Source organism: Enoplosus armatus, chromosome 12 (assembly GCF_043641665.1).
Source record: "Enoplosus armatus isolate fEnoArm2 chromosome 12, fEnoArm2.hap1, whole genome shotgun sequence".
In the NCBI taxonomy this organism is placed as follows: domain Eukaryota; kingdom Metazoa; phylum Chordata; class Actinopteri; order Centrarchiformes; family Enoplosidae; genus Enoplosus; species Enoplosus armatus.
The window spans coordinates 3,419,529-3,491,617 of NC_092191.1; positions in this window are offsets into that span (position 1 = coordinate 3,419,529).

The window sequence follows — 72,089 nt, forward strand, 5'->3', positions numbered from 1 at the left end:
GTTGTGTAAAAGTTTTGACTTTCAACAGTTGAGGACACGGGACTTTCAGGTGATGTAATGCACCTTCTGGCAGCCCTACTGGAGGTCGAACTCTTGGGCAACAGGCTGAGATAAACAATACATTTCTTAGCTTATTAGGCAAGTTAGCCACCTTAGTATTATATGATAAACACTGTTAATAAAATAATTAAAAGCTGATCATGCTGAACATTTAGGAATGTTTTATAGCATCTGAAAACAGACTTAGTAGTTTTGTTCGTCCGTGTATTGAGAGACCTGACATCATGCAGTGCCCTGATGGGGGCTGACAGACATCACGATGCCTCCTGGTAGTCAAACAAAGAGAAAGGTATCACCCTGAACAACCAGTTAGTCATCTGAGATTGTGTCCACATCACTTGGCGGGGTTGCACTTCAGGACAAATTCGCACTTCTCCAGCAAATATCCAGTGCACACGTTTACTCAGCGGACAGAGAGGTATGGGAATAATGGAGTCACATTTTTAATTTGCCTGTGTTTTGTTGTGTATGCATATGTGTCCACTCTGCTCTCTGTAAAAGTGCATGATTTTTGGCTGTAATTATGTGTGTGTCAACCACAGCTGCAGTATTTACCAAATGTCTATTAAAGGACCAGATGGCTGCTGTTTGTCCCACGCAAACACACACACACACTCTCACAGCATCGACGCAACATAATGTAAAATCATTTTACAGTCTTTGTACACTAGGTGTCTCTAGACTCTTTGACGTCTGTATGGGGGGATTTACTGCAGGTCAACAATTTATCCAGAGATGCAACAGAGAAACGAGGAACAATTCACAGCTTTCTCAGGTTTCATTTCTTTCTAAGGTCCTAGTCTCAGTTTTCCACTCACTTTGTCACACTATTTATTGAAACTCTGCCACCTTCTTTCACTGTCTTTATTAACACACACAAGCCTGCACACGCACAAAGCGAGGCTGGGCAGGGGTGAGATTAAAATTCAGAACTTGGTTTACACAGTAATTCAGTGAGAATCCCCGAAAGGCTGAACCTCCAACGCGCACACAACTACACAGCCAAACATAAGCAAGACTTAGACATATATACTTTCATTTATACTTTAAAATTACCAGAAGCACATAAATACTGGATGAAACCAAGTGTTTTCTGACAGAATATTTTGTCATGTATCCAGCACCACCTACTGTGCAGTATCTAATTAAGGGTACAGGACGTTATGGAGACTGGCGAGAACAAACACCTTCTTCTTCTAAATTTTCTTCTGACACCTTCAAATCCCTCACTTTGCCAATCTTCAGACCCAACCGATGATGATGAATATGAACACATGCAGTGTTGTGGCTGTCTGCCACTTAAACGTCAATAATTATATTACTGCCGACATGGCTCAGCCCACGGAGATACTGGCGACTCTCAGCAGGGAAGAGGCACAGTCCATCCCGCCGAGCCTACCTCTGGAGCAATTACCCTCCTGCTGACTCTGACTGCTCTGACTGACGTGCAGGTAACTCTGACAAGACCGGCGCTAATGACGACGATTGATTTTGATGTGACATACACAGTCAAATCAGAGGTGATCTGACGACTCCAGAGCGGGGAATTATTTTGGTTGAATTTAAAACTTTCTTATGGGGAAAGGATGTCTGGTTATTGTTTTTGTTGAGCTTGAATGCCAAGTTTGAATGAACTCAAATGAACTTTTGAAATGAACTGATTCTACTAGGTCGAAATTGAGATGTGGTGTACTGAATATTGGTGAATATCATTACTTGAGAGGGTTTATGATTCAGAGTCAAGGTCATATATCCTCTGGGTTGTTTGGGGCTAATGCAGTTTTATTTATTTGTCAGACAAGACCCTGGCTGGCACCCTACTTCTGGCTATCAAACATATCACACATGCAAGCTACGAGACAGGATCGATTGGAGGCAAATACTTTCAAATTTAAGTGAGGAATGTTTCTACAGTCAGCTGACAAGCCTTCCTTGCCTGCTGCTTTTATTCACAACATCTGGCGTATTAGATGTAAAGTTTAAAGTATAGATTGTACAACAAGAGGATGTTTGTAGTTTCTAAAAGATAAGGAAGCATGATGTGACCTTAAAATACTGTATGCCAACAGTTCTGTCTTATCTTGCTGTATGAATTATATTGAATTCCGCTTTTCAGCTTCAGCAGGACAAAACACACAACAATACGCCATTTTTCCACCCACCTCTGGTGGAGCGGCCATGCAAAGCACTGCATAAGGAGCAACTGGCGTTCAGTGTCTTTCTCAAGAAAATTTGTAACATGGACAAGAAGAGCTGAGGATCAAACCATCAACCCTTGGATGACCAGACGACCTGCTCCACTTCCTGATACCTCCACCTCCTTTCACTATATGCAACCATTCAGAATATACAACATATGAGTAAATGATTTAGGAAACCAAAAAGAAGGAGTGAATTTTGTCAAATGATAATGTTCCCGTTTACAGAACAGTTCTTGAATATCTTTTTGGAAACTCCTCGGTGTGGTCAGTAGTGGGAGGTCAGTTTTACCAGTAACCTTAAACCAGTTAAATCCAGTATCGTCACAGTTTAGGCTTTGTTAGAGTAAATAAAATAAGAGCCCTTGTCCATTAGCAGATAGTTGCTGATCTTGTGGCCTACACTTGGATTAAAGGGTAAGCTATAACAGAACCACCACAGTAACATTAACAGTCAGACCTCATCCAGTCCAGGGTTCCTACAGTTCTTACATAGTGTCCCTGGGGTTAGCCTGGCAGGGCCAAACCCGAAAACCAGCAGAGCATGCCTCCATTTTGCTGCTGGATTTCCTTGAGAAGCCGAGAGAACGTGGCTCATCCTTTTTGGCCAGAGAAATCTCGTGTCCTCTCGTGTTCCAAAACCAAGAAGCCCTTGTTGTCCTCCCTGACAGTTATATCATCATTATTCAACATGTTCAGTAAATGGGACGGCCTTGTAGCATTATACATTTGGCACTCTGAATTGCGGTACTGGAGCGACAAACTGAAACACATTTTCACCCCAAAGCAGCTAAAAAAGCCACTTTTCCAAATGGATCTCTGTATTGCTATGAATGAATATTTTGTAACAGCCACTGCATTCACCACACACACACACACACACACACACACACACACACACAGACAGATATACACATGCACACAAAGAACTATTACAGCAAACTGAACACACACCAACATGCTTTTCTCTATTACACCATACACGCTCACAGATTATCACAGATTATAAATACATTAAACATAAATACAGATGTAACATTATGAACATTATTGCCCCATTATTGGCCCCCAGAGGCTCCTTAAGTGTCGAGCGAAGTGAACAACATACTGACATTTTGTACTATGCTTAGGGCCTTTCTAGTAGTGAGGCAAAAAATGTAAATGAAAGTAAAGTCTCAAGGGTAAACTTTTAGAAATGTTCTTTGCACGATTATAACTTTCTCCTGTTTAACGCTCTGGACTGTGCTGAAGGTTTTCCTGATGCAGGACAGATACAATTAATCCCCCAGTAAAATCTGAATATGGTGGCTCAAACTGTTCTGACGTCAGTGTGCATTCAGGCCCTATGGAGCAGCAACAGGGAAAATTCCCGTGGTTATGACTTTCGAATGTCCACGTGATCTGATAGCTTGAGGTGGTGATCGCCTGTGTTTGCTTATAAGTAGTGTGAGTTTAAATTTGAACAATAAATGAATAATCTAGATTAAAGCGTCAGTACTACGATAGGCATAATTGGTGTTGTGGACTCACTGACCTCAGGCATCCATACTTGCATATTACAGTATTTGCTGCCAATTTGAATGCATCAGAGTTTAATTATGAGCCATATTGGTGGATGTTCATGTGAATGGTATTTCCAAGCCAGGGAATGGTAATTGCGGTTAACTTCTATGTGATTGGAACTCAGTATTAGGCACCTGGTCCATTAGTAGAGAAATCCCATAACCTCTGAATGTAAGGAAAATCTCATTTTAGTACTACATTAGATTTGGTGCTGTGATGGAGCTCTTGTGTGTGTGTGTGTGTGTGTGTGTGTGTGTTCCTATATGCGGTGGTGCAACTTGTGGTGATGCCAGACATTTAAAGGCATTAGAATAAAGTCTTGCAGTATACCCGTCAGCGGAGCACTCAGACAGAGAAGGACTTTAATGCGGCTGTAAATACATCCTGGAATATTATAAACAACTTCAGTGGAGCTGTAAATATATGTCTGTATCAAACCAACAACACTGTTTTTGTCTGTAGAGGCAGACAGAGAAACACAGAGAGGGGGAGACAGACAGAAAGAAACAGAGTTGTCAGAGTGTGTTATCTTAGCTTTACGCCTGTTGACTGGACTGAACACTCTGTTATAGAGCTGGCAGATTGGGGTCTGTGTGTCTCAGTGTGTGTGTTAGTGTGTGTGTGCTCTCCACAGCTTTCTGAGTCATAGATACTGTATGTGTCCTGAAGCTATAGAGAAAACGAGACAGATGGACAGTATGGAGCCAGCACCAGTCCTGACAACACATCAGCTCCTACATACTGTTGAGTTGGCCCAAAACCAATCCGAACAAAACTAGGCTGCTGTATTCCTGTCAGCACAAACCTGCTGCTGCTCTTCAGCCAGAAACACACTGGAAGCGTCACACACAGGTTTTCAAGTTTCCCAACTGGTCTTGATGGCCAGAAAACAAACTGAGCTTCTAATTGTGTTTTTAAGTACACTATATTTTACTTTACTTATGTTTTGACTGAAGTTTTTGTACTCACAGATCCACCTCTGCCTCAGGTTATCTGTGTTCTTTAGCTCTCTGATATGTTTCTTATACAGTATATGTGATACTCTATACAGCACCTCTTTGGAAAAATTTGTTCGAAGCAGAGCGATAAATAACTAAGTATAAAGGAAAGGCCCCAAAGTTTACTGTGAAAAGTACTAATTAAAACATTTTCTCCAGCGTGGAAGGCCTTCAGATATTCCAGATAGACATAAAACATAGGCTTGCTCACACAGAACATGCACATAAAACAACATGAGTATATCACCTTGGATTATTAAGGACTAAAAGCCAGTTTTAAAGGGGACTGTGGGGGAGTCAAGGATAAAGCAAGCAGTCAAAGTCAAGAGACAAGGCGATGAAGTAATAATAAAAAACTTTGTAAAGAAAGTTCCAGATTAATTAACACTGTTTTGGGCTCAACTAAGCAAGGCTAATGGAAACTATTCACTCTTTCTTGCTCTCCCACTCTATTTCCTCTCTACATCTCTCTCCACCCTCTTACCTCCCTCACTTTCCTCCCCCTTTCTCTTCCCTCCCTCCTCTTTCCTTCACTCATTCCCTTTCATACATTCACCATCTCTCCCCATCCGTTTCCTCTCAGCCTTTCTTTCTCCCTCCTTTTCCCTTTACTTTCTCCCTCTTTGGCCTCCCTTTCTTCCTCCCTCCCTGCCTCCCCCTTTCTCACCCACCCTCTTTCCTTCTTTCTCTCCCATTAGAAAGATATTGGGGTGACTTGGACCATGAAATTAAAATATTAGTGAGTGACATCACTGAATATTTCCAATTCTCAGGAAAGAAAGAATGGGAAAAAATCTGAAGTGCTGTTATATGAAAAGGTCACATAGAGGGCAGATTAACATTTAAAACTTTATATTATCAGTGAAAGAAAAAGAAAATCTCAAAAGATGCTTTACTGTAATTGGAGAATCTCTGCAATTATAGAAGTCCTAGACAGATTATTAACAGACTATTGTTTTGGAAATTTCAGGACCTAAGTCATAGAAGGATTTTTTTTTCCTTCTATGACTTACTTCACCCAAATCACACACACACACACAGCAAGTATCATTAAACCATTAGGTAACTATTCATGCGAATACTTGGGAGTTTATTTAATAAGGTATTAAGATATCTGCTTAAACCTTTGTTCATGTGAATAACTAGGAGGTGAATGGAAATTTGTTTTTGGTGCCCAATACTTTAAAAAAAAAAAGAAAACCTCAACAGAAATATGGCTTTCTTTCCAAAGACCTCATCCATCAAGTTTCAAAACTAGTTCTATTTTCTGTGTCTTTGTGATTCCCAAAGAGGTTTTTTTATTTTTACTTGATTCAGAATTTGCAGGTTTGCTTTTGTATTGTACTTTACTTCAACGGGAGTCACAGATCACATGCCAATAGTGCTGTGTGCTGTCAGCAAGCAACTTTTATTTAAAGGGGTCACAAAAGGGTGGACCACGTTTTTTTTGTCAGGAGTCGTTGGGCTCATGGGTTTGAATTGTTTTATGAGTCTACGTGCAGAGTGCACGCATATGTGCTTTTAAAAAACATCCCAACAGCGACACCAAAGATACTGCAGTAACATTAAATATCTGTTTTAATGTTTCAGCTCCGAAGTCCCCTGTGGTCCTTTAAATCTACAAGTGACCACACCTAAAGGAAACACTGTGCATCTGCTTTACGTTAAGGGACTGTTTTCTTTCTGTCTTTATATATATGTGTGTGTGTGTGTGTGTGTGTGTGTGTGTGTGGTTTTAGTGTGTTCTTGTCTGGTTGCTATAAATGTATGACCATAAAACACTCCAGGATTTCCATCCAGTTTATCATCCATTCATTTCCTGGCTGGACAACCACCAGTACTGAATAAGGCAAAGAAAAGAGAACGACAGAAGGAAAGAAAACACTGAAGAAATAAATAATGGTATGAAAGACAGAAAGAAGAAGATAACAAAGAAAGAAAGAAAAAAAAGAAAGAAAGAAAGAAAAGAAAAGAAATCAGGACACACAAAGTCAGATGGAGTGTCAGGCGTTCAAGTTGAGTCAGGAGCTGTCTTTTCTGCAGACTCCCTCGGGGCAAATTTAGGGTGAACTGGCCAACACATGGAAACAGTTTCTCTCTCTGTCTCTGTGGTCAGCACCTATGAGAGTGACTGACAAGATACACTCACTCCTGTCTTTCTCCTTTTCTGTCTCTTTGTCTGAGTTCCTCACTTTCTACCTTCACTGTCAACTTAGTGAACACCGCACAGGCCGACTTATCCGGTGGCCTTCTGTCTGCACCGACTGTCTGCTTACCAGCACTCAAAATCTGAAGCTCTGCTTGCAGCCACCAGAGGCTGCAGCGTCCACAACGGAAATGTGTTGAGCGGAACAAATGCCTGGGATGACGCCACATGGCTTAATATCCTTGGATTATGAGTGAACATATTTCACGGCAGTGTTTCACCAAAGCAAATAACGATAATAATAATACATGTTATTTATAGCACCTTTCATACACTAAAATGCAACCTAAAGTGCTTTAGAAATGAAAAAAAGGTACAGAGCAGGAAGGACTGCATTACTTTTTAATGGCATTTAATGGCAATGTGGCCATTAGTTGAAGAGATATCCCAACTCCTAAATAAAACATGGAGCTCAAATCATGGAAAGGAAGGGAAGGGATTTTGCCTTTTGAACAACTGGAATGCTTTTAATGTTAAATAGATGGAGGAATTGTTGAGTTTACATTGACGGCCATCACAAGCATCACGAAATTGACACGGCAGCTGGGAGCAGATCAGTTACCATTTAAACCATTATAAATCAATTTAGAAAAAAAGGCCTTTCTCTAATGATGGCCTGGCTCGTCACTTACACAAAGTAAAGGTCGCTGTTTGGTCACTGTTAATGAACTCGCCCTGCTCTGAATTGATAAACTGAGACTAGCTGACCACTGTGGTCGAGGCCGATGATAGCCACTGAAAGACACTGGTGTCACTGCAGCAGCAGTTCTGAGCAAAGACAAAAAAACTGGGAGAGCACACCGCCCAGGCCCTTTACTCTGCAGTAAAACTATTAGAGATTTGACAGTTTAATCCAATATAGACTTCTATTTATTAAGAATAAAAGCTAAAACTTGTGAAAGAGCCAGGTGTTCCATCATCATCATCAAACAATCCAGCTCTTGTTAGTGAATTACAAACCAAAAAATTGCTCTTTTAGTTGGTCAGGGATGAGTAAAAGGCGCCTGCTCCGCTACTTACGTGACAGGAACAAGGCACACGAGACAAGAACTCAGTGAAGGCGAAAGTGAAAATTGGCTCCACACTGTGTTTCAGACGGGACCACTGCCTGACTCTAATTCACATATAGGCTATAGCAGTGATTATATGGTTTCATGTCTGGCACTCACATACTTACTCAGCTTTGGACTTAACTGTCTCACTCACACTCACATCTCTTCATTTATAAGCTTCCACACTGAAGGCACTATGAAGTTAATTCACTCCCCATGTATCTGAGTGACCAGGGAAACTCAGAAATATGTTGATGTCCAGCAACCTTGTTGTTGGTCGTAGCTGAACACACTGCTGTTGATGTGATCTTGTTATTAATTGAATACGAGAACCATCTAGAGAAACCTTCTCTAAAACTTCTGTGACGACTACAAGAATCAATATGTCTAGAATGATAATTATCTAATTGTAGATAGGCTTTGCTAGCTATTCGGGTTTAGCCTAATAATCAGACAGAATTGACATGTTGATTTTATTTCATTATTCAGACATCATGGTCTTGTTTTATATGTTTGGCGAGGGACGCATTTGACCCATCAACAAGTTTCTTCGTATAAGCTTCATATTTAGAGAGTATCGATCTTCTCATTCAACTCTTGGCAAGCAAATTAGTCTAACTTCAACTCTTTCACCTCTCGACGTCCCTCCACCTTCCCTGTCCTAGACGGTATCCGTCTGTCTCATCTCTCTGCGTTGCCTCTCTAACCCTCCTCTCATTTCTTGTCCTTTTAACCCTGATGAACACCGCATGTCGTCACGTGCATATATGGGCAACACTATCTGGCAGCCGTCCATGTAGCCAATTAGAAATGCCAGATGAGTCTGTCTTTGGAGACCAAGGTCACCCTGGCAACTATTGCCGTGGCAGACCGCGTTGGGATGAGCACCCGGCCAATCATCTCCTCTCACCTTCATTAGGGATTCGGTTAATGTCAAACCAGCATCCGATTGCTCTCTAATTCGCTCTGTCATACTCTCGCTCTCTCTTTTTAAGCATTCATATATATACTCTCTCAACTGCTCTCTCAAAGATGCACTCTCACACTTGAACGCACGACCCCCTTTTATCTGCTCCCTCCATTTAGTTATTCCCTTTGTCCCCGCTGATGAATGAGCTCCCTAGATGCAACACTGACCTGCATCTGCCCTCTTTGTCTTCCTCTTTCGTGTACTCTTTTTTTACTTGTCTTTTCTTCTTCTTGGGCTCTCTACACACGATAAGTGGTATTTCATACCGCTAATATATCTAATGCTCATGCTCTATGGGCACTACAATGAGTAAGCCTGAAGAATTATGTGCCCAGTGAGCAACTTTCATTGTAATGAATGGGGCGCCATCTTGGAACCAACCCAGTTTTCTAGAAATGACATTCATATACTGCTAATTTGTAACAGCAAATATGTTTTAGAGGAAATGGAATTATTGAATGTGTCTACCAAGTCAAAGAAAAATGTTGATCCAGAACATATTTTATAAATGTTTGTTTATTTGTTTAATATCCTTCAATATCCGCTCTTGCGATACAGTTTCTGCTCGTAGTAATTAAAGCTCGATCAAACTCTTTTCATGGTTATGTTTAGGCACTTAAATATTGAAACGTGATTTAAAGCACAAAACAGGACGTAATTACTTTCACAACATGTAACTGAAACCTCGATCTTCTCCCATCCTTAAACAAAGTGCTTTGTTGTGTAAACCTAACCACCTGCAGGACTCATCATCACCATCTCTGTGTCTTGTGTCCTGTACAAAATCATAGCACAGCCGCTGGTTAAATCCCAGTGGCGCTCGACGCTTAAGGTATCGCTGCTGTGAGATTCGGCATCTTTGCTCTTTCCATAAGAAAACAGTGGCTCACACTGGAGCAAGAGATTCTGTCGCTGATCATGTGTAGAGACTCATTATGATCTTCCTGTCTTCAGTATTATTCCTCTCTTTTTAAGCTTACTTTCTCACCCCATTTCTGTCTCCTCGTCTCTTCACTTTCTGCTGCTCAGTGTAGCCCTGGCTTTGACTCCAGTCCTCTTCTTAGCTCACAGCATGGCCACTGTGTATTACTAGCCATTAAGCCAGCTATTTTCTGTGCCATATACTTTGAAAGGCTCTCACAAATGAGACTCAAAGTACGCAAGAATCCAACGGCAACCTTTCATTTTCTAAGCATAAACATCTCAGACAGAGAAAATAACTGGTTGATATTCATACTGGCACCCATTTGTGTTATTCACAGTGCATTATTAATGGGTGTTTCACTCCCAGGGTCTTGAAATATTTTCAGTGTGTAGGCGGAAATATTAGCAGCAAAACACACTTGTGGGCCAGATACTGAATACACAATGTTATTGCAAGAATCATTTTCCTTGAATCCTTGGACACGTGAAGAATCTTTATGGGCATTGTAAAATAACACAGTGACTACATTTTTGTGGTACTTGTTGTAGTGTTTGGTAGCTCTAAAATAAATATCCACGTGCAACATGCCAGCAAGTTCTCATACATTAACAACAAAGTAGGTCGGGCCTTTCAGTACCTTTCAAGCAGCCTTTTGACTGTTCCAAAAATGACTTGTGACGCTGTAGCAATTGATTGCTGTAGCAAAACACAGCCGTCATGGTTCAAATAAACTATCTTTGACTATCTGAAGAAAATAAGACAGGAACCACAGCGTCCTCTGTCCAAGCTACACACTGTATGGGGTTTTGGGGTTGGCATAACAACATCGTGCTACCTCCGCCTTTGCTGATGAGAGTCATTATTCACGTGACGTCCAAGAGGTCACTTGTGAGAAAAATGTGCATTCAAACAAATGATAATCAATACTATAATTTTTTTCTGTAAACTCTGCCCACTTGATACCTTCTGATCAGGCTTTTATCTTAAAGGCATTGAGATTTATGGCCTTGCAAGAGTTCAGAAGAGTCAATCCAGAGGTCCCACTCAGAAAAAGTCACGATTGTTGCTGATCAAAGAGGAGGAAAGGAACTTAAACTAGAACTAAACTGCAGAAAGTGTGTTTCAGGTTAAGGTTGGCTCCACCGTGGAAATAGAAAACAAAGAGGAAGCAATAGTGCACATACATTGTACCACTTTCCAACAAGCAGCTTGTAAGATGGTGGACAAAGGGGTAGCTCAGTACGTGGATGAGATCTGGTCTGATCCCTGAAACAATCAGTGCTTCCAATAACAACCTTTGCAATGTTTTGGAGATGGATTATCTCATTATAAAACTGCATAGATGATCATGCGGTGATGATAAAATGTTAATAATGAAAGCTAATTTAATAAATATGATCACAGTTTTACGCAGTGGAATAGAAAATGATACTGCTGAGCGCTCGGAGAGCAACATAGCTTTGCATGATTTGCATAATAACCAAATTAACATAATGGATGTCATGTTAATCGTGCAAAGACTAAATATTAATCACTGGGCATACTCTCCTTGTTAAACAGTCTTTGAGTGTCTGTGTGTGTGTCTATCATACCATCTCAATTTGTATGCATAAAACTATTGATGCTTGATATCAGCTGCTTTGCAAACCCAAGACTGCACAGGCCCTGGTGCTTTTTCATCAACTCTACTTCCTGTCGTGTTTTTCACAGTGCTGTATATTTATGGTGCGTCTGTGGTTTCTTGGTGTTTATTTCCCTTTTCTACTTTTTCTGTCTCTCCTTTCTCTCAGCCCTGTTTTATTTCCCTTTCTTGCAGGTGAAAGTCTGATATGCAGTATGTAAGTCAGCAGTGCCGATGACTGAAGTGCAAGTACAGCACTACACACTGTAAAGCGGCGGCTCCCAGGTTGTATCAGAGAAAGAGAGGGAGGAAAAAAGGTGGAGCGAGATAAATAAAGATAGGAGAAAATCCAGGGAGCGCGACATCAGCAAGCAGGCACTAAAAAAGGGGAGAGGAGGAGAAAAGATGAGAAATACAATGAAGAAATCAGAAGAGCCTGAAAGGACAAGGCAGAACAGAGGTATGGAGGAAAGTGTGAGCCTCCTTTTCCTCCTTTCGGGTTGTGTAGTAAATCAGTTACTCAGTGGGAGGCCACCTCCACTGGAACCTATTACTGATAGAGTTATCTGAAGGGAAGATGAAGAGATGAGCAGTGAGAAACAGAGAAGTGGAGACACAGAGAGAGAGAGACAAAAGGGGGCGCTGAGGACTAATAAACCGGCAAAGGAGGAAGAGGAACAACCTGAGTGTCTATTTTAGCCTCAACTCTTCTCAGCAGACAATTTGAGCAGACAGAAAGCGTCCTTTGGGCCAACGGTGGGATTGAAGAGGAAAATACCACTCGAAATGAGAAGACAGCCAAAGAGTATACATCCTTCAGGCATGAGGCACATATAATGTATGAAGAGAGACTGACTGAAACCACTGGAAGGCTGAAAAAAAGGGTTGAGCTGGGACACAAGCCAAACTGCAAGATTGTACCTCCAGTACATTAACATCAATTAATCAGTATCGCATTAACTTTGACATATTAGTGTAATTACCAAAAACAAATGAGACCATGACTGAAAATATTGGCAGCCTTTAATGGCATTTCCTGTACATTAGACTTTAAATAGTACCCTACAGAGACGGATCGAGAGAGAATCTGCTGAAATGCTTTATGGTACAACAAGATATTGTTTCATGACACAAAACAGAACTGGGTATTGTTCTTCCAGTGCACTGAAGATGTGTTGGAAGAGGTGAGACGCAGCCGCAGAAATAGGCTTCAATCTGTTGACCCTCTTTGGTAAACTCAAAGAGAAAAAGACCGCCAGAAAAAAGAGGTGGAGCGAGCAGCAATGTCCTGTTTGCACGTGGGTTTCTGGGAAATGTCGTCTTCATTTTGAGATATATTGTCTTATTGTTTTGCAGCCTTGTTTCTCCCTCGTCTTTTTCGGATCCTTTTCACTTCGTCTGTTTCCCACCTGATCCGATTAGGCGCTACACACTTTTTATACATAAGTCCTCCTCTGGCAGATCATTTTCAGTTGCTCCACAAATCAGTATTAATCTGCTAATATGCATCACAAAAGCATCACATTTGAAATAGAAAAATACACTGTAATTTCAAATGAATATTCATAGTTCAGTCCTAAAGTGCTCATATGAGATTATGTGTACTGCAGCAAAACATTTCTGAGACCCTGGGAGGCCAGTGGGATTTACTTTTCTGATGCTGCTGCTGTGTAGGTCAACTACGCAGACTGACTCAACAACTGGCAGGATTTGTTTTATTGTTCCTCTAGTTAATGTAGTTGTCATTCAATTACTGCATACTTTGCACCTCCTGAGAATATGCTTTTGTGATTATTCCTTTCAGCAATTGAAATATGACACTTTCATATTCTTTTCAATGCTAATTACCTGCTAACTTCCTTCTTACATTTTACAAGTGAGGCTTTATAAACACGACCTTTCAACACCTCCAAAGAAACCACACGCACTCAACTTTATAGTGTGTATTCTTTTAAAATAGTGGATGCATCATTTTATGTTAGTGGACTGTTATGCTCTATTATATATATATATTATATGTATATATATGTATTTTATATGATCTCTATTATATTACTCCATGATGGAAGTGTCAAAACAACTTGTGTTTCTTCCACTCTCAGTACATTGTTGTTATTACAAACAGGAAAGATGGTCAAAACAACGAGATGAAAGCTGTAATAAACTGGTTTTATCTTTAAAGTACTGTAATGTAATTTCAAAGTAAACTCCATCTGCTCACTGGTGGTAGTTGGGAAAATACGTACGACATTGTCAAATACGAGATTTTTTATTATTTTTTATCTTTTTGGAAGGATTCAAAATTTCAGCTAAAATGAAACCGTTTATGGATACAACATTGTGTCCTCTGTAGAGCTGTGTGTATACGTGCACATAAAAACTAATTCTGCACAACTCAGATGCCATTAGTCAGCTAATGTTTGTGTGTACGCATGCAAAATGTGTATTTGTATATGTATGTGTGTGTGTGTGTGTGTATCTGTATACTCATATTGTGTATTGTTTTGTACTGTGTGAACTCATTGTGTAGAACGGAGATGCCATTAGCCAGGAAACAGCTCCCACAAGACCCTTTTTAATCAACTGGCCCAATCATTGTTGTGGAAATAATTATAAAGGAGAGAGCGAGTGTGTGTGTGTGTGTGTGTGTGTGTGTGTGTGTGTGTGTGTGTGTGTGTGTGTGTGTGTGTGCATGAGAGAGAGAGAGAAGGCAGCAACAAAATAAAGAGCAGAGATGAGAGATGGAAGCAAGAAGAAAAAAGGCAGATAATTATTCAGCTTTTCTCAACAGATGCTGCCTATAGAGCCAATATGATGTGCGGATGGAGACGACAGACCACACAACACACACACACACACACACACACACACACACACACTGGGTGGAGGAGTAAGGACATGTTATACATACATATATTCTAGTGTGTGTCCATGTGCATATCTTTTCTCTATGCATGTATGTGTGTTGGAGTGTGTTGGTGTGTGTTGGAGTGTGTTGGTGTGTGTTGGTGTGAGTTGGTGTGTGTGTGTTGGTGTGTGTTGGTGTGAGTTGGTGTGTGTTGGTGTGTGTTGGTGTGAGTCACTGTGGGAGTTACTGTCATGAGCGCCGTAGCCATTTCACTGAGGAATGACGTCAGTGTTTAACTCAAAAGTGGGACACAACACAGCTGTGTCCATGTGTGTGTGTGTGTGTGTGTGTGTGTGTGTGTGTGTGTGTGTGTGTGTGTGTGTCTGTGTGTGTGTGTGTGTGTGTTTGTGTGTGTGTGTGTGTTTGTGTGTGTGTAGGACCAAGAAGGTGACTCAAAAGGTCATTTACCATTTACTAAAAGCACAGTACATCTACTGTGTGTCAGTGTGAATCTGAGTTGATAGAAGATGGTTTGAGTTATTTTAAAGTTGATTTTAGTTTGTGTACACGTGTGTGTCACTTCTAAATAATAACAGATTCATTATTTCTGTCACTTTTTGACACAAAATCTCAGATTTTTCTATTTGTCCTGCATGTGCTACTAATACTATGGGACTGAAAACTACACTTATTACTTGAGTTGATACTTTTTCAACTACCACATCACAGAAAGCATTGGTTATATGGGATATATGTTTGTGTGTGGGTGTTTATGAGTGTCTGGGTGTGTGTTTGTGTGTTTGTGTGTTCACAGCAATAACTACACACAACCTTCTACCATTGCTGCAGACAGACTTTGCGTCAGGAAAATGATGCCCTGAGGCTAAAACTGCCACAGTCACCTTCAGCCATGCAAACTGGCATTTTTCTCTCCCACTGTAGGTACACACACACACACACACCACACACACACCACACACACAAATACTCTCTCCTGTTTGTACACTACTGTGCCCGATGACCACTTCTGAATGTTAACGCCTTTTCAGCAGCCGAACAGTTGTTTTATTTCATGATTTATTGGGGCGTGTGTCGCTCCAGGTACTGCTGGTCCTCATGTGTGTCTTCAGGCTTTTGCAGATTATTATTCATTCTGTCAGAGCTGCCACAAGGTGGAGCTCTAAATAGCATCATGTGCATTGCAGATTAGAGCTCAAAGAGTAAGATTCCACCTTAAAACAGCTATTGTTGATGTATGTCACATTTCTAGGCCCCTTTTTGGTATTTAACTGGATTTTTGGAGGTCAGAACTTGCAGTTCAAAGTTTAGCCACCAACTGAAACGAGCTGCAGTTGATCAACAAACAATACTGTAATCTCTAAGTATGTGTTCATACATACATACATAATAGTACCTTTCCACTCCCACGTTCTCAACTGTCTCAGCCAAGAAAATGCCACTTGACCTGGAGTCAGTTCTTCCTCACTTCCTATTAGCACTGCCGCTAAATTTGGTGTCAACACCACCAGCCGAAGTGTTTAAGTAGTGTAGTTTGTAGTGACCTTGTCTTTTCTCCTGGTGTCATCGTATTGACACACTTGGTGTGCTGTTTGATGAAATGTTCTTTTATACATCTGCCCTCAGGCCTCGTGCCACTAATACAGCAGCAGGACGAGCCCTCGCTCTTCTCTCTGCCTCTCTGTTTGTGTCACCTCTCCCAGTGGGCTGCACGCAGAAGCAGAGGTGGAAATGTGTTCAGCTGCAGGTCCTAAAATGGCCTCCTGATGCTCCGAAAGAATGAAAGACCGCAGTCCGTTCAGAAAGTCACTAATTCATTTCCTTCACCAATTTTGGCTCAATATTTCACATTGTGTCTGATGTACAGAAATCGTTATTGCTCAAAGATAATTTATTCAGTGGACATTTGCACATTCTCTGTTCAGCACATTCCATCCTCTTTGTTTTTTAAAACATATATATCTTACATACTTTTTGTTGTAAATTTCTATTTTATATCTAAGATTGTTGTCTTGCAGTACTTCTTTGTCTTTAATCTTACTATGTTTATTGTGTACCTGTTATGCACCAAAGTACCAGGTCAGATACCTTGTACCTTGTACCCACTTGGCATTAAATGTGATTCAGATTCTGATATTTAGGCTTGGGGGTATGTTTTTGGGGCATGTTTCTGTTTTGGATTGACAGATATTTCACCTCTGTAAACCTGAATCAAAGTTTGATAATGACCCTTGAAGAACCTCTGGCTGACATCAGAGTTTATATAAAGGTTTTGCTTCAAGCTTTGACTTTTCCTCCTCTGATATCGGTTTAAACCCCTACTTTTCTCTAATACTTCCCTTTGTTGCTGTTTGATTTTCATTCTCTTTGTCTTTCCCTCCTTTTTAGTTCACTGCTTTTCTAAATCACACTGTTTCTTCTCCGAACCTCACAGTGAAGCCTTGGACGCTGAAATATGACCTTTAAACATGGCTTCTACATAAAAGGGGAAACAGAGGAAGGAGAGACAGAGAGAAGGAGGCGAGGACAAGTTTCACCACCCTCAGAGCATGTTTTCAACACTTCACTGACCCCCAAGAAAATCATCTTTTCTGCCCCTTGTTAAACTATCCACACCTACTGTGCTCCCCTACACTTCTTTCTTTCTTGCACATGCAAACACAGTCTCTCCTCTCTTTTTTTGCTTTCTCTGCACTCCCTCAAATCATTTTTTCACCTTGTTAGAGCAGCCTTTTTCAGCTCAAGACAGGGAAGAGAGGGAAAAGCGAGACATAAACTGGAAATGTTAAAGCACATATGCCACATATATAAAATAATCATTTGCCAACAGCCAGCCAGATGTGAAGCCACAGAACATCACGAACGCCCCCCCTTCCCTCTGCAACAACCTGAGAATACTGTCGAGCTATGTTCCTTAGTCCTATATGCTTTCTCTTTTTTTCCCACATAAAATGACCTTTGTCTCTCACTGCTGAGGTGCAGTCCATGTGATATTGATGCATTTGAGGTGAACTGAGCCATATGCACAAGCACAAACAACCTGCATTTTCCATTTCCTCCCTTTTTGTTCTCTCCCTCTCTGTACCTTTCATTCCCTCCTTTCACTCAAGTCTGAATCCTGAATATGCAGGCAAACATACAGACAAACATTCAGAATGCTGCCTTTGTGATAACCTGGAGCCACATTTCTCCGTATAAACAATATCCCAGAGTTTTCCTATATAGTATATTATCAATATCCTGCAAAAAGGCATGTGTCCGCAAAGTCAGTTTTTTGAGGGATTGAGGAAGAAGTTAGTTGAGTTTTACATAAAGTTTTGTGCCTGCTATGAGATGGTGCACCTCCGTGACTCACAATTTCAGTCAGTTCAAAACATTTTGTTTCAGTTGGATGTTAGAAGCAGCACAACCTCTATATGCTGCCAGTAGTGACTTTAAACCTTCAGACTACACTACCAATTATAGAAGGTATGCAAAAAATACTTAATAAACAGTTTAACAAGGAATCTTTCATATTTTGTATGAGAGAAAACAGTGGAACAAGAATGTGTACACCTTAAAAACTGCTGACTTTTATGTGACTTCCACAGTTGATGTTTTGCTTCTACGTTCAGCGTCAACATTTTGCAACTTGGCAAATGTTAATTAAAAACGTTTCGTCTTTATATTGATAAAAATCTTTCTTTGTTTGTTTCAGTTTCTTTCAAAATATATTTGCTATTGCAAAGGAGTGGAAATTGAATGTAATTCAGGATTGATTGCTTTATTTATTTCATGGCTTTACAATGCAAACATGTTTTTTTTAAGAGTAGATCATTTTATTTATTTTGTTGTTGTTAGCGATGTTGTTATTGGAGCCATTGCCCTCCATAGATATTTTCTATCAGCTGTCATTAGATCAGCTCATACATCTGGTTTGATTTTACCTTTACTTAACCAGGAATGACACAAAATCTGTGTCCATTTTGTCAATTTCTGTTGTTACATTTTGGGACAATAGTGATTTTTATATGATGTTTTTTACAGCCACCGTTCCTTTTATCCAAATGTAAACTGAAGGTAGGATTTAACCTTTATTTTCAGCCAGTATTATCGATCTCTACAGTAACTGAAACTCTTCAACTTGAGTTTATAAGTATACTCATACTTTTTCCTGTAAACACACTCAAGATTCATGTTTGCAAATAATTATTGTCTTCAATTGGGACACAGCTTTTGTCTTATTTGACATTATAGAGAATACCAGTAGTCTGGTTTGCACCCAGAGTCATTAAATGTTTAAATACTTGCTGCTATAATGTCAGAGACAAACACCAAATTTTCTGCAGGCCACTGATAACATGTAAGTCAATTAAAAACCCATTCATGTCAGCAGCTTGCACATATTTGCAGGTGGCAGGACAGCTGAGTGGTGAGAGCGACTGCTCTGTAAACAAAAGGTCACCAGCTTGTGTGCATTAACAGCCATGTATCCTGCTTCTGATTAAAAGGGCAAGAATCACTACAAGGTGCTATGTCAGCCAAATTTGTACAGTATTGAATTATGTAAATTAAAATTACCCGTCACAACAGGAGCAGTGGAAGGAAATATTCATTCTGTCAAGGCTTGTTTATGGTGGCGAAATTATAAAAAGCGGGGAACACTGTGTGAGTCACTGAAACACAAACAGTATCGACACATAATCTGTATTGTCACAGTCATTTTACATACAGCGTACCGTGTTTACATGTGGAGAGAAAACAGGCACACACACAAAGCACAAGGCAGTTTCACCTGTTATTGATGTGAGAAGAAATAAATCATGTTGACAGGGCTTTTTCTGTACAGGTGATGGATACACACACACACACACACACACACACACACACCTATGTCCTGCTCTCAGTCCCTTGTTTCATCCCTCTCTCCCTCCATCTTAAATGATGAAGTACATCGAAGGACAGAACTCATATGTTTCTCTTTCTTTCCTTCTGCTCGTCTTTCCTCTCTCCATCCTTCACTTCCTGTTACGTCCAATCTGTGTCACCAACTCAAAGGCAGCCACTATTACAGGATAATGGTAAATGCTAAAATGTAGTGTAACAGTAGCACAACAAGGGAGCAGTCAGAAAAACTGCAAATATATATATATATATATATATATGTATATTACACAGCAATATCTATCTAGAGTTTGCTAACATTATCTAACAGACCACACTAGACCGGAGTCTGGTTTGACTGTCCCAGTAGAATAAAACATTTTGTCAAATCATTTTTTTGGTGTTGCAGGTGTTTATTTCACATGTTCACAACTGAAATTAAATCACATGCAGGATTAAGCACCTCACTAACAAACTGGAGTAACTTCCTGATTTTCACCTCTCACCTTGCTGCAGTGAGGTAGAAGTGATGAAGAGGGTGCGTTGGTTCACCATGACGTCACTCTGTTTAACCAGAGAGGGCAAAACCGGTATCTCTGTTAAACAAACGATGTTTTCCACATTTCTATCAAAGGTCCTTCATTTCACTTTACTATGATTTTGACTTCCCAGTCCTTGTGCTTCCTCCACTACCAGCTAATCCAAAACCTTTCAAAGACTGTGCTCTGTGTGTGCTTAGAAAATAACAAATCTCACTGATAAATTCGTCTCAAATCATTGTTGGTTTAGTAATGAGGCTTAAGTTGGTTCTAAAAAAAAAAAGGAGGCGAAGTAAAATCTGACCACCAAAACTGCCAAGAAAAAGCTTCCGAGAAAATGGAAAACTTTAGTAAAATGTTGTTTACATGCCCGTGGTTCAGCAAATGTAAAACAACATGGCATCTCTTCTCTGTGGCTACTTCTGACTGCTGTGACCGCGTGTCTTTCAAAGTCTTCCCCTCCACAGGCGACGTCATACACACACTTTCCCTCCAACTGCCTCCTGAGCTTCTTTCGTCCATTAATCCATCCATCCATCTTTTCCCGCTGTATTCCCTATGTGACCTTGCCACAGCGCACAACCTGTCAGCTTTACACTGACCTCTCTCTCACAAACACACTCTGACGTCTTATATTCGCACACAGTGAAAAACACAAACAGATGCACACAAACTGAGACACTGAGCATGAACTGATCTCACACATGCATGCACACCAAATGACACACATGTGCACAGTGACACACAATCACACACTTTCATAAGTACTGTACTCTCTTCACCATGCCACACACACACACACACACACACACACACACACACACACACACACACACACACACAGTGACCTGATCATCTGTCCCACAGGAATACGGAGTGTTCCTGTTTGTCTTTCGCACTGTTGAGCTCTCTTCAAGTGAACAGGAGAGAGAGGGAGGGGAGGAGGAGGTGTGGGTGATGGAGAGGCTTTTTATCTTTTCCTCATCCAGTAAAAAAGCAGTAGTTTATTGTAGATCAGTGCTAGTGCAAGACTGGATTTTCCTGCGATACTGTGAAATAATTGTTGGTACCTATAAATAAAAAGGGTCATGATTCCTTCAGTGTTCCCTAAATATGAGGTATGACCACCCTGAAATGCATTTAAAGACTTCAAACTCATAGTCTTTGTTTCATTTTATATCCAACATGCATGTTTGGTGAGAAAAATACAATAGAAAGTGCCTCACTGTCTGAAATCTTACGGCCTTCACTGCTTAAAGGGAGTTTTTCTTTGCCACTGTGCTTGCTCATGGTGGGAACTGTTGGGTCTCTGTAATAACATTATAAAGAGGTCTAGACCTGCTCTATATGTAAAGTGTCATGAGATGACTTTTATTGTGATTTGGCGCTATATAAATAAAATTGAATTGAAAGTCCCTGCACAGTTCAGAATATCAAGGTCAGGGTTTGCCCTTTTGGCCGAGGTTGTGAAGCCAGGAAAGCTAAACTATTTTGAACTAAACTGGAGACCATCTTGTGATGGGATCACACCAGCCGCGATGCCCATGAGTGCTCAGTAGTCATTCCTACATTATTGTACTTCCTACCTTGGACCACACCCATCTTTGCACTGTGCCTCCATTATGATCTCCACTTTTTGTGACGCTATCGCGTTGACAGACATATAAACACCACAAACAGCATCCCAGACTCTCATGCTTCCGAATGTAACACATGCCGAGGTGGCTCGGTAGGTCTCCTCTCACGTCTTCAGGGGGTCTGCAGGGCCGCAGCGCCAGGTCAGACATACCAGAAATCCACACAGGAGTTCAATAGACCTGATTACATACGTCCTTTGTTCGGTCTTACACCTGGCTGCACTGGGTCCTGAACCCTCTCTCTCTACAGTCTGATGAACAGTTGAGGACATGGATAGCAAAAAAAGAAAACAAAAAAGTCACATTCTGTGTGTGTGAATTTACAGTATTTATTTGAGCCATGTGTGAGTGTACTGCTGTGGTATACAGACGAATGTGCATGTGAATATGCAGAATAACTTGTTAGTGTCTTGACTTTTAAGAGTGACTAAAGTTAGACATGTTCTGGTCCAATTAACATTCATCATTAATCCCTGGTAAATAAAAAACTAAAGTAAATGGAATCTGCACTCCGAGTTTTCATTTAATTGAGTCGACGTTTTCTCTTTAAAATTGTTTGTTAGTTTAGTTTTTTGTTGTTTTAATCATTTTAGTAGATTTTCTTGCTGCTGTGTCATAGAAATGATGCACTTGTAAGCATTCTTCTGTATTACAGTTCTCAAACCTTTTGGTTTTGACATAGTTTACACTTTAAATTTCACTAAATATCAGCTGTAGTGTCTTTAAGTGACACACGAAGGGCACACATGCTAAGAAGCGGTTGATGGTTATAGTTCTGTCTCTTTTGTTCATAACATTGAAATCCAAATCAGTGTGCTGCTGGTTAACAATAAGTTTAATAATGAAGCAATCTGTATGAAACCTTACAACAGAGCGTTAACCCTGCTTCAATCACCAGCCATCTAACCCGGGGCGATGCCTTTCAACTTCCTCAGAGGTGAATTCTTACATAATCCTGCTCGCAGCGGAATCCAGCAGTCCTCATTATGGTCACAGTGAAGAAGAGGAAAGAGAGCTGGATCGTTTGTTGATCAGCAGTCATGCAGCTTTGCAGAATGATAGTTGATGCTGTTAGAAATGTTAACACTTGGACATTGTGGCAGTACATCACTTTGTTGTTGCATGAGGCTAGTGGCATAATACGCCCGAATCTCTGACCTATCTGTCGTTCATTGAGTTGCATTGTGGGTAAAGTAGGCACCAGGTTTTAGAACTAGGAAGAAGAGTATGTGGGATAAAAAAGATGATGATGAGGAGTGCAATGCTGAATCTGATTGCTTTTAGTATCTGGTGACACTGTATCCGCCTCCTTAACTGTTATATTCTGGCTCTGCTTCACCTGTTCTGGTTCTACCACTGTTTTTAGGAGAATGCTCAGAACCCATCTGTGTGAGCAGCTGGTGTTCTTGCAGGACGATGCTGCCCCCCCCCCCCCACCCCCAAGCAGCGCGGAGCTCCTCAGTATCACTTTTTTCAAGATGTTGTTCACATGTTCAGCCCACCCACTGTGGCTGGACAGTGTCCTTGAGTTTGAAGACAGCACTTTTTAAACTTCTTTACACTATCTATCTATCTGTATGCTTTTTTAAATGTCATCTCTCGCTGCCATTTGCAGCCACCGAGCCCGTTAAACGTCTTTTCCATCTTGTGATCGTGACACATGTCCACTGACAACAAAAAGCCCACTGTGTTTGCAGTTGTTTAATCAACACAAATCATTTGCGAGCATGTATTCACATAGCTTTGAAGATGTAAGGCTTTCATCTTGCAGCAGCAAAGTCTTTCTCCGGGGTTTGAAACATTACCAGCATGATGCAGCATTTTCTTCCCTAACCAGGTCTACAGGAGGTCACGTGTGCACGTGTGAGAAAAAACCCAAACAGACGCTGGCACTCGTGTCAGCTAGTAAAAATGTTGGTAGTGTAGCCATAGGCTGAAATGAAGTGGTCACAGCTTTTCATGAATTCTGAAAAACCGCTGCCTTAAATCATTGTGAATGTAAATTCCTGGACATTTTAAAATCTATGTGTGGGCATGTGAGGAACTGTTTTAATGTATAGCTTTGGTATTTTTTGTCAGTGTGTGTTGATGGACGCTGTATTGGTCTGTTGTGCTGCCATTTTGGCCAGGACTTCCTTGAAAAAGCGATTTCGAGGCAAAATGAATAAAAATATATTGTGAAGTTCATCTAGAGATGTCATTTTATAACACTGCAGCTTGAAAAGGCAGATAAGTACAATACAAAACCAAATTAAATTGAGCACCTTGTCGCACAGTGTTTGACTTTTCAAACTCTTTCATACAGGAATAGTGCTATGACCTTGTTAAACTGAAGATAATAATTAGATTTCACTGCCTGGCACTCTTTCTGTAAAAACCTCAAGACAGACTCACAGGATCCTCTGAGGTTGGCTTTATTTAAACTCCCAAGGCATTAGAGGAGCCTCCAACAGAGAAACATCAGATATATTCTCGTTGGCTCCGTGGGTAGAGTGCCAACCTTGCACTTACAAAAATGTGATTTTGGCTTGATTTTCGCAGCACCCCGTCTTCTTTCTTGCTTATTTCTCATTATCTCTTTGCGACTCTTTAGAAATCGTCTTTTCTGTGTTTCATTCTTTTGTTAACTTGCTCTCACTTTTCCTCCATCTGTGCCATAACACCCCGTAATCTACAAGTAATTTTCACATTTGCTGCCTATTTCAGCAACGTGAAATGGCATTAAGAACATTTTCTGAGATGGCATCACAAATAGAACTATCACGCTCTGCTCTTTGGCCCTCTTGCTGAAGGAACTTCCTGACCTTAATCACTTTGTGACAGTTTAATTAATCAAAGCACACAAGTCCATATGGCTGTTTGCTTGCCAGTCTGTCTGACTGCTCTCCCCTCTTACTGCCACTAGAAAAGCCACTTGTTTTCCAGCCATTATTCAACCACAGACTGAAGCTTTTCTTCTGCTGGGCCTCAAACACTTGATCCTCCTGCCTGCCATTAGAAAATCATTAGTCATGCAAGAAGAGAATAAAGGGTCCTTGATTTGCTGGATTGATGACACTGAACCCAACAAAAGACTCTCAAGTGCTGCTTCTTCAACTGAAGCGGCAACAGGAAAGGTCAGTTCCCAGATCTGCCAACCAATAAAGTGAAATGTAAAGTGTGTGTGTCCTTGCTGTTTGCCTTTCATTCCAATACAACATTTAATGTTAATGTTGAGAGATTCAGTGCTTCGTTGTATAAATCCAGAAGCATTTTAAGTGTTTTAACGCAGACAACTGTCAGAGGTGTTGCCTAACAAGGTGTAACTTTAAAATGAAATTCCACGTAGAGAACCACACGTGTTGGATGTGGTGAAGGGCGGGGGGGAAATGGAGCTCTGCAACATGGATACGAACGAGACAGTCACATGGTCATCTCTCTGGCAGTTAAACCGTCTGTTGTAATAATGTGGTTTCAGAATTTGAGTCATTTATAGGCCACAGCGTCTTATAAAACAAACAAACTGTGCTAATATGAAGGAGAATCGATGGTAGAGCTGATGCACATTGAGTGACAGACAATGATATCAAATATCAACAGTGTTTCTGAGTGAGTAGCATTAGCAGTCCACAGGCTACTACAGCAATTAGCATTCGTGGTTAGCATTGGCGATTAGCACATTTTGAGTCAGTAAAGTTTGGTTGAATAGTTGGTTTTTATTTTATAGCTTTTACTGTGACCTCTGACAATGTTTTGTGTATTTGAGACGGTGTAAAAGCGAATGATACTGATGAAGACTGGCAGCAAGATATCAGAGTTAGCCTGTAGAGATTTAGTCAGGTAGGCTGTGATTATTGTATTAACCTGCCAGCAGAAATAAGCAGGTACCAGGGCTAACTAAGCCATCCAGCTAAAGGAGTTCAACCAATTAAACAGTTAATGAGAGATGTGTGCGGAGGATCCAGAGCTGTAGAGTACATGTGTGAATATATGATAAGATGTTTTTTGTACATTTGTAGAGAAAGTGTTTACGTGCATGTAAATGGTAAGCCCTGTAATTAAATGTGCTGCACTGGTCTGGACCTGAGAGTGATTCATTCAAACACACAGTAAATGGACATCAACACCTGATGCCAACAGCAGCAGAGATCAAACTCTGCCAAATGCTCAAATAAGGTCAAATACCTCATTTAGATTTCAATATTGTTTTTGCATTTTTCCACATTTGACAGTGCTCGGGCCAATCTTATAGTATCGCCTAATTAGTTCCTGAAACATAATCAATGAATGGGTCAGAGCTTCCCTAAATCAAAGCTGCTGTTATTAACTGTTACTACTCTTTGGAAACTCAAAGGGCTCAGTCATAAAGATGCAGGTTCATGTTTATTATGCATGCTTTATTATCAGAAGTGACTGTACCCAGAAGCTACATATCTATCAATCATTAGCATTAAAATATGTGAAAGTCTGACATGGCGTTTTCTCAAGCATATCCTGTATTTGTTTTACATGCCAAGCAAGCAATAAGGGAAAATACAGCACATTATTCGAGTTTAAACCAGCCATCAGATGGAAACTATATGAATAGGTCACCAGGATAACATTTAGATTCCTACAACATTACAATTAAGGAGCTTAATCATCAAAAATATGACAAATATTAACCACAGCAAGCGCTTTAACGTTTTGAAGCCGCTACATTTTATTGTTATATATTTTGAACCAAGCACAGTTTTGATCATTTAATGGAGAACAAGGCTTTACAGAGTAGCAGTGTTTCGACAGCTGGCTCCATGTGCACTTACAAGCCGGCGCTTTAAGGTGCTCTTACTTCACCTTCCCAGACAGCTGACAGCTTCAGAAGAGTCGGATGGAAAGGCCGTAACCTCTGGAACGTTCTCCAGCTGAGCAGTGCTCTGACCTTGGTCACTTTTAGACGGTAATTAATTAAACCACATGATTCCTGACTTTCTGCGCGGCCTCTACCTTCCTGTGTGTGTGTGTGTGTGTGTGTGTTTCATGTGTGTGTGCACGTATGAGAAACAGGAGGAATGCTTTTGTTTGAACTTGTGCACGTGTGTGAGGAAGAAGTGTTTGTGTGTGAGAGTTGCATCAGACTGAGTGATATATGAGGATGTCGGAGTACAGCAGGGCATCATCCGACAACTAGGTCTCTCTCTCACACACACACACACACACACCCACCCACACACACACACACACACACACACTCACAGAGAGCTAGGTCAGCAGTGAGGGGCCTCTGAGCCAGCAGTAGGTTAAAGTCTTAATGACAGACATTTCTCTCAGGAAACTTCTTTCCATATGTTACAGGGAGACTCCCTCAAATCATCATTTTTCACCTTGTTAGAGGAGCTTCTTTGGCTTAAGACAGCAAGAACCAGATAGAGGAAGAGGAGGTGGAGGAGGAAGGGGAAGAGGAGCGAGTAGCAAAGAAAGTTTTTTTGGTTTTTCACAACCTGTCCAATATGTTTGTTTGCTTTGTCCTCCTTACGGATGAGAGGAAAGAAGGCGTGGGAGGACAGGAGAGCTCACGTGACAGGAGGAATTATAAAAGATGGAAGATTTTCACAGAGAGCCATATTTTCTTGATCCTCACTAGATTACAGGAGTGAACAAAAACATCAGACGAGAGAAAGAAAGAAATAGAAGAATGAAAATGGGATGGGAGGAGAGGAAAGAGACGGGAAATAAGGGCAGGGTTGTTACATTTTCTCTATGTTTTAATCTATATTTTAAGGAGTATTTCTGTTTGGTGTAGCTCCCAAGCGATTCTACATTTCCCTGCACCTCAGACAGGATTATTCTGATGGATGACGCTTCAGAGCATAACACCTGTCACAGAAACAGCTCATCTATGCCACAGGAGAAAGAGCACAGAGACTGTATCTAACCTGCTACAGGCTGATCCGCCGCACACTAGAAACACTTTTCAACTTTATCTCTGTGTATTCGTATTAGTATGTACACCATTGCAATTGTCAGTACTCACTGTGTCTGGTAGGAAGGTTTTATTCATGCCCGAAATCCTGTGCTTGATGATGCAAGTAAGGCCAAAAAGTGGCAAGAAAGACTCATTTCAGCCCCGAGACATCTAATCATCTCTTTACCAGACAAAACTGCGGGACTTTGAAAGTAGGAAAATGTTTTTGACTTTACTTATGTTTGCTTTTGCGCCTGCTTGGCCCGCGATGCCATCTGATACATACGTAATGTTGAAAACCAGTATTGTCGTGCTTTGAGACACCGTCCTCCTTAGATTGGACGGCAGACAATAAGCGAGAGGATTTATTTGCTCAGAATCCAGCACCTCCCAGCACCTATTTGTTAAACTTGAGGTGCTACGAAGGGTTCATTGTGGTCTGATCCTAACAGTCATCATCAGTTAGGGGAAAGATTGAGGGAGCAACTCGCATCCAATGCTGAAGATCATCCTTGAACAGTGACGGGGGTCAATTTGCTGACGAAAGCTGTGAGATACGAGCGAAAGCTTTGGACAAAGATAGCAGGCCTAAGTGAACCTTGAGTTTAGAATATCGCATCATATAGTGATAACAGACAAACAAACCTAAAGGTTAGAATCCAATACAGTAAATCTCATTATTTTACACAATTAAAGTTATTCTACATTACAAGTTCTTTGACACAGCCTTTCCTTGTATTCCCCTCATCCTCATCTTCGTCTTAAAAGCCCTGCACACCCACTCAAGTGTTTGTACACACCCAGACCTGCACAGTCCTCAAATAGCCTAATTAGGCAACTTATGTGAAAACACCTGCGTAGGTGGACCACTGGGTGCAGAGGCTTGAATTCATGGAAAGATATAGAGGACTCCTTTCTCTTTTTGATATTTATCAAAGGGTATTAGACAAAAATCTTCATATCAGGTGTTCTTATTCCAAATCACATTTCCCTGCATTAGAATTGCTTGTTAGCATGTGATTCAGAAAGTGAGCAGGACTGAGAGAGAGAGAAGTTGAAGTAATGTTTTCTTTTGGGGATACCTCTTTAAGAGTGCACCTCACATAATCTTCTAGCAGCCTGGCCCCCTCTCAAGGTCAAATCCTGCGATAACCTCTCAGAGGAAGAGAAGGAGGAGAGAGAGCAGATTAGTGGAATAAACAGGACGACAGGAAGAGAATAGAAAAGAGGCGAGCAGGAAAGAGCAAACAGTGTTTACAAATGGTTCTCTGGGTTTAACAGCAGCACTGAGCGAGAGAAAAAGGAGACAGACAGTAAGGGGAAAGAAAATTATTTAGATGAATTGCCGGTGTTTAATTCCAGGGCACACTGGTCATGCTTTACTGTACTCTGAGAGATTTCTGGGTTATGTATGGCTCCTATACAGAGCAAAATAAATAACAAGACTCATAGCCAGACAAGAAAACTGCAGATTGTGTGTGTGTGTGTGTGTGTGTGTGTGTGCAACACTTAGGGGTGATATCATCTTTCTCTGATTTAGTTTGTGTGTGGTAATCTTTTTCTGCAGTTAGGAGACAAATGCCTTGCTCAGGGGCAGTTTCCAGGAAGGTACAGCTTCCTGTTTACTGTCAATCAAGCATCCACAGATTCAAACTGATAATCGTCAACCTTTGTCTCTACTGCCTTTCTTTTTATTTCTAACATTTGAACCATCCTCCTCTCATAATCCTAGACACGAGCATCATCCAAAAGGTTATGGTGCCATATTGTGTGACACAGCAAACAATTTCCATAGATCACGGCTGGATACGAGCAATAAACACCTCTTGAGAAAGAAAAATAACTTGATTGGATGAATGAATAGAGTCTGATTGCACTATATGCAAACTGAGAGACGGAGAGCAGAGAGAAGAGGGCAATTCATAATTCAGATCCGATCAGATGTCCTGTTGATTGATTCCACATGTTTGAGTCATGACCAGGGTTCAATAGTCCTCCACTCCTTCTAACCGCAACGGCCTGTTTTTAGACTTGTTCACTGCTTTCTTGGTCTTGCACTTCCCTTTAGTTGACAAAGTGTGGCTTTACCTCAGATGCCAGGGAATTAGATTAGCGGTTATTGTCTTCTCACGTTGTCAGACCATTTGTCACTCTGGTTTTCTTGAATGCTGAGTTTTCTTCTTGTAGGAGAACAGATAGCTCTCTGACTCATGAACTGTGCAAAAGTTGGACTGGAAGTGACTCCCAGGCAGACTTGGGTACAATTCCTGAGCCAAAAATTTCAATGGAATCACCGCAATCAAGGGTTTCTCTGGTGGAAACTTTTACATAGAATTACAATTTGGAGAACATGTGAATTTGCCATTGACAATTGCAAACCACCTTGAAAGTGCTGACCTTTAAGGGGCAGAGAGTCCAAAATAGAGGAAGGTATCACATTAGCTGTGCAACAGCTCTCCTCATTTCATTGTGCAACAAAGGAAAGTAGCCAGTGCAGAACACACACGTAGCTCCTGAGTCCATGTCACATATTTCATGGATTAGGAGGATCGAGGATGTGTGTATGACTTTTCATTTTCTGGGCACTTAAAGACACACCTGCTGCTCTGAAACAGTAGAACAGGAAGGAATCGAGCAAACAGGCTAACTCTTCCTTGCAAGGGAGCTGCCAACAGTTATGGAAATGAGTCTTTTAAGCTAATGACTTGCTAGCTTTATTACATGAGAGGGATTTTTGGTTTTAGCATGCAACTAAATGTTTTTTGAGCTCTTTCTTGTACGTGATGGAGCATGAAATCCCCTTTAACCTCCCCTCTCATCATCTCCTCTGTTCTCCTGGCCAGCTCTCAACTCATCTACTCTCCTCTCTTCCTACAGCGCTCTCCCCCAACTGAACCAATCTATTGATCTCTATTTGTCTCATCAGAGCAACCACACACACACACACACACACATTTACCCTCTGGTGTACAGCAGTGATAAATTAACACAATCGTACAATTGACATTATTGGAGCCATTTGTGTGTGTGCATGTGTTTTTAAGGAGTGTGTGCGGCACTGTTTGCATATAAACAAGCTGGTATGACAGTGTGTGTGTGTGTGTGTGTGTGTGTCATGTGAGTAATAAGAGCTCTGTTGCAGTGATCAGTGTGGAGTCACAGTTTAATATGCACACTCACACACCTATGCTCAGACAGCCAATTTAATCCATGTACCAACACAGTCAGTCTGGCATCTGTAATTTATTGAAATTTATGACAAAGTTTTTTTTTTTTGGTTCACAGGATGCCTTTGTTCCATCTGTCACTCCTGTGCTTATCTGCACTGAAATGAACTGACAAAGAAATAAGAAGCAAACAAAACGGAAAATGTTTTAAAGGGCGTCGCTCTGTAGAGACAAATCGGCCAAAACAGGCCTTTTTGCTTTTGATGTAGTGTAATAAATGTATTAAGGCAACAGGAAGATACAGCAACCAGCAAATCTTATATCTGTGAAAATGTGCTTTGAATTCTTGATGGCTAAATCCAATTTCACCTTTAGTTATATAACACCTGCCGTATGAAGCTTGGTTTTCCCTCCGACTTTATCTTTATTTAGCTAAACTAGCTATTTGGCTTTATTTATTTAGCTAGTCTACACATCCACATCATAATGATGCAGTAAATGTAAAATAGTTACCAAATACTCATGGGAGTGTGTTCAGTTATACATATTTATGTATTTGTGGGGGTATGTAGTGTAATTTGGGCTTTTTATATATACGTGCTATAGTATTTCCTGTTTGTTAATGACTACTACATTACTACATTATTTATTTGTCGGTTTTAATTAGCATAGCAGAGGTTCGTGTCTGCGGTATTTCAGAACATATCATGACAATAAATTCTTGAATCTTGAATCTGCACCTTGAACCAGTAGAGTGCTGATCACGCAGACTTCAGTCAGCGCAGGGTCCAGGGTCGATGACAGATGCTCCAGTCTTTTGAGTTTGTGTTTGAGTTATGTGGGGGATTCAGCCCCCCTACATCAGTCAGACTGTGGGCCATATTGTACAGTAAAATATATACAGGCAATAATTATTTTCAGTCATAGTCACATCAGCAAATCTAATTTCCTCTAATGCATTCCTTACATGTGGAGTCTTTTAAATCATTGTGCCGTTAGTAAAACATCTACGTGTCATGTGTTGTTCTTGAAGATATTGACAGTGGACCACAGGATTTATGCCGATTAAAGGAAATTAAGGCTCCAAACATTCTTCCAAGGCTGCTCACACACAGACACTGAAACCAGTACGAATCAGGTGGGTTTCATTAATATGAAGATATTGTCTTGATTGTGTGCATCTGTCGCTCACATGTGCATGTGTCCTCTGCTATACCCAAATAAATCACATCTCTTTATTAATAAATCCCAGGGAAGAATGAGGTTGTACATGTGAGCTTCAGTCTTCAGAGGTTTGTGTTGATGATATGCTTTAGGGGCGCCTATCAGCTCTGGTGAAACTACACAGCTGTCTTACTCCTGGCTTATAATGAATTATGTAAATCTTTGCGCTCATAGTGATACTCATAATGATCAGCAAGAGAATTCAAGTTAGTGCTCTCATGAGTACCAGAAGTTTCAAGCTCCAGTTCCCCAAACATGATCTGGTATCTGTAGCCCACCTTTCAGTCAGAAGACCCAGGCAAGATCTGCTGCACAGTCACCAATCCTGCTAAAGTTTCTTTGAGCTACAACATTTACTTCTGGGATCAATTAGGTAAAACATTGTTTCCAGCAGAGGCTTCAATCATTGTTGATCTGTCCCAGGAATATTTGCATCATGTGTTGTCTTGTGCCTCTTTAGTTGTGGCGTTTAGTATCCATAGAGTAAGCTTTCAACATCTTTTCTTTCTAGTCATTTCAAAAATTCACAAAAATGTGAAAAACCTGCTCCTGTGCAGTGTATGTGACCACCGGCAACCTGCTGGAAAAACGTGTACTGGACGTAATCTCCCAAAGTCACTCCTGTGATGGAACACAATGATTCAGATGTTGGTTTAGTCATTCAAAAGCGATTAAGCCGAGTGGGGGCAGCTGCCACATGCTGGACAGGTTATTATCCATCAGCATGTGTAGAAAAAAAGTCCTCTTCATGGGGCTGATTCTGAACAAAAGCAAAAATGCTGAGCTAAAACTAACTTCAGTGTATTCCTCAGGATGCATTAACCAAACGGTAGAAGCAGTCAAACACACTTCTGAAAGTTTATTTTAGCTGACATTTTATTGTAACAGCTGTTAATGCGTTCTCAAATGTCAAACATACACAGGCAGCAAAAGGGGAAAATAATTATTGTGTCACGTAGGCATCTTTGGGAGCTGTATCTAGGCATTTTAACATAGAGGGTCTCTAATTGTTGAAGGAAAGTGGAAGTTGTCGTCTTCATTCTTTATTTACCGGCTCCATTCAGTGCTCAAGACCTTTCAAAAGTTGACGGCTTCCCTGCTTTTTAGCTCAGATGATTAAATTCACCTTCTTGTTGGGAGAAATGGAAATGTGAGGGCAGAAATTAATTCAGCATCCCACCATTTCTTTTATTTGTCATAAATGTGAGAGCGAACATTTAATTTTCTTGCCATACACCCTCTTAATTTCACCATATTTTCCACTAGTTGTGCGTCTCAGCTTTGATATGCTCAGAACCAGCTGTCCTACTCTGCTACTCCCTGCTGTGCTCTGAGTGTGTCCATATATACAGTATGTAGATATGCAGATGTGTGGATGCATGTGTGTATGTGTGTGTCCTGAGGGACATGTCTCCATGCTTTCCAGTTTCCTGTTTATATGACAGTAAAAGCAGAGCGGGAAAGAAGAAGGCAAGAAAGAGACGGCCTGGAGGGAAGAGGGACTCTGAAACAGTTTCAGGTCGTTGGATGTTCAGGTTTTTAAACAGTTACATCTTTACACAGTATATTTCAGTTGTCATGGTAAGAATACAATTTGCAATGAAAACATTTGATTTAATTCATTAATTTGTAGTTAGTTTGTTCTTTTTTGTTACATTAGCAGCAGCTATTTGTATTTCTTCCTATTTTCTCTTCAGTTCAAATTACTAAAGATTACACGTCACAAAAGGACCTTGTTTAGTGTAAACTGCGGTGATCAATGTCATCTTACAGTTAAATCATCATATATGGCAATATGTTTTCTGAAATTGTTCAAAAGGAGACGAGGAAAGCAGATACTGGGCATCATTTAATATAGTTGACTGTGATGACCTAAAATGCCCAATTAAAATCAATTTACCTCAAAAGTCCAGTTTTTCATTACTGTGAACGTTCTTAGTGAAATGATTCTGCCTTAATGGTCCAAGCGGACAGAAGTGAATCTCCAATCGTACAATATCTCTTATCTAAAAGCATCATGAAAATGTTAGATCCTAACGGCGTTTAAAGCCACTTCAGATGTCGACAAACTCAAAATTTCAGCCAATTCTTGATAAAATGTTGTTTTGCTCGGCACACACACTCATGATGGCATTTCACATGTTTGTCTGGTAAATCAGAGGGAGCCGAAATGCATTTTCAAACACTGATACACGAACATCACTGATAGGTCGGTGTTATACGGGAACTGACAGGTAAACATGATACATGTTGATGGTGAATATTTTTAGGCGTTATTTTGCAAAGAAAAGAGAACAAACTAAACATTATCAAGTTGATAATTCTGCTGAAGGTTCATTAAAGTTCAAATGTGCATCGCCTCCACTCGTCTGAAGACAACATGCTTTTGAGGAAGGTTTTCAGCGAGAGGGGGGCATTGCTGCATGTCCCTGCGTCTCAGGCGTTACACTGAGCTGAATCTCTCTCCCTCATCGTTCGTTACAGGAGCAGATAAAAAGCCGCATGTTTCAACATGACGCCTGACAGCCCAGTGACGACTTCTTAAAATGCCTAAAAAAGTGCATACATGCTATTCCAGTACTCAGTGTTATCAGTGAGCTTTAGTCTTAACCTTAGTTTCACACTGGTTATTGTAAGCCAGAGAGTGTGTGTGTGTGTGTGTGTGTGTGTGTGTGTGTGTGTGCGCTAAAGTGGGGGTTGGCAGACTGTCAGAGCAGGAAACGTGGCAAGACAAATGAGGGGATCGTGGGTTCGAGCCCTGGGCAGCACACGAGCCTGATAGATGGTTGAAGACTGACTTAAAACGTCTGGGTTATTGATGGTCGCCTGCCGGCACTAAAAATACATCGCAGCACTGACCTGAACACACACAGAAAAACACACCGAAAACTGAGCTGCTGAGCTGTTTCTCGCCTTCTTGCCTCACAAATTGAACTTTAAAATGTTTTGAACCTGATGATGTGATTTCGGTTTCTCTTTTCGCTTACAACTCCCAAGCCGCTTTGTGTGTGTTAGTCTTCTCTTTACTTAGTGACTGCAGGGCATTAAGCAAAAACATCACGCCAACAGCCCCCCTCTCAGTAGACCTTAGATTCAGGACTCAAGAATTAAAGCTACCTTCTCACTAACAATAGTAATACTTAACTTTAAGTTACGATCATTAATATTTCAATTCATATTGTGGGATTCAAATTGCCATGCAGAAGAGATCCACAGTAAATGACGCGTGAACGCACTGAAGATGATGAGGAAGACAAAAGCTGGTGCACACGTGCATTTAAAGTAATGCCGTCGGCAGGATGCAACTATGAGTTCAGTATTAACGTGTTGGATGACGCGGTCGACTGTCTTCTTTAGTCTTTGGTAAAAATAATGAAAGGTAATGAATCCTCTCAGCCCACATATCACCAACCACAAACTTACATATAGAATAACTTTCAGCCCTCTAAGGATCAGGAATATCTAAACCATGTTTCGACTCCCTCTTTAACTGGGAAAAAAAACACATATTGTGTGTTTTGTTATTATTATATTGAGAAATAAAAAAAGAGAGGAAAATGGCTGATAAATTGTGACAGAAAGAAACAGATTCAAACTTAGCTCGCCGTCTCTGCCAACGCCTCCTGTTGGCAGTTATAGTTATTATCGAGTTAAATACTTTAACCTTGGCTGACACACACACACACACACACACACACAAGCAAAGATAACAACTATAACACACACACAAAAACTACTTGCATTATACAGGCTTGCACAAATGTTCATGTACCTCACACACACACACACACACACACACACACACACACACACACACAGTTAAGTTACAAGCACACAGACGCACAATGTTCACATGAGCACACGACACACACACGTAACACACTCTTAAGGCACACCTGATGGCTGATTCAATTAACTTGGTGTGTATGTGTGTGTGTGACGGGGGGAGAGGTCACATTGAGGGGCTATTATGGTCTTTTCTCAGTCTCCTACAGCCACACACTGTACAGACCCTCATTTACACAGACATGCACATAAGCGCAAGTAATTTCTGTCGCTCACACACACACACACACACACACACACACACACACACACACACACGCCCATGCTCAGAGGGAGCAAAGGTTAGCTGCTGAACTGTAGAAAGGTTCAGTGAACTCTGACTGTTAATAACAAGGGTTCACGTCAGATTTCATTTCCTGCGTGACTCTTTGCCCTTCCTCTGTCACTTTTTCCTTTTCTCTGCTTTCCTCTATAATTTGTGTCTTCATTGCTTATTGTCTGGAGTAAAGCCTCCACCTGCACTTTTCATCTATTGTCTGTTTTTCATGGAGTTATTTAGAAACACAGACGATCTAAATAACGGAATCTATCTTCCTCACCTACGCTACGTTAACTTGATTTAAATAAAACCAAAGGTTTCACAAATTTGAAATATACTGAACTGCAGTCCTGTAAATCAGTTTCAAGTAACTACAGCCATGATTATTAGCTTCACTTCAGCACTGACATCTCTATTCATGCATTTCTGAGTTGGGCTTTTTGAAAGAGAGGGAAATTAACTGCGAAATAAAAAATAAAGTGAAATATTGAATCACAATTTAACAGCAAATTAAATACTGACAATGTGACCATTGAGCTTTTTATTTCAAATGAAAGAAAGCCACAGAACACAACCAAAGCAAACACACACACACACACACACACACACCTATTAATGGAATCTTTTCCAAGTCACAAGAAAGATGTTATTTTGTGATTTCTCCATCTGACTCCGTGCCTTATTAAGTTATTGGTAGTAAAGTGGGTCGAAGTGTCGTGGCTGAGAAAGCCAATTATCTCCTCCCGTCCTCTGAGACCTGTCTTTAATTATCAACTTTTTATAACTCCGGTCTTAATGATATAGCCGACGGTGTCTGTGTCTCTGTCTCACTATTGTCTCTCTGTCTGGATTTCTTCGTCTGTGGTTTGATAACTCTGTTTAATGAAACTGCCAGCGGGGTTTGCCTCTGAATCTGACACTCTAACCTTATTTTAAAATCCTATTTCAACATGTATCTCTGCTTCTGTCTGTGTGCACTCAAAGAAATAAATACCAAACCTCCGGGAAAAAAAAAGCCCTGATAATTAACCAAATTTGACAGTTCAGAATCAGAAAGATAAATTATGAACAATAAGGCCTGACTGAAATGTTTGCCCCCTGAACTGCTGGAAGCAAACACTTATTTGACTTTAATGGAAATAATAGTCTTTCTGGCAGTAGGAACGCAAATTGCATGAATTACCATTTATTCATGAAATCATCTTTTGAGTCAATTTGACAACTGATGCTCAATTTAATGTGATTTAAATAATTCCTTATGTGAGCTGCAATTACCTAATCCAATTGTGAAATGTGTAAATCCTTCAACACAGACCAATGTATTTTTTGGATGATCTGTGTTTGTCTCTCAAATGCCAAAGAGATGCACGTTGTTATATTTTTTTATTCTTCTAGTAAGGCTTACTTAAATCACATATCCAGTGTCTTTCTGTAAATGCATTTTTGAATCCACATAATGAATGAAAATAAGATGCAACTGAAAGCTCCGGAAGTCATAAGAAGAAATACTTTTGAAGTAGACGGACCAAAACCAAACGTTTTCTGCCTCCCTTCAGAAGCTGAAGCTCCCCACCACACGTGAACACATTAACAATATTGGGGGAGCAACCAATAAAAAAGGAGCTGAATTTGATAGAAATAAAATATATAATTCAGGCTTAGCTCCACTCCATATTTCTCCCCTGGTCATCCACGCCGCCCCCTGCAATGGCTCTATGCCCCCCAAGGGTGACTCACCCCCCAGTTTGAGAACCACTACAATAGACAAACGCTGCTTAGACAAACCCATGTTTAATGATTAAATATAGGAAATTAAAATCAGTTACAATCAAATTTAAATTTCTGACATTCAGAAATGAGAGTGTCATCATCATAAGAGTGACACCAGAGAGTCCAGATGTTCTTTGCAGGTTTCTTGAAGCCAGTATCTAGAAGCCATTACAGGAACCAAGACTGGGTTCAGCATTCAACCATTGTGCTTGCATCCTCATAAACCACAGTATGCTGGGAACACATTCTGCTTCTTATCTGTCCAAATACCATGACCATAAACTCAGATATTAACTGCTTTCAGAAATGTTGTGTGCATGTTGTATGTCGAAAACTCAGAATACCAACAAATTCAACCCGACACACCGCAGGCTCTGTGAGGACAGCCATTCACTCATCTCACAATTGGCAGATATAGAGGTAATGATGCCAAGGATGTACTGCTGGCATATGAATAAGACACAGGCAGGTGCCCACACACACATACAGACCGAGATTTTAAATAGGAAGCCAGACAAGAGCGCTCCTCAGACCAGTCGGCGTGTCAGTTTCCCATCAAGTGGAAGTTGATGTTGGATTCTTTTCTGTCATTTTAAAAAAGCCTCTCCATCTTTCTTACATTGCTCTCAGCGTCCCACATGGCAGATGACTGAAATTGGCCTTTGGCGTTTAGAAATTAGCCAAACACGCAGCAGACGGATTCAAATCTTGCCAACAAGAACGCTGGGTGACCCAAAGCAATGCTGACATAAAGTGTTATGGCATGTTATGATGACTCAGAGCTCAATCTGTGATGAAAATAATACGATGCAGGGACGCATGAGAAGTTATCCTGCAAGCTGTTTTTGGTCTTCACCCAAAGTTTGAGAGGTCAAGAGAAAGCAAAGCATTTTGGTCTTCCAACATTTTACAGTTGTAAAGAGATATTCTGGCATCTTCATGGGTGCCAGAAGCCAAAGTATGATGCTTGGACAACCATTTATTTAAATATTTCCAGTCAGTAAGATGTTGTGGTTAATAAAGAAAGCATGCTAAGTCTGTCACCATCACAGCTCGAGACGCCTGGCAATTGGAGCTACATTTACTTGGCAACAAGAAGTGGCAATGTAATCAAAGTACACTTAGACATCTGGAACATGAGCAACAGCGAGAGTCAACACATGGACTAGAGTCACTTAACCAGTGTTGATTCGTCATTATCCTTCTGATGCTGATCAGCAATTGTGATTCACAGTCACATGTTCTGTTGGTTATCCTTCCACTCTCCCTGAAAAGCAATTCACTTCCTGAATACTTCCTCGAACGTTTGCCCACTCGCTGTACATAAAGGAATACTGTGTTTCAAGACTGCCTGTAAGCTTAACCCTAGAACGCTAACGTTGGGTGATTTTCACCCACACAATTCTTGTCATGTGATTTTCATTGTGTTGCTGCTGTCTGAGTTGCATGGGTCCTTGGGTAGCTTCAGGCTGCTCACTGATGTCATTAATGGTATGTTTGTTTCCCTCCTCCCATCTATGGTTTTTTCAAGAGGCATGCGTTCGGGTGATTTTCACCCGACGTTAGTGATAGAGAGTAACATATTTTACAGTTGTCAGTGATGCAGGAAGACTGTGCCTTCACCAGACAAGGCTCACATGTCCCAGGAATGGGTGGACCGAAGAACAAGTTCCCAGCTCCATTATTTTTTTTGTTTGGAAATTTCTCGTTAAGGATTACCTGATTTTTCAATAATTTTGCTGCCTTTTTAAAGGGTCCCCCATGGTACCTTTTTTTTTATTTTATGTGATATTGTATATTGGGAAATGAAAGAAGAGTACTACAATTTGGCATACAGTGTTGTACTTTTACATAAATTGATGAAAACTGTATTTTATCCGGGATATTATATCGGGTAAAATATACCCGACGTTAGTGATGGTGTTACTAATTTTAACGTTAATGTTCTAGGGTTAAAAAGAGGCTCTGAAAAGTTAGCCACTGAACATCCACTGGAGCAGTTACGGATGAAGAGTCCTCCTCACGGACGCCTCAAAAGTGGTGATGAGGGAACAGAAAGTGCTGCGATTTCACTTCCCTGCCCAGATTTATCCTGCTGGTCTCTTCAGGCCACTGCTACCTCAAATGATTTCTATATGTTAACGATTTACCAATGTTATGTTAGAAATACACGAAGCAGCTTGTAATAAATAGCTCATTAAAAGTCTCAAGATGCTATAAAATCTCAATTTATCGATTCTCCCTGCTCATTGCTGTCTAATGGCATCCAGCTGCTCTCAGAGTCCCCTGTTCAAGTTGCCACCAGTGGAGTCACAGGCTCTCAGACGCTCTTGAAGAAACTCTTTGGCCCTGCAGTCTGACATTACATGATGATATGCGTCAATCTCTCTGCCGCTCCGACTGTCTCTCTCCAGCTCCTTGGCTCTGTCCCGTAGAAGGAAATAACTGAGAGATTATTCATTGCAGGATAATGGCGGTACAGCAGCGCAAGTGCCAAAGGCTCTTGATAGACTGCCAGACAGAGCAGTCTGCATCTGTGTGTGTGTGTGTGTGTGTTGATAATAGTTTACCAGGCGGAATGACTGTCTGAAAGAGTTGGAAGTGTCTCTGGCTGCACTTGAACATGATTTGGAGCTCATTCAGACTCAATTTGCTGCAGAGCGAGAGAAAGATTCAATGACACAAAATGACAGATTAAAAGCAAGAGAGAGAGAGACTAAAAGAAAGAGAGAGAAGGCACATTAATGCCTTCATATCAGACTGGTTAAACAGAAGGAAGTGCTTATCAGAAACGAGTACCACATCCTTCAAGGGCATGTTGAAATAACATCGACCCTCCTCGACTTATTTGTCCTCTCTGCTCTCCTTCTTCCTTTCATCCTCTTGAGACATTATAACTGAACAATGAGGTCCAGTTTTTCATCATGCCGAGTTCAAGACTTTGAAATGGGATTCAACTCCTGATGACTTTGGTGCGTGAATATGTTAACAAACAATGTAGTGAAATAATAAGTACTGACACACAGTGATGGGTGGGTTTGGTACAACAGTACGCTTGCAGCCGTCCAAAACACAGCGGTGGCACACACAAGCACAAGCACACCATGACCAAATACTTTACTGTCCTTTTCCAGCTTTTTAAAAAAAGAAAAGTTATCCACAACTTTACATTTTGAGGTTTTTGACTAAAAAAGTATGACACATATAAGCTTCTTTTAATCTGTTTTTTTTTAACCATTTATCCGCCATTACCTCCTCACTCTGTGGATTTTGTGGCTCTAGACGAGCAGCACGTCACTTCCTTCTTTGAAGTCATAATTACTGTGAACAATTGAGGGCTTTGTCGCTCGTTACAGCATACATGTTGTTTCTGGTTAAAAGTGCCTATAGCTGGCAGGTAGAGGGATAAAGTGCATTACATCATGAAGAAGAAAGTAGATAAAAGATGCAGGACATTTTCATTTCCAGGCTTATTAATCATTCGACTACAGGCCGAGACTCAGACATCATTTGAGTTAGAATGTGGAATTTGTAGACAAACACGAGGTACTTTTTCTCACACGGCATCCCCATTATGTTGTCTGTTTCCTGCCAGGCTTGTGGCTTTTTGCCAAATCCTGGTATGATAGGGTAGTTATACAACTCTGGATAGTCTGGCAAAAAAACCAAAAACTTTCTTATTTGCAGTCCAGTGTGGTGCCTCAGATAATTCCTATCAATGCTGAAATGCCACTGGACCGACCTTTTAGAGGTCAGTGTGTTTGGAGATTATAGTTTAATGAAGTCGAAGTTTGGGCCAAAACCTGGCGATATATATCAAGGTGATGTGTTTCTTCTTCCACAGCTCTTTAGGGGAACACATCTTCAATAATGGCCTTGGTCATTTGTTTTAAAAGGCCTGTCCTGCACTGCCTCCAAGCAGACAGAATGGATTGTGTATGTGCGTTCCTTCTCTCTGATGCTGTGCAGGAAAAATAAATTAGAAACCTAACGTGACGCACTCCAATCTTATCTATGTCAACAAATTTTCTGTGGGACATTTTGCTCTCACTAACCTCACTTAGCACTTTGTTTTAGCAGAGAAGTTATACTTCATCATCATGGAAGAGTTCTCTGCCCTAGTCAGTTGTGCACATACATGCACATGTTTGTACTATGCTTGTGAGGACCCTTAGACATAATGTGTTCCCTGCCCCTTAAGCTCAACTTACAGTGCATCCGGAAAGTATTCACGGCGCTTCACTTTTTCCACATTTTGTTATGTTACACCCTTATTCCAAAATGGATTAAATTAATTTTTTTCCTCAAAATTCTACACACAACACCCCATAATGACAATGTGAAAAAAGTTTTTTTTAAATTTTTGCAAATTTATTAAAAATAAAAAACTAAGAAATCACATGTACATAAGTAATCACAACCTTTGCCATGAAGCTCAAAATTGAGCTCAGGTGCATCCTGTTTCCACTGATCATCCTTGAGATGTTTCTGCAGCTTAATTGGAGTCCACCTGTGGTAAATTCAGTTGATTGGACATGATTTGGAAAGGCACACACCTGTCTATATAAGGTCCCACAGTTGACAGTGCATGTCAGAGCACAAACCAAGCATGAAGTCAAAGGAATTGTCTGTAGACCTCCGAGACAGGATTGTCTCGAGGCACAAATCTGGGGAAGGTTACAGAAAAATTTCTGCTGCTTTGAAGGTCCCAATGAGCACAGTGGTCTCCATCATCCGTAAGTGGAAGAAGTTCGGAACCACCAGGACTCTTCCTAGAGCTGGCCGGCCATCTAAACTGAGTAATCGGGGGAGAAGGGCCTTAGTCAGGGAGGTGACCAAGAACCCGATGGTCACTCTGTCAGAGCTCCAGAGTTCCTCTGTGGAGAGAGGAGAACCTTCCAGAAGGACAACCATCTCTGCAGCAATCCACCAATCAGGCCTGTATGGTAGAGTGGCCAGACGGAAGCCACTCCTTAGTAAAAGGCACATAGCAGCCCGCCTGGAGTTTGCCAAAAGGCACCTGAAGGACTCTCAGACCATGAGAAACAAAATTCTCTGGTCTGATGAGACAAAGATTGAACTCTTTGGTGTGAATGCCAGGCGTCACGTTTGGAGGAAACCAGGCACCGCTCATCACCAGGCCAATACCATCCCTACAGTGAAGCATGGTGGTGGCAGCATCATGCTGTGGGGATGTTTTTCAGAGGCAGGAACTGGGAGACTAGTCAGGATAGAGGGAAAGATGAATGCAGCAAAGTACAGAGACATCCTGGATGAAAACCTGCTCCAGAGCGCTCTTGACCTCAGACTGGGGCGACGGTTTATCTTTCAGCAGGACAACGACCCTAAGCACACAGCCAAGATATCAAAGGAGTGGCTTCAGGACAACTCTGTGAATGTCCTTGAGTGGCCCAACCAGAGCCCAGACTTGAATCTGATTGAACTTCTCTGGAGAGATCTGAAAATGGCTGTGCACCGACGCTTCCCATCCAACCTGATGGAGCTTGAGAGGTGCTGCAAAGAGGAATGGGTGAAACTGCCCAAAGATAGGTGTGCCAAGCTTGTGGCATCATATTCAAAAAGACTTGAGGCTGTAATTGCTGCCAAAGGTGCATCAACAAAGTATTGAGCAAAGGCTGTGAATACTTATGTACATGTGATTTCTCAGGTTTTTTATTTTTAATACATTTGCAAAAATCTCAAATAAACTTTTTTCACGTTGTCATTATGGGGTGTTGTGTGTAGAATTTTGAGGAAAAAAATGAATTTAATCCATTTTGGTATAAGGCTGCAACATAACAAAATGTGGAAAAAGTGAAGCGCTGTGAATACTTTCCGGATGCACTGTATACTTCTTGTATCCACTAGGCTGTAATGATCCGCATATCGTACATTTCATAATTTGTCTATGTCTGCAAGGGTCTGCGTGGACCGTCCGCTTGCCGCCTAAACGTGTGTCAATACGTTCATGTATGCAGACATCGAATATAGTATAAACACAACAACATGCATGTCCTAACCTAATTCTAACCTCAACCCTAAAACCAAGTCCTAAACATCAAGTAGCCCTTTGAAAACGTGAGGACGGGTCAAATCGTCCTCCCTTCCCCAATTATAACCCTTACTCTCCAGGTCAGAACTGGTCCTCACAAAGATAGACACAGACATGCAGGCCATAAGATAAACACACCCTCAAAGACAGCCGACAGATAGATAGCATTCACGCAATCACACACACAGCATGAAAATCACAAAAATGTATATACATACACAACCATTTAGCATGTAGTTGAATCTCTCACAGCACAGCGTGAGTACATCTTGAACACGCACGCATGAACACTCATCTTCGTCACAAAAAGCTCTCATTTTGTATCAGTCACATGTGAAGATGTGTGAGAACATGCACACACACACACACACACACACTGTCACACACAAGTCCTTGTGGGGAAGGTCGCGGCAGCCACCCTGCTATGAAAAGTATAAATAATAAACGGGGGTAATGTATGGTAAGCAAAACATCTGACCAGGCCCACAACAGCTGCCCTACCTTCTCTCTCATTTCCTTTCTCTCCTTATCGCACTCTGTCTGACACGACTCCTCAGCCTCTATCTCTCGCTGTGTCCCCTCATATTCTCCGTCCTCTCACCTTCTTATCTTTATCTATTTTACCTCCCCCCCTCTCCCACCCTCTAGGTGTGAGGGTAGAGGGTGAATGTAGTGACATCACCTCCTTTAACCCCTAAGTAACCCCATGTTGCATCCTTATCTTTTCATACAACACACATTGCATTATTCATTATACTACACGCACACACACAGTACACACACATCAAGATGGAGTGGAGAGATGAACATGGGAGGAAGAGGAGGAGAGAAGAAAGGGACTTGGATTTTGTTCATACATCAAGCATTCACCTCTGCTGCTCCCTCATTATGATACTCTCATGTGCGTCAGCTGTACTCCTCTTCCACACATACAACAGAATACACTCTCGGTGGTACGACGCATACATTCGGAACAAGGCAAGAAAAAGAGAAAAAAGGAAAAATGGATTCTCTGTCTCAGATTGCAGTTTAATAATGCAGCACGCACGTGGCTTTTCTAGCTTCCCCACATCATGTACATTAAAAAATACTTTATTCCAGCTCATTTATTACTACACACAGGGCTGGGAAGTCAAGGGTTACAGATAACATTATTAATAAAGAAAACACAATCTGGTTTATGGGATACAAAAACCATTGCCCATGTAATTAGAAATACATCAAACAAACTCACAAATACGATTGGAATGAAGAAAAATAATGATGTTTATATCTGTGCCGCTTTAGATTCGGCGTACTTTAGAACAGTTATCACGTAATTACACGTGGCTCAAAAGAAAATGTAAATTGTCGCTACAGAAAGTCAAATTATCTCCTCTGTATTCTGATGTTTTTTTTATGTGATCTTTTGTGATGCTTTTCATTCATGGTATTACAATTAAGCTTTGTTTACCTCTGATCTCGTGATATATTTGGCTGTTTGAGGTTGTTCGTCTGTAACTTACTGATGTTGTTTCTGGCTGGAACATTTAGGGTCCGATTTTAATGGCACAAGTGCAACAACCAGCAAAAGATGGAAGGTCTTAGGCGACTGTGCGGGCGTCTCCAAGCCCACCTGCTATTTTGGTTACTTTATGTGCCCCAGACCCCTTACACATTTACTTTGGTTTACCCCGTGTCGCAGGTTGCACAACTCTATAAGAACCTAGAAGAATTTATTTTATATGGCAGAAACCATTTCTTTCCCCTGTCCTATTTATAAATGTGCAGCCTCTTTGATTTATCTCACACAGCCCTTGGCGGGAAACATCTGAACCAGAGTACATACAGTACATAATGCATGTAGTTATATGCAGTATGTGTAAGCAGAGGTTATGGAAGCAAATACAAATCTCTGGTGTCCTGAAGTAACCCACTATCAGCTAATCTATGATTCTGCTTAGAGAGACCAGTGTTAATGTGCGGTTGAGACTAAATAATATGGCCCCTTTGAGTAAACTCACTTCTAAATTAAAACACTCCCACCTCGGTGTTTGAATGGGATCCTTTTCAAGTGGTGGATCAGATAAGGGATTGCATGGCAGCAAAGGGTCTGTGGTCGGAGCGGAGCTGAGGAGCAGCCGCTGAATGTTAAGTGTCTGCTCGTGGAAAGTGACCACCAGTTACATCAGAGCCCATATTATTCTGTGTTACACTGAATAATACAGTGTGGAATTGGATAATGTGGTCAAGGCTGTATCCACATGGGGTCACTGTAGCATGTGGAGTCTGACATAATTCAAGTAAATCAGATATTTTTTCCCTGCAACTCCCACAACTGGAGCTGATTTCTGCAACGTGGAATTCAATTCGTCCCTCTGAACTTGCCACACATGAAAACCGAGGCTTATACTTTTACCAGAGAGCCACTGAAAAGACCAAAGGACACAAATCCTGCTGCAGTATCTCTCCCTGCAGTTCCAGACTTCACATGCTTCATCTGCTGCAAGATCCAGGATGGATCTACACAGCCACAGACCCGGTGAAAAACTCTCACCCCTCGTGGAAGCACTGTCATCCACTTCTCTTCAATGTGCCACCATAAAGCAGGAGGTGAGACTGTCTGTGTGTGTGTTTTCACATGTGCATCTGTGTGTGTGTGTGTGTGTGTGTTACAGATAATGCCATAGCAGCAGGTTGTTCAACTTGAAGTGGCTTAACCGTCAAACCACAACAACTACATAACTGAGCAACAAGGCCCAACTGTGTGTGTGTGTGTGTGTGTGTGTGTGTGTGTGTGTGTTAAGTGATGATGAAACACAGGTAGGGTGCTGTAGTGGGCTGTTCCCTACCTTTCAAAAAACTCAAAAACCCTGCTGTCTTTATGACAAGCTCCACACACACACACACACACACAGTGATCCTAATTGCTGTCTCTCTCCTGCAGGGTGAGAAAATAGGCTACCTGAAGGCATCTCTCTCTCCCACTCGTTTCCTCCCACCTCTTCTTCTTCTTCTTCTTCTTCTGCTGCTGCTGCATTCCCTCTCTTTCCTCCCTCTCTTCTCTTGCATCGCGTCTTCTTGCATCTCATTCCTTGTTTCCTCTCCTCCTGTCTCATTACTCTGGTCATATTTCATACTCTTTCCTCCCTCGGGTTTGCACCGTTTGTGTCTTTCCACCTGCTCTATTTCCATCCTCCCTCACTACCTCTTGTCTTCCACAAGGAGAAGCATTGGAAAGGATGCAAGGGGAAGAAGGGAGAACAGTGAACAAGAGGACATATAATCTTACATGCAGACAGACTGAAAACGCCAACTGCAAGTCCAAGTATCAGCTGTCATTGACTCGTACTCAGAGAGACTTGGGCACGAGTTGTGACGAGGGTCACGACGGAAAGAAGGCGGTAGGAGAGGAAAGGGGAAAGCTATCTAAAGTGTCTCCTCTCCTTTGGTTTCATCACATTTCCTCCCTCCTAGCCTCCTCTCGGGGAGTACCAATGTGATCACAAGCCAACTCAAATATTATTTTTTTTGGAATCAAATAAAGCATCAGACGCTATTAAACTACATTACAGCATTTACTCAGGATGTTGGAAGAATATGCCTTGATTAGCTTTCTGTTTTGCCATTAGAAGATTGGCAGAAACTGACGGCTCTTTCGAGACGATTATACCACCCACTGAACCTCTGCAGTGTGCTGAAGTGTTACACACCATGTGAGCAAACTAACCACAGAGGTAGAACAAACACCAGCGTTCGCTCACATGTTGTTGATTAAGAGGTACATTTTTTTTCAATCTTTCTCATTAGGGATTGGAGTGTTTCACATCACCATGCCTCCTCTCTCACTCACTGCATTAGTTTGCTCATATTTAATAACATCTTCTCTACCTTTTCTTTTGCCAGTATTTCACATTTTTATTTGTTGGTACATTTCTTTTATGATCCTCTAGGGTGACCGGAGTGTCGTCAGAGCACTGTGATGCACATTGACACAATGAGAATTAAGTTAGGAATGAAAGTGTGGGATTCATTTTTGTTTGTTCATAAAAACACAAGAAAATAACTGTTTATTGGACCAATAGAGGAGAAGTAGAGCAACACCACCCATCACAAGAACATCTGTCCAGTTACCATAAAGCTCAGACCACAAGACTGTTAATGCAGTCATACTGAAGCTGTGGATTTTGGATGCAAATCACATTTCACATTGTAGCTGTAGCTTTTGTCATAGCTTGGAATGATAATAATTTTGGGTTGCAGTTATTGTTGGATGGTTTGCGATCCCACATTTCTTTGGGCTTTTATAGATGAATTTAATATGAAGCCATCAATCAATTTTCTTCCCACTTATCCACATCTGGGTTGTGGTCACAGTGTGATTCCATTCTTTTGGCCGTGACACAAAACTCCTGACCACTGATGAGGGTTGAAACATAGATCAACTGTTAAAATGAGAGATTCCCATTCAGGCGCAGCTCCTTCTTCACCATGATGCCACAAAGTCCCCATCACTGTAACAACCCAATGGCGTACTGATCCGCCTGGTGATCTCACGGCTCATCTTACCCTCACTCAAGACCCACTTCCTGTAACTCCTTCATTTGGGGTAGCGACTCACTCCCAACCTACAGGAGGTTATCCACTGTGTTCTGGCAGAGAACCACGGCTTCACCTGGTGGTGCCGAATCTCATCCCGACTGCAAACCGTCCCAGAACATGTTTGATGTAACGCCAGCAAAAGATTAAGATATCTGAATATTTAAACCACACAATCACGACAGTCACTTTGGCACTTTGACTTTCACGGTTTTGAACTGACATTCAAGGACTGTAGTTCAGTGTTGTTTAGTCTGAAACCCAATTAATCAAAATCTGATGCAAGAAATGTCGATGAGATCATTCGTAGCTGCTAATCAACATTTATGTACCATCACGGGATCTTCCTCAGCATGGGTTGATTCTTGGACAGAGAGATGTGACACTTTCAGCCATTTTGAAAACATAGCCCTTTCAAAATAATTGGCTTATCAAACACCTATTGACTCTCCTTTCACCTCCGCTTTGGTCTCCACCAACTCAGCTGCTCAGTGTTCAAATTTCTTAAACACGCACAGCTGTTGTTTACTCGGTTTACCTGAGCTTGTCTGTCGAAAATGAATAATTGGTGAGAGTGATAAGACTCAATAGGCTGAAATAGGATAAAAGCTGCATGGAGCTACTTTTGTTTTATTTTGTTTTGTTTTATTTTTGTAGTAATATCTACAACAGAGCGCTTCAATAAATAATCAAACCCATTCATCCATTTTCAAATAGTTTTACAACTTAATTTTTGTTCTTACGTGCAAAGGTGGAGCTGTTCCTCTTCACTGACACATTTTCTGAACAGCATCAACCCGGAAATGTGGATAAGAGAGAGTTGTCATGATGCTGCTGATTATAATAAAGTGCTCCACTGCCAACAATTAAGAAGGGCAGCTCTTCAAGATGATTGCAGTTCATCCGGTGATGTCAGCTCCTCTCTCTGCTTTATATGCAGCTCACATTGGCTGTAAACTCAGTGTATGGCTTTCTCTCCTGTCCCACCCTGCTCTACATTCTTTTTATACTCGCTGAGAGAAAGAGAAAGGGAGAGATAGACGGTTCAGAGGGCTGCCCTAAGGCGTACACACACACACACACACACACACACACACACAGGTTATCTCAGCTCCCATGCTGGTTTGTTTGCTTTAGTCACACAGTCTGCCATATTGCTTGACTGACACAACAAGGCAGCGGGAAGAAAGGGCAATTTTCTAACTTTTCTTTAAACACACCACATAAACAAAACAAAACGATAATAAAGAAGATTAAAAACACAAGAGAAGCAGATTAAAATGGCCACAACAGACAGATTATACTGAGATAGCTAAATGGAACAAAGTGATGTGTTTGTGACTGTCGAGATGTCGAGTCTTAGAAGGTCCTCCTGCCCAAACACGAAAAAACAATTAACCAACTATACATTTGTGTCCAATTAATAGATCCAAGTCATAGATTTCAAGTTGCCCCCTTGACATGGGGTCACAGCAGTGATGGTCCCTACTTTCCCACTCCTGTAAGTGATGGATCACTGGTCCCTCTCACAATCTGAACTGCACAATCTGTAGCAGCCTGATGCCGGCTTATTACTATTCAGGGTCATGGCCGAGTGGAGCCTGACCCAAAATGCTTGGGTAGAGCAGGAAACACCCTCTACAGGTCACCCATCCATGACATGGCTGAGACCGTCACACCCACACTTGCAATTTAGAGTCTCAAATCAATTCACTTGAATTGTGGGAGGACTCAGACAGCCGGTCCTAATCGGCGCAGATGCCCTTCCAGCACTGGAGGAACAAGTGTGAACTGGCTCTGGACCATGTACGGCTGCCAGATTTGGACCAGGTTTTTGGGGAGCGGCACACATTAACTGAGCATAAACACTTTAATGCTGATGGCCAATTCAGTGCAATTCACTTTTTTCTTTTGTCTGAATTAATTACAAATTTACCTTATGTGATTAACAAAAACTTGTAGTTTTGCCACGTAACGGTGCAAATGTATAAGTATAAAACACATTAAATGTAACTGTAAAAGGTTAAATATATAAAAGTTATTGTTTTTAGTTGACTCTGATATCTTATACATTGTCAACGCATTTTGAATTTTTGGAAAGAATTATACCAGAAAGTCTCTAAAACAAAGAAGTTTCAATGTAGTTAATTACAGTGTAATTTAAATCTAGTTTTAGAATTTAATTTAGCTTTTCTGGATAAAACCTAAAAACTGTATTCTCTTATGTTAATTCAACCCTTGAGCATTTTTATTTTTTCTTCTTAATATTTGTTTGCTGTGATGTCTGCATTGGACACACCCTATTTCCCCATATCCTCCCTGCAGGTTATTTTAAATAAAGTTTAATAAGAAAAAGTTGACAGTAGGTTTCCATCCAGTTACACTCTGAAGCTAAAGACCGAATGATAAAGAAAGACAGAGGCACGCTAACATGAACAAAGACTTGTTACTCATTCTGCTTTTGGATGAGCGTTTGTAAACTTTAATAAATTAGTAATAAATTAGTTACATAGACTTTCAACCATACTCTGACACCAGTGTTCGATTTTCTACACAAATGTCAGACTTGTTGGATATTTTCATGTATTAAAGAAAAAAGAAAATATTCATTCAGCTGATTTATTTATAACAACAGGGCTCCCCAGTCCCAGAGTACCAATACTGCACGTACACAGTTTAACAGGAATTAACCCTCAGTGGGATTACCGTTAGTAGTTGACTTACTCTGTAGCAAATGATGAAACATTAACGAAAAATATGTGGGGGGAAAAACAGAGATACATGGAGGCGTACAGGGACATGTAGTTACACCAGCGCTCACTTCAAACCTTGTCAACATGCATTACTGATAGCGGAAAAGAGGAACATTTCCCATACACACACACACACACACACACACACACACACACACACACACACACACATCCCAGTACAGAATTTACACTACATGTAAATGTAAGGGAGTGACAGTAAACCCTTAAGAGGAGGAGGAAGAGGATGGAAAAGAGAGGACGAGGAAGAGGAGTAAGGGAAGAACGAGGCGGAGCAGAAGAAGAAAAAGATGAAGAATGACTCAATGTGCTCTTTCTGTGACTCATCACGTTGGATGGCAGATCCCGCCGTGGGATCCAATCAAAGGCTGCAAAACCAAAATAAGCACAGTTGTCACAGAAAAACAGGATTTTACCGCATCAATGCTCCATGACAGCTGTCAATATCAAGAAAGAGGAAGATGAGGAGGAGGAGGAGGAGGAGGAGATAAGGTGTAGGGTTTGGAGAAGGGAGGGAAGGACAGATGGTTGGAGACAGTTACATCACTGATGCTATGGGACAGCTGTCAATAAAAAGGAGAGAGAAGAAGAAATAGGGATGACTGCAGGGAGGGGGGGCTGGTAAGGTGACAAAGACAAAGTGTCAGTTGCTGAGAGGCAGGAAAGCAAGTGGTGAAAGAGGGAAAGAGAAAGAAAATGACAAAGTAGAGAAAGTCAGTGAAATATAGTGATGTTGTTGTCACTGTCAGCGAGGGAGAAGTGAGAAAGACAGAGAGGGAGTGAAGTGACGTATTTGTCAGACAGTGCCACACACACTTGTTCTGCTCTGCAAACAGGCAATAACAGGAGCGAAGTACACTGCAACAAAGTGGGGAGAGGAGAGACAGCATATCACAAAGAGATATTTCTGTGTCATCGTTGTGGTTTTCTAACTTGTTTGCCCTCTAAAGAACACCACTTTTTGGCACCGGGAGGCTTCTTCCATACTGTTTACTTTTTGAGGGTATGCACTCATTTGGAAAGCATGACTGCTGAACAGCTGTCACTTTCTCACAAATGTTTCAAAGGCTTTTAGAGGTCAGTGATTAGTGAGTATCTGTCTACTCACAAGATCGTAGATTCCTTCAACTACAGGTGATTGACTAAAAACAAAACTGTCTTTTGTTAATAGATTTTTTTGGCCACTTGGGAGCAGAGGAACTCCACAACAAGCATCAGCACATTATCTAACAGACACAGAGCAACATTAGCAGTCTTTAGCTGTTAGCTGCTAACTCTGTAAGTCGTTTAGTGCTGGTTAGGTAGCTAAACAAGGAGCTAAAGAGGCTAAAAAGCTCTGTACAGCTGTTTTGTTTGGTGGTAATTATGTGTATTTGTCACTGTGAGCTACCTCTTTCGATTTGATCTATTGTCAATATAAACAAATATTGATTAGTAGAGCCTTAAAGTTTGGTAGCGTATGGTGCCACTGCTGTGTTGTTAATCTGGTGTTAGAGAGAGGTCGTATGATTGTTTCCTTTGAGCTTTTGTCAATCATGTGTGAGTCTCTATAGGTGATGTTCAGTTACTGCTGCTCATGCTAACAACCCAGTTCTTTTTTTTGTATTGATGACACATCACATAACTTCATGTAACTGCAATCATTACCTCGGAAAGACAAATAGTCAACATTTAATTCGGCAGTTCAGTATGTCACTGAGCATTTACTGTTTTTATGTTCATGATGGATGAGTGATTTGAAGAAGCTACCTGAAGGCAGAAACAACAGAGTGAAAGAAAGCAGCTGCATGTGAAGAGTCCTCTCACCTACGATGAGTCCAGCAGAATGTATTGAACCAGCATTTAGCCCGTTTTCTCTCAGAGGGACACTAAAGTAGATTGATTCAGGGCCAGGTCGTGGCCTGGGTCTTACATAACGTATTACAATATAGTGCTGCTGCAGATCAACCCAAACCCCTCACATATCCCCACCCCACCCACACCCCCAACCCCTTAACATCCCTTCTCTGTCTCTCTCTGGGGATGACAGCCTTCATTTTAATAAAAGCTGTAACGGCACTACTGGAAGTCTGCAGAGAGAGAGAGAGAGAGAGAGAGAGAGAGAGCGGGAATGGGTTTAGTGGGGTCTGGATAAACCTGCAGGAACTGGGTCACCTCCCATGACCCTCCATATGCACATTTCAAAGCACACAGACAAAATAAACACTCATTCAGGTGTTCTCTTTTTTCACTTTGAGGTAGAACATGTTTCCCATTTAATTTAGGTTACATAAGTGGGTGGCAGATCTCATCATATCCACCACACCTCATCATCTTTCTATTATCAACATTTTTCTCAACTGATGGCACTGCATTTGAATGTCTCCATTAAGCCATCACAGAACACAATGAGGACTGGGAATGAAAAGTAAGTATTCAGCAGCTTACAGGGAGACCGACATACAATATGTCTGTGTTCTGAGAGGAAGAATCAGTGGATGAGTGTGATACTGTGTAAAATTAACCCGAGATCCAATTGAATTGATTACAGTCCATTTATCAATCAATTTGTGGAGTTGATCACATTAATCAAAGGAAGCCGTTTTAATCAACGTGGGGCAACTTAGTGAAGAGAAGTGAAATCTCGGTTGCACAGTCTTTGTAATGCGGTTGGATTCGTGGATTGTGTTGTATTCATCGTTTTTTTCAGTGTGGTTTCTGGCTCGATTGCAAGTAACAACATCAAAACACAGAAGAGCAGCTGTTGCCTGCAGTAAGCAGACTTTGAGATTATGTCATAAAACACAAGGATAAGCTGATGACGGAGGATCACCCGCAGTTACAACAAAAACACACCTTGTGGTTGAACTAAGCAGTCAGCGCTACAGATTATTTTACCTCTCTAATAAAACTTCGTATTTGCAGTGGTTTTAGGGTAAACTTCTGGTCCATCTAGTCCAAACACACAGAGAGAGCTGTAGACTTAATGGTTAACCCATCTCAAGTTATGACCTGGTAAAAAATACAAGACAGTGAGAGGAAGGCCTTGCATAGTCACACACCTTGAATGTTATTAGGCCTCTACATTGTATGGACTATAAAATACACAATTACCACGATGGCTGTAATAACCTGCTGGGAGGTCCAGGGGCTGCGGGCCTCTCGTGTTACTTTGTGTTAGTTTCTTTGGTTGCAATCATTTAAGGATGCATCACTCTGTTACTTTCCCTGTCTTAAGTCTTTGTCATGTACATAAATACATGTACAAATATGTGTTTTTCTAATCCCCGATCGCGGAGACCACGCACTGACTCAGTTTGTAGAACTCTCATTGAACTAATGAAGGAAAACACAACATTCTCAACCGCACTGATGAAGGTTTTAAAACTACAGGGACTCAAGATTAGGTGGCAGGCTCCACCTTTAGACCCTTTTCATTTCAGTTCATACTACACTTAAATTGTTCATATTCCCACACAAATATGCAGCTGATGAAGTTAAACACACGGATTGACACAATAAAGCATCAGCTTTTGGGGCACCTGAGGGTCTGGGGCTCTTGAACAGTCGCCTGCTTTGCCCCACAGGTAATTCAGACACCTGAAGAGAAGACTTACACCTGACATGCAGTTTGTTTATGAAGACCTGTGACTTGACTTCCCCTAAAGGAATTGACGCTTGACTTGAAATGTGGCTCTGTCAAGATCTGAGATTTGTCTCAGAAACAGTCCTGGATGCAGCCTGCTCACCTCACCTCAGCCACATTCACACTTCCTCCCCTATACTTAACTTTGAAAAACAAAACATTTATTGACATATATTCCACAGTTTATGTCTTGGATTAGTTTGGTAGAACAAAGACGAGTTCAGTGAGTATGTAACTGAGATGTCAGAAGCAGTGAGGAGTCAGAGGACCCTGATGGATGTGTGTATTTGTGTCTTTGCATCTGTGTTTTGTGGTGTAGAGGTGATCAGGGATTAAGATGAAAAACAACCACAACACAGGAAACAGAACGGGAGTCAACAGACAAAGAAACATCGGCATAATTTTCCCTCTTTTTTCGCACCACTTTTTGTCTCTTCCACTTCCAAACAACCGAGCTGTGTTGAAACCCTCCAAACGCTTTTCATTCCACGTCAAATTTCATAGGAAACAAGTTGAGAGGATAGAGTGCCTACTGTGTGTATATGTGTGTGTGTGTTTCTGTGTGTTTCTGTGTGTTTCTGTGTGCGTATGAGACAGAGAGATCATGTGAGAGGCACAGCACTGTGGGTTAGAAATAGCAGAATATGAGAGCTCTTTCATCCTGAGGCATTTGTCTAGTTAGGGCAATTCTTCTTCTGATTGACTCCGGAGGTGGTGTGTGTGTGTGTGTGTGTGTGTGTGTGTGTGTGTGTGTGTGGACTTATTTGTTCCAGCCTTCTTCAATTGACTCCGTAGGTGACGGCACACACTGTGAGTGTGAGTATCACTCTGCATATGTGACCTATTTTCCAGCCGTTTCCCTGTTTTTGAATGTTTTGTCAGGTGGCACAGCAGCAATCTAAACTGGTTTAATAGCTGCTGCTGAAATGACAGCCGCTTTTCTACCGTTGGGTGTCTCTATTTCCCTCTCGTTCCCTCTCAGTCTCTGTTTTTTTCCCCTCTTTACCTTTATCCGTCCTACTCTTCCTCTATCTGCCTGTCTCTCTCCCTCTTTTTCATCACTCTGTCTGCCTATATCAGTTTTTTCCTCTTGACTTTCTGCCTCACTCAATTTCAGCTTTCATTTCAGGTAAATTCATTGCCATAACTGTCAAACACAAGCAGTTTTGCTAAAAAAAGAAAGTTTGTAAAACACTGCATTTCAAGACATCTAAATTGCATGATGTCTACATTCATATACTTATTTTGATTGGCTGTTCTGACATACCTGTTACAAGAGCAAACCAAGACGTTTACGTAATATTACGACCTACAAAGCAGTGTAAAGGTCTGATTCTTCAGCGTGGGATAATGTAATTTTTATATTTTTCAATTAAAATGACAAACTTGAAGAAAACATTTCAGACGTTCTGTTCTCACAATGACATTTTGGATTGATAAGTAGCTTGATACCTGATATAAGATACAACGTGCAAGTAAGATAAATTGGGAGGTGCTGGAAGGTGTCTTTGGAAAGAGCTTCCACTGTCGACGTAAATGTCTTATCTAACGTTGGTAAGAAAGCAAATGAGGGAATCGTCCCAAAATGAGCCAACTTCCCCTTCATCATTTGAATGTTTCTGTATTGGTACTTCACCACAGTGTCAACTTTTTAATTTGGTGTGTGTTTGCAGTGTAAATGAGAGGCGTGCAAAGGTGCAGTTGTTTGTATGAAAATGTCGTTTAGTTTGGAAGGTCTGTAAGGACACATAAAAGCGGGAAGAGCTACCCACATATACTTCATCCATAAAAAGAAGGCTGTAGTGTCCTGGACAGCTCTCAGGTGTGATAATGCACCTTAAGTGTGTAAAGCAGGGTGTTTGTGAAACAGCTCATGCAAGCTCAGCAAATGCCCCCCATGTGTATAAGTCTTAAAAGAGGAGAAAACATGCCAGTTTAGTTAAAGTAGGTTACAAACTCAACACTCGCTGCATCTTTTGACTTGTCTTGGCATAAATTGGGCCTTGGAGAAATTCATTTTAGCTGAATCCCCTGAGATAATTATGTCCTCCACCACTCATTTCTCATGTATGACGCCTTTTACTTATAAATGAATAAACAACACTTCTATTTGGGGCAATAATTATTAGTTTCCGCACATCGTCAGTAGTTGCGGAGATGAGATGCCGTGCTGCCCGGTGGAAATTCTAAATAGGTTTTAGAACAGCCGTCAGCTAGATGGAGGTGAAAAATGTGTCCAGACAAGAAATAAATTAGCTAATCTAGTTTTATGTGCTCGCATGTGTGCCTTGTCTGTGTGCATTTGCTGCTGTGTATATTTGCCCGTGTAGCAGCCAATGTGTGCTTGTGCCTTAGTGTACACCCGTTCCTGCACTTTGTGTGTTGTAATTGAGCCATCGCTTGGCGAATGTTGCTTGAGCACACAACAGCTTTCTAGCTAGCTAAACAGCCAGTATAATTGAAATTAAAAGGTAACCACATTAATCATGCTGAGCTTGGGTTTAATTGAAATGTATGTTTGTTTGTGTGCATCAGAGAGGGAGGGAGGGAGAGAGGGTTAGAGAGACAGCGGAGAACAAAAGCGATAGAGTGAAAGATGGAGGGAGACAAAGTTTGTGTGAATGTTAATGAAAATGTGTTTGTGTGTGAATGTTTGAGAAGGAGACTGAATGTGTAATGAGGCTGGGAAGCTAAGACTCCATATCTGTACCTGTCTTGGTGATAAATAACATGGGAGACAGATAGCATCCACAAACACCTTACCTCCCCCTCTCTCTCCCTCTTTCTTTCACTCTTCACTTCTCACATTTCTCCTTCTTTATCAAACTGTTTAGTCTCTGCTCTTATAAATTTCCAAATGCTACTCAATACATTAAAAGGGTAGTTTAACGTGTTGAAATATGCTCCTGAAAGCAGCGGGAAACAGCGAGCCTGGCTCAAAGTTCATAAATACGCCCACCAACATTTAGTTACTGGAACTGTGTCTTCATAACAACCATCACCTTGTTGCATGGCTACGTTTCACTGAACTTCCCACTGAAATCAATCAAAAATATTTCTGTAGGCTCTCAACCTCTAGGTGGACGTGCCAGTGCACTTGTGTGATTAACAGGTGAGTCGAAAGCGGTACAGAGAGACCAGAGCTGGAAACTGTGGTTTACAAGCCAAGTACAGGCAGTGCTTTATTAGCAGTGGTGTTGAAGAGTAAGGATCACATTTAGCATCCAAACTGACCGACCTTGAGGTTCGCAGACACGTTTTGAAGCTGTTTAATTTGCTGTAGCTGACTAGCTAATTAGCTAACCTGCAGACCGACATTAGCAGTGGAATTTTCTCTGGTGGATCTTTGGTGGATTTAACCATCGACTCAGGCTGATACCAATACTCTTTCTTTCCTGCTGCTTAAAAACAAGTAAGGAGAAAGAAGCGAAGCAGGGAGTGAACAAGTGGGATGGTGTCCTTCAAAATATCAGTTTCCAAAATGATTCTGTCACCTCAAGTGGTATCAAGCTATGTGGAACTACTTTCTATCAAAGATGTAGTCCTTATGAAAACTGTTCATTATGAGCTCTGTGGATAAATCCGAGTACCTACACAGTCTAGATACTTCTATAGGTAAGTGAAAGTGACGTTTTTGGGAGATTTGGGTGTACAGTACCTTTAGAGAACCTCAAGCTTGATGTTCCAAGACATATTAAAAGCTAATTGCACGCTTCTGTGGAACTCTAGTAGCTAACTCCTATATAGCAGAGTCTAACCTGCACCAGTGCAGAGTCACATTCAACTCCTGGTACTCGAAGATTTAAAGAATAGACTGCAAGGTGTTTCTGAGTACCATATAGTGATGTTCAATTTATCACTCACTGTCACAGCGCTCTCCTGGCTCAGGGCTGCAGCTGCTCTTTGACAGGACGTCATTCTCAACTTCATTGACCTTACTTCTACTTTCCAAGGCCCCAGCGTCTGACAGCTGTCTGTTAATTTACTGCTTTTCTATTCAGAACCTTGCTATTATATAACCACAATTTCGTGGCCTTTCATATGGAAATAATATTATGCAGTGAAATACTGTGGACACTTCAGCCATGGTTAGCTCCCACATCATTCAGCGAGGCAGATAAATGGTATAGCCTGCAAAAAGACCTTTTGTACAGCACTATAAAGCCTCTGAAAACAGTATCTTCTGGGGGAGCTTCATCAAATTTGACAAACTAACCCTGATTATATCACTCGGGTGTCTCAGCTTGAGCTTGGAGATTTATAACATAACAGAAAGCATGTTACAAACTGGAGGTGTGGTGTTTGAAAGGTGTCCCAGGCAGAGAGGGTCTAATTTTTTATCCATCTCTAGCAAGTCCCCCAACTTTAGGAGTTATGCAATGCTAAATTGTTGGAATATTCAAATTCTAATAACTTCTTTCCTTTTTCTTTGAAAATGGCATTACCAAAAGCTACAAACATGCAAAGATACTAATTAAAAACACAGCTAACTGTTCATAGTGCTGCAGCCGGCCATCAATAATCGACTGAACCTAATCTCAGGGTATTAAGATGTATTTTGACAAAATATAGTGACATGTTTTCATAATTGTGTAGACTCACTAAGACCAGTGTTTTTGCGACAAAAACAACACTGAATTCACGTTCTGTCATTTTCTGCATGATGTGGAAGCATTTAACAGCACAAAGGCAGGAAGCGTTGATGTTTTTTGTGTAGTTTTAACACACACAAACACAAACATACATTGGCTGGTTAGAGGACACGCGGTCACTTGTATGGCAGAGTGCTCGTCCGGTTCATCACACCACTGACCTGATCGCTATCACGCTTCTCCAGCCTCCTCACCTCCACAGATATATATTTCACAACATGAAGAGTGATGTCTCTGTGTGTATATATGTGAGGGAAGAAGGACTAATACTGAATCACCTATCACCATGCATGGGTTGTAGTAGAAAAGTGAACCCCCTAATTTTCATGCAGACTCACTCTGTGATTATATTTAGGATTCACTGACAAGCTCTGTAAAATCCACTTTAGACAATGACAAACTGGTTTTAAATTTCCAACACGGTTCTAAACGGGGAAGACAGATTGTGTTTTCTGTGTTGTGCTTCCAAGGGACCTGGATGTGCTTACATTATTTCCATCTCTGCTGTTTAGTCATCAGATTTCTAATCTCTCAGTAAACTGCCAGCATGTAATGAAGAACAGGAGGGAATGGAATGGTTTAAATTAAATTATATTCCATCTAAAAACCCTCACCTTCTAAGCTGAATGACTTTCCCTTCATTTACAGTCTCATGAATAATGATGAGAAACAAAGCCATCAAGTAAAATGATTTGAGAATGATGTAATTTTGTCTGCCAGCTCTTCACAGCTTGTACAAATTAGAAATTCAATATAAATGCTGACATTTGACTTTGCATATATTTTGCATTTTGTTTCTTCTTGCGCAGCCATATTTACTCTTTTTTTAGTTAGAGCAGGTTGGGGGTTTGAGCCCCGGCTCCCCCCCCCCTCACGTCAAAGTGTCCTTGAGCAACACACTGAACCCTAAGTTGCTCCTGATGGAGGCCAGGCCATCGATGTGTGAATGGGTGAACGAGATCTGACCTGTAAAGCGCTTTGGGAACAGTTAAGGTTGAAAAGCACGACCATTACTTACTCATGTGAAGGTACTGAATTGCGAGGTCCTGAGAGTTGTGGGATTTCACTGCAACTGATAAGATTTAATTTATAATTTTTAGACCATCAACATAATTAAGCAACAATAAGAGATCACAGGTCACAGTAACATGACAGTTAAAAAACATTATGGCCACCACCAAGTAGTGACATACAGTACAATCGTGAATGCGGAGCCAGGAATGGAACAAATGTCGCAGTAGACAGGCATGTAATGGCAGATAATAGTACCTATTGTGAACACAGCAGCCATTTCTACAATAGCCTTGCCTAGCCAATAAACCATGAACAATAAAGTAGCCTATGACACCACAGCGCGTGCTGCATGTATAAATAAAGCCCTAAGAGCTATTTGATATGCCCCTAAACAACAATCCAGTTTGTTCAGTATAAATACATCCTAGTCAGTATAAGCATGTTCACTTCAATATAAACATATTCTGCAGCGTTAGTGTTTGTTTTTATTGCATTTATTGTTATGTCATTTTTACTGTAATGCGATTGGCTGTGAGATGGGAGCTAGAGAGGAGCAGGTGGTTGAGAAAGGCAGGTGAGCGAGCGGCGACGACTACCGGAGCTCTGGGAGAAGCGAAGTGAGAAAAGAAGACGAGAAACGTAGTTACAAGAGATTTCACAATGTAAATTGTTGATAATGACGACAACATCAAGCATGTTGGAAAAAAGCCTCTATAATGTTTTTAGTTTAGTACCAAACGTGGCAAAGTCATCTCCACTGCAAACCTCCTGCTCCCCGTGATCATCCTTCTTTATCATGAAGTGAATGTCAACGCAGTTATTGTGGGATATAAGCACGATCAGGCCCGATCACCTACATATACATCAGTCTAGTGCTGCTGTAAATAAAAGCCCATGCCGCACGTATCTACAAGAGACCGACGTTAACCCCTTGGGTGAAGTATAAATCCAGCTTTATGCCCCACGTTTGTGCAGAGCTCAGAACAAAGGATGAGTTTCTTTTTTAAGTTTTTACTTTTTTCACTTTAAGCCAGGAGCACATGAGAGCCCACTGAAAAGGGAGGTAAAGGGGGAAAAGGTATGAGAGGGTCGTAGAAATATGCAGCAGGCTCACAGATGTCTCAAGAGCAGCATTTCAGTGGAGCTTCAGCAGGGGGCTGAGGATACAAAGGAGCCTGAGAACAAACTCTGATGCAGTTGATGGTATCTTTTACCAAGATGACATTTTGATGTGAAATCCTTTATCAAGATGTGCAAGATTGACGATGAGCCGCTGGAGCTCACATGCAACATGCAAACAAAACCAGCACATAAAGTGAGCTTCTATTTAAGAAGTTTTCGGTGACTATGTTTAACCAAAATATCTTACAATATCTAGGTATCATTGTGATTGCATGGGCCCACCGTGGAAATCAGGACACTGCCACTATCACACATATCCAAACTAATTAACTGGTAAGTAATGGTTTTATTGAATAGTGGTTTCAGTAAAAGTCAACGGTTTGTAGCTAACAATGTTAATGAAGTGGTTCTCAGAGGAGGCAGCATACAACTAACTTCCAGATAGTGAAGTGAAATAAGGAACCAAAATTGAAAATGTCAGTTTCCCTTTAATATATGCAACAAATTCCTCTTGATAGTGGCAGCTGGGCTTCAGGCAAATGAAATCCATCACTCCTGGAGTGTCATTGTTTTTCTTTAATTCAGAACCACATGTTTACCATTTTCTCCTGCAGGATATAGCTCAGAGACACACATATACATACAAGTGTGGAGAATAATCACATGGCAGACAGGCACATCTGCACACATGTGAGAACCCACAGATGTACAAAGGGACGTGCACACAAACACTGGTGCACACAGAGCGCCATGTGAAGAGACATTAACCTGCTGCTCTCGGCTCTGTGAGTCACAGAGCAGCAGAAACAACAGAAGGACAGAATTCAATAAGGAATAAAAGCAATACTGACAGGTAATGCCCTCACTACACTTCACAGCCATTTGTCAATAAAGAAGCAATTACTAAAATGTAGCAGCCATTTGTATGCTGCCTGGGGATAAGGGAGGGGGGGGGGTCTCTATAGATTTGTTGTGCTCGTCAAAGAGAAAACACACACATATGCACACATAACTGCACATCAAAGGAAGCAAACACATTTCTATGAACACAGGTACAAATGCAAAAAAACATGCACATTCTACTTGGAGCTTTATTAACACATCGTAGACTACATACACACAACGTCACATGTGCTCAGGGCTCGAAATCCACTTAACAAATGGAAACAGTAAAGACTGATCAATATACAGCCATGCCATTGACCAATTAGTGTATGTTTGTCCACATTTGTCTCTTTACATTCGACATGTGCTTGAGGGTTTGAACATTTGCTTTGAAAAAAGAAAAAAAACCCTGCAAACTGCTGACGGGTTACCATGATTCAATTCTTACCAGAGAAGACCTAAGATGGTTTCCATAAGTGAAGAATTAGGGTTAGGGGTTACAGTTACAATGTTTGTTTCTCAGAACCTGCAAAGTACCAAATGGATGCTTGGAGCGACTTTCTGTACATGTGCATGACATTGTATGTGTGTTCTTGTGTCAGTTAAACAGTGTGATACCAGCACACACACAAACACAAATAGGTTACCCATCAAACAAAGCAATTTCCAGCCAATTACAAAAGTCCAACAGACATCAAAACTCATTTGGACTCACTGTTGTACAGCACTGTTATTTGCCTGTCTGTTGCACCATTCTTTCTCCTGTTTACTCGTAGAGGCTGACAGCCTAGGTGGGGTTTTTTTTTCACATCATTCTCATTAAACCCAAAACACCGTTCTGCATGAGCGACTTAGCACAGCAGTTATCTAAGAGAACCTGGACCTGGCACAGCTGCCACCGGAGCTCAAACTGAGATTCGATTTCTTTTTTTTTTTTTACCCTTTCTGACATTGAGTTTAACTGAATTTCATGATGCCTATATACTTGTTTCATATAGCGCATCATGGCCACATCGCTGTCTCTAGGAGTGCTATATGTCCTCACAAACAGAACAAAACAGCCCAATAAAAACTGTTGCCATTTTGCACTCCAGGAGTGTCTGGAAAAATACTCCCCTCCCTGCAAAGCAACTGCTTTGTGGTGTTTTTGAGCAGAAAGGAGCCTGAAAAAGTTCAGTAGTCATTAGGAAAGTTGCTCATCTTGTTAATACTTTCATCATTATAATCAAAAGCCACAGTGGAACATTTAAATCAAAAGTGAATTTACTGTATGGTTACAAAAGGGATTTTATTAAATCCTTCAGATTTGATTGGATTTCATCAAAAGTGGGTGTGGCTTAACAAATATGGAGCAATACAGAGCTGTTGAAGAACTGTTGACCTCCACCCACACCTCCTGCATCTGTGATGTTGAGAAATGAATAAATTAGACCTCAACATCACTCTTTGGAAATGTAAACAAAGTTTATTCCAGCTAAGATCCAAACACACACTCATGATATCACTCTCACTAGCGACTACAACCCACAAACCAACAGTAAAGCCTGCTTTTATATGTTGGGTGGAGTTAGTTAGTTCACATTCATGTAAACGTCCCTGAGTTCAAGATGAGTCCTGAAAAATATTGTAAAACAGGAAGAGAAAGGAGAAGTTTGAATAAAAAGATGACAAAGGAACAGATGTGTGTGTTTTGAGTAGAGTACAAATGAATGAGCTACTGTAGCAGAGCACATGAATGAATGTCACCTGTATCATCTACCTTTTCTTGTTTGTCAGTGGCATTGACGTCCACCAGACATAAAGTCATTATTAGTGAGCACCCACCTTTTCTGCCAGTTGGCCGTAGCAGCAGTGGTCTCATAAGGTTAAACTAAAACTTCCATTTGAGGGCAGCAAGAGTATCCAAATAAAAGACTACTGACACTTCAACCCCAAATGTACCAGCTGCTCACCGACAAACTGTGGTGCTGTAGAAATAGAACGAGGGCGCAGCTGGTAAAGTAGTGGCAGACAAATGCCAAAAGACGTTTCCATGGATACATGAAGAGGTTAACAAAAAGAATTTGGCCGCAGGAATTCAGGGGTTGTGAAAATATAGTATAGTTGTTATACTATAAGAGCAGGGAATCTGCTGTCTGTGATAGATGAATGAGTTCAACACTTTGGTTGGATTCTCCTTCCAGTCAGTGAGTGGACGAACCACTAAAATATGACACTAATAGCGAGTACATAGGTGTCCTGTATTGTTGCTATTCGGGTGGATTGAAATCTACACTTGACAACATCTTCAGTGTTTAATGATTTTGTCATTTTAATTATAAAATTGAAGGAAAACATTTTAAATCAGTTGATTTCAAGGCTTTGACAATAAAAACACAGTGTTCTCATCCTCATCCTCATCCTCATCCTTGAGTGACAGATGCCGTGAGTGTGTGTGTGTGTTTGTGTGCATCTTTCGTGGTGGGAGATTGATGTGTGTGTGTGTGTGTGTGCTGATTGATGCTTCATTGACAGTGATCACGGGGGCTCTCTGTCTGATTGAACGCAAACAGAAACACAACACACACACACTCACGTCGGTGTCCATGGGGGTTCTCTGGATGATTAGAGACATAGATAACCTCCACTGATTGCTCCTTTCTTGATGATTACCCCCCTCACACGCTGTCCGCCCACATACAATAAATAGGTAAATATTATAGCTACAGTATGTGTGATCAAAGTTTAACACTTGCACAGTGTTTCGGGGGCTGTGGTTTGTGCTGCTGCTTTTCAGTGGAAGGTCATCAGAAAGTTGGCACAAACGTGGCACATTTTGTTGTGTAGCTGCAATGTTTGTAGCTGTGTGCAAGATGTTCTGCTCCTGGTCAATGTTTTTTGTGCATACTAAATAGGGATATGTGTTAAAAAGCTAGCTACAGGTTTTTGGCTGCATGCCGCACCCCACCAGCCACCACGTCACAGGACATTAGTTACATGAAAGGGACATTTTACAGGTACATGACATCAGCTCACACCAGTGCTGCACTATGTACACATTTGCAAACACATACACACAATATCCCAGAGACAAACGCCTTGTCCTGGCTAGTAAAGAGTCGCCAGGTTATGAGGCCCAATAAACATGTCAGGCTCACCAGATGGTCAAATAAAACAGTTTTACAGCTGCTTTGTTAGTGTGTGTTGACATGTTTACCTCTGTGGGAGTTTGTTGTTGTATATTTATCAGATGCTGTTTCACAAACCCAAAGTTTTCTTCAGGTGTCTGTTGTGCATGCAGGCGTGAAGATATATGCTGTCTGACCTCTACTTATTTAAAAGTAACGTGTGTGTGTGTGTGTGTGCACCTGAGTGAGGACACTTTTCTAGTCCTCACTTCTTGAAGGCGTCACTTTTAAAAATACTTTGTGGAGTTTCCGTCCGCTAGTGGAGCTGCTGATCAATGAGTGGGTCGCTGTATTGCATGCACCCTGCTAGCTCACGTGATATAATGTCCCGTTGCACAGGGAAATAACTGTTGTCAGCAGAAACTGACTGTTAAAAGGCAAAAATGTGCCAAAAAGAAGAAAAGAAAAGAAAGAATGAGACAACCACAATTAGGTGGAAGTAAATCAGTGTGTCAAAATATTTTTAATTGGCTCTTGAAATGTTTTTAGTTTAGTTAGTTAGGTCTTTAGAATACACACGATGTGTATTGGTGAGGAATGACTGCACCTCTAGCATCACCATGTTTGACATTTGTGTTTTTGAGTGAAATATCTCAACTACTATTAATTACCACAGAATTTGGTACACACATTCGTGCACCCCTCACGATGAACTGTAAAGACTTTGGTGGAATTTATGACCGAATACCTGCAAAATGAATTCCCATCAGCCTCAGCTGTTTAGTGCTAATTAGAAAACGTTAGCATGCTGATCTTCGATCTTTGAATTTCCAAGTGACCCTCCAAATAAATTAAAAAGATGCTGGTCGTTGTTTCAGTGACATTTGCAGTGAACATTCAGCTCTATACACACACACACACACACACACGCAGACTTAGTCGTACGCACCACCCACATGTTGAGTCTTGAGAACTGAGCTCTGTTTGTGGTCGTATTTTTCCTTTAAGTGCTTCCCCCTCCAGCCCTCCGTCATTTGGAAAATAAGAGTCAGGAGCTGTGGGCGTTCATTAACTATGCTAAAACAACCCTGAATTAGTCTGTCACAGGGGCAGAAAGAAAGAGGAGGAAATTGTGATGGAGTGATAGAAAGGGATGAAGAGAAAGCCGAGGCAGAGGGAGAGAAGGGTAGAATAATGATGGTGACATAATATGAAGGTAGGTGGGAAAAGATGGAGGAAAGGAAGAAAAGGGGAGATATGCGAGAGAAAATAGTGATGGTGTGATCGAGGGAGAGAATTAACTCGTTGGGAAGCTGATTTTCTGTGACTCTGTCTTCCTGATTAATTCCCTGACTAATACAGATATAAGTGTGACTCCACCTGAGAAGATGAGGGAGAAAAATGAGGAAGAGAGAGGATGGCAAAGAGGAGGTAGGGATCAAGGGGAAAAGTGAGTAAGAGAAGGAGTGGATGGAGGGAAGAAGAGGAGAAGAGGAACAAGGCGATAATTGGAAGTCAGTGTTGGCACTTTGACAAATCCACCTTCTCTAATCACACACACCTGCGGGAGGAGGAGAGAGGGATGAGAGGACAACGATAAAAAGGGATGGAGGGAGAAACACAGCCCTAGGAAGATGAGAAAGGAGGAGGAGGAGGAAGAGAAAGGAGCCGTGGGGATGAAATGATGAAAACACGAGGATGATGAGAGGAAGAAGTGGTAATAAACAGCTTTCAGTCGCTAACAAATGACTCACAGGCAGCAATGAGATTAAATCTAACTGATTGACTGAGTACATCAGTAGGAGTACAAACTGTCCCATTGATTTTGTCCTAATCAATATCCCTGAAAGACAAGGGATGAGCGAGAACAGCCTGTGTTATGTTCCCCTTACACAAAACAAGCCCTTAATTCACCTAAAGTAATACATTTGTAATTCATTTAAGTGATAAACGTTTCATTTTGGCTAATTTAGCTGCACTGACAGAACTGACAGGCTCCCATTAAGCCGTATCATTTTAATTAGAGTCTGGTCTAATTTTATTGTGGTGTTTTGGGTGAATGAGGATATGCTCATCCAAACGGCCTCAATGAACGTCGACAGGGGGAGAAATGGCATTGATTAAAGACAATGGGTGATAAAATGTGGTGGAAATGATCTCTTCAAAAGACTTTGATTAAATATGAATACTTGAGTACAGACATGGCGAGCATATAAAGTCCTTTACTGTCATTTGGCTGGCTGGTATACAAATGACACCCGGCCACCAGAAATGTGCTCCAACTTATCATCTAACTAGTCTTCATTAATAGTTGTTGTGTAATTAAGATGGCTGCCGCAAAACTTTTGATAATGTGAAATTATCATGGAAATGTTTTTTTCTGCATAACCCATCATATTTAATAAAAAAATCTTAATTTCTGAGTAACTGTGAATTCTTTATGGTTACTGCAGCTGAAAATTCACCAAAACATTGTGTGTTAATGCAAAATAAATAATCATTCCAGGTAGAGAGAAAACTTTTCAAAGTTTCAATATGTGTTGAGCATGTGAAATGGCACGAGATGATTTTAAAATAATAAAATTGATTTTTTGGTTGTTGGCAGAAGGTGATTTAGGGTTTAGTTCACGGTAACCTCACCTAATTGTCACCTTCAACCCAAGCAGAGGTCTAATCAACCCCAAGTGGAAACATGTGTGCAGGGCCTTTAAATGAACAATGATCTACAGTTAAACACTTAAACACTGAAACGTTTGATTTATCAAAACTATTTTAGCACATGACAAAGGTTAGCCTTTCACTGCCACAGGCTCGGTCACCGCATTGTCACAGTAGATAAACAGACATTTAAAATCACAAATGTGCACACTCGTGCACTTACACACTCACATATTGCCTTATCGAGCGCGGGTGAACTCAGTGACACAGGCTATGCCTTATCAATGCTGAGTCAGCAAATTCAGTTTTTGTCTTTTTGTCGACCCCGTATAGGAAATCGATGTTTTACTGTTTGTACACAGCCATGATCAAAGGTGGTTAATAAGGGCATTGTTCAATCCATTGCAGGCAGGTGCTGTTACGTCCTCTCATCAGGCAGGTTTGCAGCATTTGGAGAGGAAATCTTACACTTCACGGATTTGACCAGATTCAAAGGTTCAAATTCATTCAACACAGTTGTACTAATCTAGATTTGTTTGTAAGTAAATAAATAAATATATGGATCAATAAAAACACATCTTAATGCATAATATATCCAAAATGTTAAAGCGGCAAGAAACAGGTGACAGTAATGACTCGAGTAAGCTTCGAAAAATCGCTCTTTGATTTTTAAAAGGGACTAAAACATTCTGCTAATCTGAGTCTTTGTCAATATAAAATAACTATTGATAGTGGAGCCTTAATAATAAATCTGATTGATATAGAGCTTTTCAAACCCTAGTTTGTGTGAAAGAACACTGAAGCCTGAGCATGCAGCAATATTGCACCGTGTAGCACAAAGCCTTAAAAAAGGTGTTTAAAAAGATATTACTTCTCAATATTTTCCTCTCCACCTGCACTCTCTCCATCTGCCTTGATTTTCCATTTCTTCCTGTCATCTTGTTGTTCTTTCTTCTGGTGCATGATGGATGGAAAGACCATTACAAGTAGCAAAATGTGGCACTTTTCCTTTCACTTATCTCTTTCTCACTCTCTTCCTCCTTCCTCCTCTTTTTCTGCACCCAATCTATTTTCTCTCCTCCCCATCTCCCCTCATCACTTTGCTCCCACTTTCACCTCGTCTTGCCCCCTTTCCCTTTCATCGCTATACTGTAGAGGGAGGGAGGGATGTTTGGAGAGATGATTAGAAAAAGAGGAAAGTTTTGGGTTCTGGTAGCAAAGTTCACCTCTGTTTCTCTCTCCCAGCAGCAAGGGCTAATGGATTAGTTCAATGTGCTGATTTCTGCAGAAAACTGCCAGAAACTGTGTGTGTGTGTGTGTGTGTGTGTGTGTAGTGGAGAGTGTTAAGACATTCCCCACGATTTCTTTCTTATATGAGTACATCACTTGTTGGAGCTCTGGGCTTTTTATCTAGTGTGTATGAATGTGTGTGTTTGTGATTCGTCCTCACAGGCGGTCTTGATGTGTGTTTGTGTGTGTTTAAGTGACAGAGATCTAGATATAGCTCCATGAAAGAGGCAACACTTTTCCACTTTGTTCCATTATAGCAGATACACATAGGCGTTTAATAATACATACCAGTTACCGCCACCTCTCTCATTCTTTCAGACAGAGAGAAACGACAAATGACAAAACAGGGATGAAAGGGTCTAAGAGGGAAGAGACGCTGTCGTGCCAAAACTGCTGACACTTCAGATCGGCAGATGGGCCCAAAAGCGGCCTTTTATGATCCTCTATGTGTCCTGATTTAAAAGTTTCTTTCTCCGTCCCCTTCATATCGGGTGGGTCCTGGTATTTGACCCGTTAAATGTCTTTTCCACACACCTTAACAGCAACAACACCATTTGGAAAGGAGCAAGGATCTGTATATCAACAAACAGGGTATAAAGATGAATATAGGTACACTGCAAAAGATATGTTTCAGTATTTCTGTTTTAAAAAACAAGATTCTGCTAACAGGGCTATAAACAGTAATGTCGCTTGTTCTGTCATTTAAAGGTTTTTTTTTTTTTTTTTAAAGAGAAGACAAACAACATCCAAAAACTAGCATCTTGGAAATTTTGGACACAGACGTGGACATCGGGACAGACAGCCTACATGCACTCTGTCTGTGCACATGTGCATTTGGCACATGAATTACAGAAAAGTTGTTACAGAAAGTATAATTTGCCTAAATCTTAATGACTTGAAGACACCTTCTGCAGAATACAACTTTGACGCAGGCGGAAATGTCTAACACTTTGTGGACCTGTCTTCAGATTTCCTATAATTACAATATAATAATACTGGTCAGTCTCATTAGTGAGAATTCTTGCATTTGGCCAGTCTACAGTATGATATCGTTCTCTCAAGTACAGTATAACTGTCTCATTTTGCCAGTAACTCGGGACAGTTTCACCAAAGTGTCAACAAAGTAGTTAATGGTCAAATAAAATAAGCTTATTTTATAATTCTCTTCTAGAATCGATATTGTTTGCAGATCTGTGTAGTATGTTCTTGCTAAAATGAAGAATTTTCTTGCTACAAAGAGCATTGAGATGGTCCTAACTGCCATGTTTTCTCAGGGTTTCCCCTCAGGATTTCAAATACTTCCTGTGTCTCTGCACAAGTAGCTCTTTAGCGAATGCTATGGGCTTTGCGATTAAGGCTACCTGGTTCCTGACCCTCTCAGTCTCTTGCCTGTTGTTCCTTTCCGTCCTGCAAAGTCTGATAAGCCTCTTCCTGTGGACTCGTGCTCTCTGGGAATTATTGTGCTCTTACGTCCTGCTTCCTCCATCTCAAGGTCCAAATTAAAAGAGAAAACAGAGACAAACAGACAGAAGGTTGAAGGGAGTGATAACACATATTCAAGAAAAGAGATTTCAATAAACAAACACCATTTCTGAATACTTCTTTTCTTGTTTCCCTCTTTCTGCAGACACAGCAAACGTAAGGGTCACTATCACAGCGAATTTTAAGTTAAGTGTTTTCAGTGACAGTTATTTCAGGGCACCTGTTAAAGTCTATCAAGGAGGATAGTTTTAGTATCCAGGGATTCATGAATTCACCCGGTCAGGTGCTGTATACTTGTAGCTAAAACACTTCATGAGTCAAAACACCACATATACTTAGAGAGGACAGACATAATTCCCCCTGTAATGGATAGATAACATTTTGCATTCACAGCTCCAAGAGGGGACAGACATCTATATTTCATCCCACAGCGGTGCACAGCTGAGACACTCGGTAAGTGGCGGAGAGAAGGAGAGGGGACATGCATTCATATTTCATCGGAGAGACACTTGGCTAAAACAACCGGTAAGTGGTAAAAAAGAATGGGACAGAAAGAGAAAGGACATGCATTCATATTTCATCATGCAGAGATACACATAGTTAATAAAACAGGAAAACAGTGGAGGAAGGGGACAGCCAACGACCAACTGACAACTCTTGGGATCGTCAATAAATAGGCATGAGGGACACTTTTAGAGAAGGAGGAGGAGTGAAACACAGCGAAGCATACATCCATATTTCATCATAAAGAGGTGACTGAAATGGCCCAAACAGGTGTGTGTCAATATAGACGCATCAGGACCACTTACGACAGAAGGGGGGGGCACGCAGAGAGTGCTTCGGTGAGGCAGACGCACATCTAAAAGCTGATAACTACCTCTATGAATATAGACACATCCGCAGTGACATTTATAGACAGCCATTAAGACTTTCGGCTGTTACTTTGTTGACAGTTTAAGACATCCATTAGCTCCAGTGCTTGGTATTGTTTGGTGCTTTGCAGTGCTTTAAATGTACAGAGGCCGTATGGGTAGAAGTTTATTTGTGTTGGATGAAAGCTGAACTCAAAGGCCAGGCAGGCAAAGTCACATCTGCAACAGTTGTAGGTTGGACTATATCGGGTTGTGAGCAAGAACTGGCTCAAATGTCAAGTCATACATCTACAT